This window comes from Enhydra lutris, unplaced genomic scaffold (genome assembly GCF_002288905.1).
Source record: "Enhydra lutris kenyoni isolate GAN:26980312 unplaced genomic scaffold, ASM228890v2 scaffoldscaffold1, whole genome shotgun sequence".
In the NCBI taxonomy this organism is placed as follows: Eukaryota; Metazoa; Chordata; class Mammalia; order Carnivora; family Mustelidae; genus Enhydra; species Enhydra lutris.
In genome coordinates, this window is record NW_019154085.1 from 81,650,807 (window position 1) to 81,722,895 (window position 72,089).

General features: G+C 35.8%; 1 protein-coding gene across 2 annotated transcripts; it reads left to right on the top strand.

The window, feature by feature from the left end:
• The first annotated feature begins 35,039 nt into the window (after positions 1–35,039).
• LOC111142332 (zinc finger CCCH-type containing 15) lies at positions 35,040–57,512 on the top strand. Of its 2 annotated transcripts, none has more exons than XM_022495370.1 (10): positions 35,040–35,617; positions 44,475–44,576; positions 49,259–49,370; positions 50,394–50,546; positions 50,967–51,058; positions 52,198–52,380; positions 53,728–53,874; positions 54,040–54,141; positions 54,880–55,003; positions 56,702–57,512. In XM_022495370.1, exons 1-10 carry the CDS (start codon positions 35,543–35,545, stop codon positions 56,890–56,892), a joined length of 1,281 nt encoding a protein of 426 aa, XP_022351078.1. In that variant the 5' UTR covers positions 35,040–35,542; the 3' UTR covers positions 56,893–57,512. The 2 variants fall into 2 exon arrangements, with proteins under 2 accessions (XP_022351078.1, XP_022351082.1); XM_022495374.1 differs by having other exon boundaries at positions 35,388–35,617; positions 54,040–54,078.
• The last annotated feature ends 14,577 nt before the right edge of the window (positions 57,513–72,089 follow it).

Here is a 72,089-nt window from a genome sequence, read left to right on the forward strand (position 1 = left end):
AGGTGCATTTATATTTTTTAATGGGGTATAATTCCTTATGTATTTGGTTTTGGTGTTTTGTTTTGTTTTGTTTTTACATATTTTCCTACTACATATTGGATTTGTAAGTATCTGACTCTTGATTTCAACTCAGGTCAAGATCTCAGAGTCTTGAGATCCAGCCCTGCCTCAAGCTCCATGCCCAATGGGGAGTCTGCCTGAGGTTCTCTCCTTCTCTCTCTACCCCTCCCCCTGCTCTCTTTCTCTCTTTCTCTCTCTCTCTCTCTTAAATAAATAAATAAATATATCTTTTTTAAAAAATCTATAATGATTGTCAATAACCTGTAAGATATAATTCTAAAATCTTCGCTTATAAGACTCATTGCCTCTTACTCACAGCTAAGCTTTTCAGGCCCATTCCCCAATACCCCCCTAACATGTCTGAAAACCACTCATGCCAAGCTATTTCCTCTTTTCCAAACACACCTTGCATCCCACACCCTTTACCTTTGTTTACTTTTTTCTCAGCCCCAAACCTTCCATGCCACATATCTCTCCCTGGAAAGATCTTTTTAAAAAAATATTAAAGGTAAACACTGTCTCTTCTCTGGAGTCTTGACATGTTTTCTCTAGTAATTATTCATTCACTCATCTGACTTTCCTCAGTACACTAAATATACAGTAGTGGAGTATTAAAATAAAACATATTACATTGTGTGTGTTTTTTTTTTACATTGGATGTGTTTTTACTTCCTAGGGAAAGGAGTCTGGTCCTAGCCACTTTTATTCCCAGCATGTTAAATCAAGAATTGAATCTAGATTTATTAAACAAATGAACTAACAAATTAATGAAAGTTTGAATGTACGATCTCTCCTCTCTCTCATTTTTTTACCCTTAACATTGAATTGGTCATAAGCTTCTATTTATTTTACTTTCAGATTGTCTCCTCAACCCATTCTTTCTTCTTTCCTCCATTTTCATTGCTTTGGTAGAACACCTAGATGCAAAGGGACATAACATTGTTTAATCAAATGATGTTAAAAGAGGCTTTTGATTTTTTTTAATATTGTATGGGAATTAAGGAAAGGAAGAAAAGTGTTAATGTCTTAACACTGTCACTTGAGTTAGAGTCCACATTTGACTATCAAAACTAAATGAACAATAAAATGATCATTGGAATCTTAAGATAATATTTTTTGTGGCCCATAGGAAGTTCGGGATTATCTAATTATTGGACATGCAATTATACTTCATGTTGAGTTATTCTAATATATTTAAGTTTCATCATTTCCCTTAGTTGACTTCACTACCGTCTCATTAGGAACCATCAAATACCTTTTTGACCATATTTCAAGCAAAGTCAGTGCTACTTTAACCAACTTCCTAATGTTTGTTAGCTCATCATAACTCTTCGTGTTGTGTCTTTGTAAATGTTTATATGTGCTAAACATTATTAAGCACATTCATGTGATGATAAAAATAATATCATAAAGACTTAGGTAGAGACAAATCTCAGAGAACTCTATGCACTTATTTTCAAAATTACAGAATTTTATTTTATTTTATTTTTTAAGATTTTATTTATTTGACAGAAAGAGCAAGTGCAAGTAGGCGGAGTGGCAGGCACAGGGAGAGAGAGAGTCAGGCTCCCTGCTGAGCAAGGAGCCCCATGTGGGACTCAATCCCAGGACCCTGGGATCATGATCTGAGCTGAAGGCAGTCGCTTAACCAACATCACTTAAACGGTATCCCGAAATTACAGAATTTTAAACGATGTATAGGAAGCATCTGATTTCATGGCTTTAAATTTCTGTCCGAAGTAGATTTTCCGCCACATTTACCAAATACAAACTATAATCCAGCTGGCCTATCTGCTACATACTCAAATTAGTGGATTCATTAAATATATGCCTGTTGTCATTGGTATTAAACACAACACAAGAAAAAAAAAAAAAACAGCAGTTATGTAAATCAGACTCAAAATAGACTTTTAGCCAAAATACCCGCACTCATTTCCAAAGTTCGGAAAAGGAGAAAATTGTTTACCTTCATTAATTACCAAATTAATGAGAAATTATAACTTATTCAAATGGTCAGCAAACAAAAAATATAAAATATTAATCATGCAGAACCATATAGTTTGTTCAACCAAAAAGTTAATTTGATTTTTTTAAACATCTGCATATAAGTGTTTATCTGTTTATACAATATTGTATTGTACATTCTAATCTACAGTTCTGCACTGCAGTAATTAGAAAGAATAGTCACACTTCCTGTATAATATACTACTATTTTTGTGTGGAATTCTAGTTAAAATTCTATCTTAGATTTCTTTTTCCAACCATGACTGAGTAACCAGTACTAGATTAACTATTCTGGTTTAAAAAACTATAAAGCTGAACAAAATAGATGAAGCATCAGATGACACATTTTTGGTGACAGGTAACACAGAACAGTAATCTATGAGACTGAGATGAGTCCCTCATTCCCCAGATTTTGGTGTGGAGACACTTTCCAAACTATAGCACAAAGACGTGGAGCCCAGGCATAGCACAACAATCTCCTTTATGTAGAAATTAATGAAACTATAAGAATTGTGTAAAAATGAAAAGGTTACATAATACCTAAAATGATCTTGAAAAATAAGAACAAAATTGGAAAATTCACATTATCTGATTTCAAAATTTACAACAAATTTACAATAATCAAGACACCATGACATTGGCTCAAGGGTAGACAAATAGACCAATGGAATAAAATAAGAGAATCTATAAATAGACACACATTTATATGGTCAATTGATTTTTATACACATCAAAGTAATTCAATGGAGAAAGAGAAGTTCTTTCAACAAAAGGTATTGGAACAACCGGATATTCATATGGAAAAAACCTAACTTCAAATGTGTCTCTCACAGTTCTTGAAAATTATTTCAGGAAGGATGATAGATCTCAACACAAAAGCTATTATAGGGTCCTAGAAATTCTTCATAGATTCTAATAAAAACCCTTTTTTAAAATATAAGTACTGCACATATTTTCTAAAATCCATGAATGTCTATTCACTTCACTTTTACATCACTTTCTTAATGGTATCTTTGATAACCAGAAGTTTTCAATTTTTATGAAGTTTAATTTATTATCTTATCCTTTTATGATTTGTGCTTTCTATGTCTTACCTAAGAAATATTTGACTCCAAGTTTGCAAATATATTCTCTATGTTTTCTTTATGATGTAGAGGTTCAAATTTTTAGAGAGGTTTTAGATATGACATCTTAAAGTGTGATGTAAAATAAACTACATGTTCTCTTGCTCAATTTTCTTGTATATCGTAACAACAAACATTATAGAGCGTTAAAATAAAACTAAAATGGCTCAGTTGGTAGAGCATGTGACTCTTGATTTGGGGGTCATGAATTCAAGCCCCATCCTGGGTGGAGAGAAATCTGACATAATAAATGCCCAGACTTGTGCTAGGTTTGGGAACACAAAGATGAATGAGACACAACTTAAGCCCTCAAATACCTTAGCTATTGAAATAGCTCTCAAATATTCTGAATGAAGCCAATTTTACTGGGACATGACCCACAGCCAATCTTCCTGACTCTCCAATCTTCCTGACTCTTGATTTACAAACAAATTTGGAGAACATTATGCACTAATTTTCTTTAGTAAGAGAGCTATAAATGAATTATTTTAAATTAAAATCCATCTGTACTTTATAGTCTCTAAATGTATTGCTGCGTACTGTTTGATTATATAAGCAGCTCAAAATCGATTATCATTGATAAAATGACATCAAAAATGGTGATTTCTTTTAACCTAAAATCGAGAATAGCAGCAAGTTAGGAATCACAGTACCACAAGGAGTAAGAACCTAAAAACGACATTTCCCAGACATCTTGGCAAGCAATTTTCTGTTTTAAATTCTGTCTAAGAGAGGTACTCAAGATGTGGAAGATTGAAGAGAAGGAGAAGCATTATTCTCCTCCAGAAGCAATGCATGTAACATATGTTTCTCAGACCATGAGTGCAAATAGCTTGTGTTGGAGTTGATCAAGAAGCAGGAGTGGGAAAATCAACCAGGGAAGGGAATAAAGCCAATAAAAGGACACTGACATGTGGATTACACTGTACTCAACTAGGGCTCAGTCCTGTTGAAGACCCTCTAAGAGACTATGTAGAGCAGATTTCAGGGAGAAAATTGAGGAGTAACAAAAAGTAGAAAAAAAAAACTGGAAAATAATGGTGTCAAAGAAGCCAAGGAAAAAGGAAATTTCAAAACTAACCACAGTATCAAAACTGAACAAAATTGGCAAGAAAGATAAGGTCCTAAAGTGTCTTTGAAATGGGCATTGATGGGGTCATTGATAATTGAAGCAAAGGCATTTTCAGTGGTATGACTGGGACAAAATTTGACTGAAGCAGGTTGAAATTTAGAAATTTAGCTGTGAAAGTGAGCAGAGAGTAAGAGAGGCTGTTAGGAAAAAATATATAAATGTTAATGTATTATAAATTCTATAACAGATACTTATATCATTTACTTATGTATACTTATGTATAGTTCACAAAACACTATATAAAACACATACATGGATGTGTTTATATATTATATAAAAACACAAAAATGTTATATAAATATAAATACAAATACTAAGATTTTTATATGCAACATTTCATCAGGTTTTTAAGACTTTATTATGCATAGTGAAATGGGATAATGTTCTCTTGATATATTAGTCTATCTGAGTACTCATTTTAAATGTACAAATTTTCCTCATACTTAATAACATTAAATAAAAAATTGAGCTCCTTTATATACTCTAAACATTTGGCTTCTATGTTTTTTCCATGCTAAAAGTGACAAAGCTTTTAATATATGAGAGCTGCCTACTAAAAGCTCAGAAATGCTTGTACTAATTGAAAATTTGTCAGTATGTTACCCTTGGATGCATGTGGATAAGTCACACTGGTATTAGGAGAATTACAAAAATGCAAAGCAATAAGGCTTTACAGTCTTTTATTTTTTAACACAATTCATGGTTCATGGATATGCTACCTCTTAAAATGTGAATTTAGAAAATCCTATTCTGAGCATAGTGGAAGCAGCTTCTTTTTTCCTATATTAGAATTTACATCTGCAGTACTATCTAAAATAATTCCATAGGTCTGCATTCAACCAACAGCACAAGAGCCTATGCTAAACATCAGAGATATGAGCATCAGGAAGACAGGCCTTGGAGTAAGTTTTTCAAACCACAGCTTGAGATCAATTAGAGTTTCATTAAATCAATATATTGGGTTGCACCAATGTTTCTAAAGAAAGGGAATGGAATGGAAGATATCAGAGTATATTTCCCTCAGCAAATATAAATATTGTTTCAAGAAATTTAATTTCAGTTTTATAGGTAACTCACATAAAAGGTATTTCTTATGATACCTGAAGGCAAAAAGATTTGAAAGTTATTGTTATAGACTATTTCATAATCTAGGGTGGTGGCTGAGGGAAGAGGGAGCTGTTTGATGATAAAATGTTAAGAGAGCGTTTCAATGTAATAATGTAAGTGCTATGGTAAAATGATATTCAGGGTTGTATGGAAGCTGGAGAAAAGGCATTTATTTAATCTAGCCTATAAGGTAATAGGTATTTTTAAGAAAAAAATAAATGCATATGTCTACCAATTATACTATTCAACAACACAAGGCTTTTTGTTAAATAAAGTGCTAAACGCGTTACATAAAAACAATTTGAAGTACTACTCTTAGAAATACTGTCATGCCTTATAAAATGCTGTACGATACTGCTTAGGTATTAAGCTACAATAACATGTCTTTAAATGGACTTAGGAAAAAAAGTTATATAGCTTTTATCCACGAATTTTTGGAGCTTACTTTTGAAATATATAGTTATAAAATATGTATTCAAACAAACATGATATTATTCACATTTGGATACATTTCAAATTGATTTTTAGCTTCATATTAAAGAAAAAAAAGTATGGGTCAAGAAGGCAACATACATATTTAAAACAGCCTCTGAGGAGTAGAGTGTTTCGGGTTTCAGGAACCGCTTATACAGTAACGATTCACAAGTCCACCCTCGGTTCCAGACCTGCATCTTCCAGTGTTGAGCATCGCCTTCCAAATTCCCACAAATACCTCAAATTCAACATTATCACATAAATTTTTATTCAAAAATAAGATTCTCTTCGTGGTGCCTGGCAGACTTGGTTGGTGGAGCATGGCACTCTTGATATTGGAGCCATGAGTTTGAGCCCCACATCACGTGTAGAGCTTACATTAAAATAAGAAGAAGAAGATTCTCTATGTGCCTGACCCGGTTAATGACATTGTCATCTAACTAGTTACTTGAGCTAGGAACCTAGTAGTTACCTTAAATTCCTTCCTCTCCATCAAATATCATTTCCAATTAGTTAATGAAATTGGTGGGTTTTCCAAACTTAATTTACCCCTCCCTTTTCTTTCGCCATCCACTGCTTTAATTCATCTCTTACGGAAGTTCAGTAGCCTTCATACCTCCCATCTTGCCTCCTCAAATCCAACCCCTTTTCTGCTGTCAGAGAGACGTTTCTGTAAAAGAAATCAAATGATGTTTTCCTCTCCTTAAAATTCTATGATAGCTCCTTATTTCTTATAAAATAAGATCTTTAGAATCCAAGAGTTTTCTACTAGCTTGACCTGAAAGACAGTAATCTTATTGGGCCATTATTACTTCTCACCCCTCACCAACCCATCAGCATGTTTAATGTCAGATGTCTGTTACTGGCTGTTACCTCCTTTACCTCTGCAACTTCCATCATCCTTCCACCTCATGTGCACATTATTTTCTTAGGAATACTAAGCTGCCTGTTGACCCTGAGGACACAGTTCTGTCCGAAGCTATGATTTTTCACAGCCAACCCCTTTTTCCTGCAGTTGTAACTTTCCTTTTATCATCGCTTCAAGACTCAACACAAATGTTCCCACATGGTTTCATGCTTATCTTTTTTTCTGAACTTTTTGAGATTTTCTTTTCTAAAGTCCTGGAATTATTATTAGAGGCAAAGTTAACTATTACCTCTTCTGTATTCCAATTGACTCTTGTTTTATTCTATCATATAATAATTTTATTAATATATGAATTATTATATTATGATACAATATTTCATAATTTTTTATGTTTTTATCTCCACCTAGATCGTGAAACTTCAAGGTTTGGGACTTTATTTACCATTGTATCCTGAACTTGTAGCACGGTCTAAAACCTAGGAAGTGGATTTAGTAATAAAGATTGTCGAATAAATAAATCAACATAAGACAAAAGCGCAAATATCATTTTGACTGTTATTTTAAATACTGCCTTTCCTCCAAAGAGTCCATGATAATAATATGTGATCATTAGGCTACATCCAAATTAAACTTGAAGATGATTATCATTGTCACGTGCTTATATATATACAAAACCTTACAGTATTATGTTATTTCTGTTTTTTTCAGTATTAGAGGGACTGATTTCAACTTTGTCAGGATCCTTTTCTTTCACTATGCATTTTGTGTCATGGGATATCCTTTTTCAATATGGAAAAGCAAGTGGGGGGAACAGAAAAAAAGACTAATTTGGCATGCATTGATCTTGGCACAAATATGATTTCTCTTCCTGACTTGGTTAACAGTTCCTTCAGTATTTTGCTCAAAATCCATATACTAGACTATAATTTATAAGATTCACATTTTCCAGCCCTGAAAACCAAAATTGTTTGTCTTTAGTTGCTTATTTTTAAAAAAATCAAAGTTCTGGGTGCCCAGGTGGCTCAGTAGATTAGGCATCTGCCTTTGACTCAGGTCATGATCCCAGGGTCCTGAGATCAAGCTCCACATCAGGCTCCCTGCTCCACAGAGAGCATGCCTCTCCCTCTCCCTCTGCTGGTCTGTCTCTCAAATTGATAAACAAAATCTTTTTTTAAAAAATCAAAGTCGGGGTGCCTGGGTGGCTCAGTGGCTTAAAGCCTCTGCCTTCCTCTCAGGTCATGATCCCAGGGTCCTGGGATGGAGCCCCACATCAGGCTCTCTGCTCAGCAGGGAGCCTGCTTCCCCCCTCCCTCTCTGTCTGCTGCTCTCCCTGCTTGTGATATCTATCAAATAAATAAATAAAATTTTTAAAAAAAAAAAATCAAATTTGCTTATCTAGGCTTTCATAACTTCTCATGTTCTTCAGCATTCCTCAAAAGTTTCGGACAGTTCTTTGATCACAAGTAAGAAAAGAAAAATTCATGCATTTTTAAAAATATAAGTCAATCAGCCCCAAAATATGAATTCATTGAAGTGACTATACTTTAATTTATTACCAATTTTCAATTTCCTCTTAGTTATGTTTGCTTCTTAATTTGGAGGCCTTTCCCTTTTAATAGGTAAAACAGGAGCAAAATACAGATTGAGTACTTGCACTTTTTCCTAACCTCTGTAAACACTACACCAATGACTCCAAATGGCAAGCCTGCCTTTACTTCATGTTCCCTCTCCTTCTTGCTTCAAAATATGCTTTAATTCCATATTTTAATTATTTGTAGGATATTTCAAAAAGCAAATTTATTATGAACTTAGTCTTCCTAATTATCACTTTATAAACCCCTACCACGCTTGGTATTCATTTTCTTCCCATCTTCTATACAAAGCCTTTAAGTCTCCTTGTGGCATGTTATTCACATTGGTTTCTTCCGTTGCCGTTCCCTATTCATTATCCGTGGAACACATTGTAGATACATTCTGCATTTCCTTTCAAACTTCCCAGCCATCTCAAGCCACATTTTCAGTTAAGTCTCCAACCATGGTTTCATGCGAAATTTTTTTCTGCAATTTTTGAAATTTTCTTTTCTAAAATCCACTCTCTATACTGGACTATGCTTAGCATTTCTCTCAAGGTGCACATCTATTCCCCCATCATCAATCAAATCTTTCTTATTTAGAATTAATCACAAGCAATTCCCCTTAGTCTCTTTCGACCTTTCCAGAGATGAGATTATGAGAAAAATGTGGCAAGAATTTTTCAGAAGATCAGCTGTTACAGAATTTGATTTCTTCAAGAAACAGAGATGGGGGTGACAGTGATACATTCATAATAACTCTGAATTAGTTTCAGAAGCTTTTAGATAATGCTCTACTACTTGTTATTTGTGTGACTTTAAGAAAGTTGTTTATCTCTGATCCTGTTTTCTCATCTGTAAAATTTAGTTATAAATACTTTCTACAGTTGTTATGAAGATCAAATGAAATAATATGAATTTAATTAGCATATGGCAGACAACATAATATGGATAATATATACTATAAAATGTTATGTTGTTGCAAATGGCAGGATTTCTTTCTTTTTAAGACTGAATATTATTTCGTTATTCTTTATCCATTTATCTATCAATGACCACTTAGGTGGTATTCTAAGCCCAATAAAAACAATCTGTTCTTGTAGGCAGAATTCTAAAATGGCCATCGAATTGTATGTTAACTGATTGGAATTTAAATAAAAACTTTTTTAAAAAGTTCGGTAGAACTCACCTGTGGAAAATTTTAAAAGTAAAAAATAAAAATAAATTAAAAATAAAAAATAAAATGGCATCGAGATTCACAGACCCTCATGTACACACATACCTTCTCTCAATTATTTAATGAAACACTAATCTAGATGTGATGGCATTTTATAGATATAATTAGACCCCCAGTCAGTTGACCTAAAAATTAGGAAATTACCCCCACTGAGTTTGGCCAACACAGATAAGCTTTTTTTTTTTTTTTTTAAGATTTTATTTATTTGAGATAGAGCGACAGTGAGAGTGAGAGTGAGAGCACAGCAGAAGGAGAAGCAGGCTCTCCACTGAACAGGCGGCCCAATACAGGGCTCAATCCCAGGACTCCGGAATGATGATCTGAGCTGAAGGCAGAGACTCAATGGACTGAGACACCCCTGCACCACAAATCAGGTAGCTTTTAAAAGGCACCAGTTTCCTCCTGGCAAGAGATGCAGAGCATCAGAAGGATTTGTATGAGAGAGATTCTCTTTCACTGGCTTTGAGTATAGAGAGCCACATAGCAAGGAATTTGGGTGACCTATGAGAGTTGAGAGAAGCCCCTGAGTGACCATCAGCAAAAAAATGGGGATCTCAGTCTTACAAGCACAAGAAACTGAATCTTGCCACGTCCACATGAGCTCCAGATGAGAACACAGCTGAGCAAACATCTTAAACTGGAAAATGAGTTGAGTTATGCCCAGCCTTCTGACTTACAGAACTGTGAGCTAATCAATGGGTGTTTTTTAAGCTATTTAGTTTAAGGAAATTTGTTGCACAGCATTAAAAAAACTAATACGCTGATGTAAGGAGTTCCTTATTTGAATTTTGCAATTCAGAAAAGCAAAGTTTCCTAGGTCCATCGTTGTAATTGATCAAAGACCCAAAACAAGACAACGCCTTTCTTGACTCTGTAAAATCCCATAACAAAACAGCTTCATATTATAAAAAATAATGTATTTATAGGGTAAAATTGCCTCTTAAAACAAATACATAAACAAAATCTTCACTGTATTGATCCTTTTCTTGCTTTATAAAGAATCTTTCTTACCTACCATAAAAATGGGTTAATTTTATTTATGAATTTAACAAAAAAGGTATATATTATTAAAGAACTCAACTATCAGTTCTGACATACTTTTTAAATGACATATTAATATTTCATGTGTTTAATTTTAATACTGCTGAAATAATCACTAATATTACAGTTTATTCTTTTTTTACGATTTTATTTATTTGAGAGAGAGAGCAGAAGAGTGTGGAGAGTCAGAGGGAGAAGCAGACTCCTCGCTGAGTGGGGATCCCGATGTGAGGCTTGATCTCCGGACCCTGGGATCATGACCTGAGCTGAAGGCAGACACCTAACTGACTGAGCCATCCAGGAGCCCCTACAATTTATTCTTTAATCCTACTTCTTTACAGGTAATTTTAGATTAATATTCTGACAGAAACCACTGCTCTGTAGGCAGAACTTAAAAAAGGGAAAGAGAAATCTATTCAGTTTGCCTTGTAAAATATTCTGAGGAATCTCTTTTAAACCCACTTAAACAATGAGATATTCACATTTAGAATTTCAGCAGTTTTTATTCTTTTAATGATTGTTTCAGTGTTGATGTTATTAAAATAAAGAAAAAACATTAAAATTACCATGACAAAGTAGCAACATAATTTACTTTACAAAGATGTTGGCTGCCATCTTTTGGACTATCTGAGCATTGTGCTTTCAAAAAGAACAAACAAATTAAGCCTTCAGCCTTCATATTGCTAAAATTTCTTCAAGAAAGAAATAAGATAAATTATAATATGATTTTTATGTACATAATTATTTTACTAAAAAGCTGGCTTATGAAACATTTATGTATGGTTAAATTTTCCTGGATGTGTTTAAAGAGGTTTATCCAAACAGAAAGGAAAAAAGTATATATATAAAACCTTAAACTTTATGCTTTTATTTAAATTATTACTTGAGGGACACCTGGGGGGGCAGTTGGTTAAGTGCTGGACTCTTGGTTTCGGTGCAGGTCCTGATCTCAGTGCATTGAGATAAAGCCTTGCACTGGGCTCCGTGCTCATGTGGAGTCCACTTGAGGTTCTCTCTCCTTCTCCCTCTACTCCTCCTGCTCATGTTTTCTCTCTCTCTCAAATAAATAAATAACTCGAACAACTCCACGTAGTGACTCTTCTGTCTTGTTATATAGTTATGGCAACACCATTGGCCACTTTTATCCTTAATAGTTTCGTTAGTAAGATGCCAAGTTTGATTCAGTTCTTTTGAAACTAGTTGATAATGTAAATCAAGAGATGAATAATTATTGCTTCTCTCTATATATATAATTAGAATCAGGTTTATTTTTATATTATGGACATCATACTTCTAAGACTAATAGGACAAAGAGAAAGCTTAATTATTAAAATAAAACTACAGTGCAGGTAAATAAATTCATTTTAAAGAAGTCTATGATAAAACTCACAGGTTTATCTTTTTGATACTCATGATTGCTTCTGATCATCTTCATGATCATACATTCATGATTGCATCTGTTTATATTTTTTAATTTTTTAATATTAATGGTATTAGTATTATTTATTATTTTCTGAAAGTTAAGGAGAAAGTATTTGAGATGTCTCAATCTCTAAATACATAGTTTCACCTAGAAAATGTTGAAAGAACAAAACTCTAAAAATTAGAATAACGGAACATAAAAACAAAGCCATTTATCTCTCATTTAAAAAAGAATCTTGGGGCGCCTGGGTGGCTCAGTGGGTTAGGCCGCTGCCTTTGGCTCAGGTCATGATCTCAGGGTCCTGGGATTGAGCCCCACTTTGGGCTCTCTGCTCGGCAGGGAGCCTGCTTCCTCCTCTCTCTCTGCCTGCCTCTCTGCCTGCTTGTGATCTCTCTCTGTCAAATAAATAAATAAAATCTTTAAAAAAAATAAAAAAATAAAAAATAAAAAGGAATCTTATAACAACCTACAAATAACTAAATTTAAATTCTTAAGTGATTCTGCTTTTCAAAGTAATAAGTGTTAATAAACTCAGACATCAAAATCCTTTTGGGCTCACTATATGTGTGAAAAGTAGAAATCTTTGTTGGCAATTAGTAAATAGCAGTAATGGCATAAAAATAAAAGAACATTTTGTGACTCTTTAAAACCTTGGTTTTCTATTTTTAATGTGTTCTATTAGACAATTTGAGAAAGTAAAAAGAACACCATTTAATTGCTTCTGAGGTTGTGAAAATTGCTTGGGCATTTGAAATGATCTATCTTTGAAGTAATTGTTATTATCTTGTTAAGGATTGCATGTACATGTAATTCATAATTATTAACTCTTTCACGAGTCAGATTATCTAGGATGAGATTATAGAAAAAGTAAGGAATTGTGGGTCTCATACACAAATAATTTGAATTTGGACTCATTGCTCAAGTAGTAAAATTTATATTGTTTGATTTCTTAATTCTCTAGACAAAAACCTCAAGGGAAATTACAAATATGCAGGAAGCATAAAATATGTTAATACAAATAGAATTCCAACAATTGTCACCAAGAGAGAAGAAATTTGTTGGTGCCTCTGGCTAAATTGTAAACTCCTTATGACACCTGGTGGTGGTTGTTGAAAAGGCAAGTAATATCCTTGTGCTTCCAAGAGAGCAGCCACCTGTGGCTGTTAAGCACTTGAAATGTGGGTAGCCCAAATTGAGATGTGATGTTCAAAGACTTAATATGAAAAAAATGTATAATATCTCATTAATAACGTTCTAAATTGATTACATGTGGATAATATTCTGATTATATTGGTTAAATAATATTATTATTAAAATTAATTTCTCTTATTTCTATTTACTTCTTCTTTATGTGGCTATGAAAAGTTTTAAAGTTATATATGTGGTCCACATTTATGGTTTGGATTATAATTGTTAGACAGTACTATGATAGCATCTAAGCCTTAGATATTACTATAAAGGTATTATAAAATTTCTTAGCTCATTTGTGAAAATAGAAAAAATATTTGTAATTTAGGATTGATAATATGGTAGGCAGAATTTTTTATTTTTATTATTTTTTATTTAAATTCAATTTGCCTACATATAGCAAGTACATCATTAGTTTTTGATACAGTGTTCAATGATTCATTAGTTGCATATAACACCCAGCGTTCACTGCCAATGATCCATATCCTTGTATAATCCCCTCCCTCTTTAGTGTAGGGACTGTAAAAGTGATGAGATAACATTCTTTTGATTAAGGACAGAAGATGGCAAAAATGAAGGGATTTTACAGATGTAATTAAGATCCTTAATTAGTTGACCTTGAGTTAATCGAAAGGGAGATTATTCTGGGTGAGCCTGCCCTAATCAGAAGAACCCTCAAAAGAGGCTCAAGGTAGCAGTAGACCCTATTTTATTGGCCTAGAAACAAACTGGCATGTTGTGGAGAGAGCCACATGTCAGGGAATGGCAGGAGTCTCTAGGGACTGGAGGACTCAGATCCTCAGTTGTAAAAAAGAGTTCTGCCAACAACCAGTGAGCTTGGAAGAGGACCAAACCTCAGATGAGCTGCAGCTCCATCTGACGGCATCCTCACGTCTTCTGAGACTCTGAGACAGAGGACCCCAGCTAAGCTGTTCCTGGACTCCCAACACACAGAAACTGCAAGATCATAAATATTGTTGTTTTAACTACAAAGTTTGTGATAATTTATTATACAACATTAGACAACTAATATATTATACCTCAAGCCATGTTTTTACTTTACTTTCTGTGTTATGATCATATGAATAATAGCAATATTAGTAATAACAGCTTTTTTTTCCCCTAAAGACATGCTCATCATAAGAAGTCAAGACCTTCAATGAAAACTGTAACTTTACCATAGCACACACTAAATTGTAACTTTATTGTTGCATGCGTTTTATCAGAGCATATAAGTGGAAATAGAAAAAAATACAAGAAAATTATATAAAGTCTAATATAAACCTCTCAACAGAGCTGTGCTATGATGCAAATTATAGTAGCCCCAACCCAGAGCTATTTTAAATTTAAAGCAGTGACACATTCTTTTTTCTTCATCATTTAGTGCTGTTTTGGCACTCAAGGTCACTAGACTTTTAAAGTTAAGGATACAAATGTGAGCTGGTAAAGAGAAATCCAGGGTACGTGTAGAGGTAAAACTAGTCCTAAGAAGCTCATACCTAAGCTAGGACCTCTAAACAGAAGTTTTAACGATTTGGAAGTTTATCTAGTATCAGAGACCTTTCACTCTGCTTCCTTGAATTCCCCAAATTTATAGCATAGTCTTGACCCACATTTCCTCAAGTTGTAGATTAGCTCAAAGAGTAGTGGCACAACGAAGACCTCTGCCCGTAGCCTTGTCAATGATTCTGTGACTCCAGCTTCTCCAATCAGCTTACTATTCATCAAACTCACCACAAGTTTCCTATGTTCTCAAGACTTTGTGCACACAATTTGCTTTTCCTGGAATGAATTTAGCATTGCTTCCATGCCTGGAAAAGGTCATCTCTCCTGTGAAGATTTCCCATCACCTTGAGTTGACTTCCTGAATATCTTCTGGTTTTTTCCAGTTAATTTCTTTTATTCCAGGAGGCCAAGTAGCAGAATACAAGTATGGCAACATTGGGTAGCAATTTTGTGATTTATTAGCTACACTGATTTCATCAGAGTCAGTGAGTAAAGACACAAGTTTGCAAAAAAGTTCTCAAGTACATAGGTTTAGATACACATACTTATACAAAAAATAAAAACTCCTTCTCTGTTTCCTTCTTTCATCACTTCCCTTGAGATTGCACTGGACCCACTCCTTGGTTTCTCCCATTTGCATCTTATTAAAATACAGGACGTTATCTGTCCCTTTCTTGTTTTATCTCCATCATGTCTGCTGGTATCTGGCCAATGGGTCTGTTTTCTCACTATCCTTGTATTTTGGCTTCTAATTTTTATAAGAGGTTTTCTTTCTTAAATTACTTTTTACTATGTCAACACATTTCCAAATACAGTAATATCTACTTTTATATCATATTACATTTCTTGTCACCCTAAGATAGAGTTAATTGTTCTTGGCACTATAGTTTCAGAACACTTTGTAGACTTCTATTACAGAATTACCATATGGTATAGTATCTTCCTCATGTCTATATTTTGGGGGCCAATGGCAGGCTGACTCAAGATGGGCCACTTTGGCACGAAGACTATTTTGAGTTAAAAGAGTAATCAAAACCCAGCATATTCAGGGAAAGCTCTTTATCTCCCCTTCAACAGCCTTAATCTCTAAAAAGCAACAGAACAAAATAAAATACACTGTGTAACTTAGCTTAATTAAAGCATTTAAGACAAATGTGTTATTACTAATAGTAAACTTCTTTTTTTTTTTTTTAAGAATTTTATTTATTTATTTGACAGACAGAGACCACAAGTAGACAGAGAGGCAGGCAGAGAGAGAGGAGGAAGCAGGCTCCCCACTGAGTAGAGAGCCCGACCTGGGGCTCCATCTCAGGACCCTGAGATCATGACCTGAGCTGAAGGCAGAGGCTTTAACCCACTGAGCCACCCAGGCGCCCCTAATAGTAAACTTCTTATCCCTCTGCAGTAAGCTGATGTTTTAGATAGCTGACCCAATGGGGATGGTGGAAGGAGAGGACTGGGCATGAGGAGGTTAAAACGGTTTGTGTTACTCCCCCTCCAGCACCCATAGTGACTTAACCATTGTCATTAACTAAGATTTCAGAGTCAGAACTTCTTCAATGATTTTTTTAAAAACTGCAAAAAAATGTGACTTTCCTTTAGGTGAAGTTGACCTTGTAGATTTACAGAAAAAGAAGAAAGTAAGAGGAGGTAAAAAGAATATAGTGCATGAGGGGGGAAAAAAAAAAGACTAAAAATACACCCCCTTCCACACTGAAGGTCATGAGTACCCTTGAGGTGTTTTGGTTAGCTTCACTTCTCATTACTGGTGATATTTACTTTGATAATTATAGTGTAGAAAGGTTTTTAAAAGTGAACATTTTTCGACTCCTATATTTATCTGAGTTATTATCTCTGTATGAGCTTAGCTATTGTTTGAGCCTGTCTCAACCAAGTTTATTGGCAATTGAAGTCTATTTGCCAACAACTTAAGGAGCACTCATTTTAAACTAAAGTACACCCCAATCCTTAGATGCAATCCTGCCTCACGGTTCATAAAGCCGAATCAATAGAATCATTCAAATCCAAGGTTAACTCTTATCTTGGAATCAAGCTCATTCCTATTGATTAAACTTTTTTGCCTTATTATAAAGAACAAAAGGACCTTGGGAGGACTTCAGGAAGAAAAGCACCATAAACAATCTATTTATGACCCTTTGAAATACGTTAATTCATATAATTTTTACTTCTATCTTAATTCCAATATACCAAGGTGTCTTCTTATATATTAAGAATTATTTTTTCCTGGTTTATGAAGGACTTTTCAAATGCCAACTAGTATTAGTATTTTCTAAAAATATTGTGGAAATGAGAGGAATGGGACTAAATCAGATGTATTGTACATGGAACAGTTACAGAAGTCTCTTTAAAATTGGGGAAGAAAAAATGTGTTTGTTGGTGCTTGTTTCTAAGAATTAATCTGTTTTTAAGGACTTCTAATTTACACTAAGCTTATAATTGGCTCTAGAAAAGTACCTGATATTTTTATTTTCTCTGCTTTTTCCTTAAGGACATTTCAAGAAACTTTTTATTTTGTCTATGATGACAAAAGCAAATACATAGGTAATTTTAAGGATAAAAAAAGTTTTAGGGAGCAAAACCAAAGTTTCCCAGAAGAGAAGGAATTTTGGCTCAAGATGGTGAGTTTACAGCCTGCCCACCTGCCCTACAAATTTCAGGCAGGCTAGCTCCCAAAATCACATGAGCCAATTCCTTATAATAAATAAATATACAAACATTCTTTGTAGAACACTCACTGACATATACTGTATTTCCAACTATAAACACATTTGCAAGACATGCCAAATCCATTTTTCCTTATAAATCAAATTAATTCCGTCTCCAACTTCCCATTCCATTAACAAGGAGGAAATTCTTCTGAGGTCCTTAAGAGATCGCAAGCATCCTCTCATCTTTCCTTAGTATATTCCCCCGTGATGTCTTCCAAAGCCGCTTGGTTCCTGAAGGCAAACAACTCTACTCATTTGTGTCAAACCTGAGAGCCCTAGAATCTTTGTCAAAGCTGGGAGTCCCCCTTGCTGTGGACCAGGTCTCTCTAGGAACAACACATGGTGTATCTATTCAGATCTTTTGCCAGTTCCTGAGGGTATTACTAGAATTCTAGAATACTAGAATACCTAGTATGACTAATGACTAGAATACCATAGTCACTACTATGACTGTGGATTATCACTATTCTTGAGGGGCATGAGCCTCCATTCCTAGTCTTGAGGAATTTCTCTTCCTTTATTCACTTTCCTCAAAGGGATTCGACTTTCTTCTCTGCACTGACTAGTCTTTGGAAGCTCAGCTCTCTCCATAAAACAAAGGAAGAAAACAGCTCCTTGCAAGTAATATCTCCATTCATTCAGATAATACAAATTCTTCTCGAGATGAAGAAGAATAAAGACCAAACTATTTGCTCCTAATAGAGCGGAGATACAAATATAAGAGGAGAAAACTCAAATTAATATAATAAAATATCATCATATTCATTGATATGTTGGTAAATGTTTACCAACCAGTTCTCTGTGGGGGGAGAGTGATGGGGGAGAAGGGGGAGGAGAACGCTGATTTGTAGGAATTGCCTAATTCCATATTGTAAATATTCCATTGTGGTTGATTTCAAGCTAATCACGTGACATGACTGAATATAGTGAGAAAGAGACACACACTAGCATGTAATCATGTAATGTTGCCATTACAGATATAACAGATATCATCTCAAGAGTGTGGAGAATGCTGAACATTTATTACTTACTTATGGCCTAAAATATCTATTATTTATTTGTAATACAACTGATCTACTTATAAGTTTATATAATTTAATTTCTTAAAAATGGCTTTTTAACAACTGTCATGCATAATTCCTAAAAACTTACCAATCTACTTTTATGATATACTAATACCAGCTGTGAGAAATGTCAAAGGTCCAAGAGCTGGCTGCAGCCCACCACTGATCCTACTGCACAGTAAAGACCCCAAGCCTGACACTGGAAACTCTGTGTGATGAAAATTGACTTAGTCTCTGCAAGAAAGGACAACAGAGAAAAGTTCCTTTACTCTCTGCAGTATAGAGAGAAACCTTATCTGTTCAACTTAGAAATCCAAGTGTTCCATCATCTGTCTTACTGCACATACAACAATTCTCAAATTTGTTGATCTCATGACCGCTTTGTGTTCTTAAAAATGATTGAGAAGCCAAAGAGCTTTTGTTTATGAGGATTAATCACTGAATATTTACCATACTAGAAATTAATACTGAGAAGTTTGCTTAACACATAGTCATTCATTTTAAAGATTTTTATTTGTTTATTTGAGAGAGAGAGAGTAAGAGGAGGGAGAGAGACAATTTCAAGTCAACTCTCCGCTGAGTACAGAGCCTGACACAGGGCTTAGTCTCACAACCTTGAGATCAAGACCTGAGCTGAAATCAAGAGCAGGTCAATCAACCTACTGAGCCACCCGCACATCCCATATTCATTCATTTTAAAGTAACAGTAGGGACGCCTAGGTGGCTCAGTGGTTTAAGTGGCTGACTCTTGGTTTCAGCACAGGTCATAATCTCAGGGTCCTGGGATGGAGCTCCTGGCCACACCCTGTCAGGCACCACACTCAGCGAGAAATCTGCTGGGGATTCTCTCTCCCTCTGCCCCTCCCCCACTCATGTGCCTTCTCTCTCTGTCAAATAAATAAATAATCTTTTTAAATAAATAAACAAAATAAAGTAACAATAAACCTCTTACATGTTAACTATTCTTATGAAAAATAACAATATTGTCCAGAATAAAAAACTTAATGGAAAGAGCAGTATTTTTGTAAACTCCTTTAATATCTATCAATAGAAGGTGATTGGATATTCATACTTGCTTCCTGATTAAAACAGAAGATGAAAATCCAGTCTCACACAGATAGACTGTTAGAAAAGAGAAGGAACTTTATTATTTTTTAAAATAATTGTGAATAAAAAAATAATAATAATTGTGAATAACATTATTTAATAATATACCATGACTCAAAAAAATGGTAGTTTTTTAAAAAGGTTGGTTGTAATGTGGAGTCTGAAATTGTATCAATCAATTTTCCTACTCTGTTACATTAAAGGGACATATCTTCTACTTTTAATGTGTATTTTACCCACATATAATTTTGTTAATTCATGCAGTGGTCTTTTGAAATATATCAGTTAAACTAGTTATGTAGATTTTCTGAATGTTAATTTTTTTTCCTGTTGTATTTAAATTCCAGTTAGTTAACATACAGTGTAATATTAGTTTCAGGTGTAGAACTTAGTAATTTATCACTTACATACAACACCCAGTGCTTATCACAAGTGCCCTCCTTAATGCCCATCACATTATTTAGTCCATCCCCCTACTCATCTCCCTTACAGCAACCTTCCATTTGTTCTCTATAGTAAGAGTAACTTTTGGTTTGCTTCCCTTCTGTTTTTATCTTATATTATTTTCCTTTCCCTTCCTCTATGCTCATCTGTTTTGTTTCTTAAATTCTGCATAGGGTGAAATCATATGGTACTTGTCTTTCTCTGACTGACTTATCTTGCTTAGCATGATATTCTAGTTCCATCCATGTCATGCACATGGCAAGATTTCATTCTTTTTATGGCTGAGTATTATTCCATTGTATACAGATACCACCTCTTCTTTATCCATTCGTCAGTCTATGGATATTTGGGCTCTTTCCATAATTTGGCTACTGATAATGCTGCAATAAACATTGGGGTACATGTATCTCTTTTAATCAGTATTTTTGTATCCTTTGGATAAATACCTACTAGTGCAATTGCTGTGTTAGAAGGTAGCTCTGTTTTTAACTTTTTGAGGAACCTCCATACTGTTTTCCAGAGTGGCTGCACCAGTTTGCATTCCCACCAACAGTGTAAGAGGATTCCCCTTTCTCTGCACCTTCGCCAATACCTGTTGTTTCCTGACTGGTTAATTTCAGCTATTCTGACAGGTGTAAGGTGGTACCTCATTGTAGTTTTGATTGGTATTTCCCTGATGTTGAGTGATGTTGAGCATCTTTTCATGTGTCTGTTATCCATCTCGCTGTCTTTAGAAAAAAAACGGCTATTCATGTATTTTGCCCATTTTTTGACTGGATTATTTGGTTTGGGGGTGTTGAGTTTGACACGTTCTTTACAGATTTTGGATACTGACCCTTCATAAGATATGTCATTTGCAAATATCTTCTCCCATTCCAAAGTTTGCCTTCAAGTTTTATTGTTTCCTTCACCATATCTTGGTGAAGTCCCAATAATTTATTTTTGTTTTTGTTTCCCTTGCTTCAGGAATCATATCTAGAATGAATTTGCTACAGCCATATCAAAGAGGTTACTGCCTACGTTCTCCTGTAGGATTTTGATGGTTTCCTATCTCACATTGAGTTTTTCACCAATTTTGAATTTATTTTTTGTGTGTGGTATAAGAAAGTGATCCAATTTCATTCTTTTGCATGTTGTTGTCCAGGTTTCCCAACACCATTTATTGACGAGACTGTCTTTTTTCCATGGGATAGTCTTTCCTGTTTTGTCAAAGATAAGTTAACCATATAGTTGTGGATCATTTCTGGGTTTTCTATTCTCTTCTATTGATCTATGTGTCGGTTTTTATACCAGTACCATGCTGTCTTGATGACTACAGCTTTTTAATATAACTTGACATCTGAAATTGATGATCACTCCAACTTTGCTTTACTTTTTCAAGATTGTTTTGGCTATTCAGGGTCTTTTGAGGTTCCATACAAGTTTAGGATCACTTGTTTTAGCTCTGTGAATCATGCTGGTGTTATTTTGATAGTGATTGCATTAAATGTGTAGATTTCATTGGGTAGAATAGACATTTTAATAATATTCGTTCTTCCAATCCAAGAGCATGGTATGTTTTTCCAATTCTTTGTGTCATCTTCAGTTTTTTTTTCACCAGTGTTTTATAGTTTTCAGAGTGCAGATCTTTTACCTCTTTGTTAGGTTTGTTCCTAGGTATCACATGGGTTTTAGTGCAATTGTAAATGGGATCCATTCTTTGATTTCTCTTTCTGCTGATTCATTATTGGTGTATAGAAATCTGATTTCTGTATGTTGATTTTTGTATCTTCTGACTTTACTAAATTCGTGTATCACTTGTAGAAATTTTTGGCGCAGTCTTCCAGGCTTTCTACATAGACTATCATGTCTTCTGCAAATAGTGAAAGTTTGACTTCTTCTTTGCTAATTTGGATGCCTTTTTTCTCTTTTTGTTGTCTGATTGTTGAGGCCTGGATTTCAGGTACCATGTTAAATAACAGTGGTGAGAATGGACATGCCTGTCTTGTTCCTGACCTTATAGGAAAAGCTCTCAGGTTTTTCCCATTGAGGGTGGTATTAGCTGTGGGTCTTTTCTACACGGACTATGAAGTTGAGGTATATACCCTCTAACCCTACTTTGTTGAGGGTTTTTATCAAGAATGTATTCTGTATTTTGTCAAATGCTTTTTCTGCATCTTTTGAGAGGATCATATGGTTCTTATCCTTTCTTTTATTATTGCAGTGTAGCATGTTGATTGATTTGCAAATATTGAACCACCCTTGCAACCCAGGAATAAATCCCATGTGATCATGTGAATGATTCTTTTAATGTACTGTTGGATTTGATTTGCTGGTATTTTGTTGAGAATTTTTGCATCCATGTTCATCAGGGATATTGGCCTGTGGTTCTCCTTTTTAGTAGGGTCTTGTCCAATTTTGGAATCAAGGAAATGTTTGTATTATAGAATGACTTTGGAACTTTTCCTTCCTTTCTTATTTTTTGGAGCAGTTTGAAAAGAATCGGTACAAACCCTCCTTAAAAGTTTGGGGGAGAGATTATGCTGAGTGAAATAAGTCAAGCAGAGAGAGTCAATTATCATATGGTTTCACTTATTTGTGGAGCATAACAAATAACATGGAGGACATGGGGAGATGGAGAGGAGAGGGGAGTTGAGGGAAATTGGAGGGGGAGGTGAACCATGAGAGATTATGGACTCTGAAAAAAAAACTGAGGGTTTTGAAGGGGCTGGGGGTGGGAGGTTGGGGTAACCAGGTGTTGGGTATTAGGGAGGGCACATATTGCATGGAGCACTGGGTGTGGTGCAAAAACAATGAATACTGTTACACTGAAAAGAAATTTTTAAAAAATTTTTTTAATTATTTTTTAAATTAAAAAAAAAAAGTTTGGAAGAATTCCCCTAGGAAGTCCTCTAGCCCTGGACATTTCTTTTTTGGGAGATTTTTGATTACTGATTCTCTTTGCTGATTTTGGGTCTGTTCAAGTTTTCTGTTTCTTCCTATTTCAGTTTTGGTAATTTATGTTTCTAGGTATTTATCCATTTCTTCCAGCTTGCCCAATTTGTTGGCATATAATTTTTCATAACATTCTAATTGTTTGTATTTCTGTAGTGTTGATTGTGACTTCTCCTCTCTCATTTGTGATTTTATTTATCTAGGTCCATTCTCTTTTCTTTTTAATGAGTCTGGCGAAGCGTTTATCAGTTTTTTATTTTTTTCGAAGAACCAGCTCCTGGTTTAATCGATCGGTTTTTGTTTGTTTGTTTCCATATCATTTATTTCTGCTCTAATCTTTATTACTTCCCTTCTTCTTCTGGGTTTAGGTTTTATTTGTTGTTCTCTCAGTAGCTCGTTTAGGTGGAATGTTGGGTTGTGTATTTGAGATTTTTCTTGTTGATTATTTCTTTCAATATTAGGGGATTTACTATCTGAAATCAGAAAAATTGACTACAAAGCTAATGCAGTACACAGAACAAGTATTTTGTAAGAAATTAAACTTTATGAAGAGAGATATATAGTTTTCTAAGTTAATGTGAAATCAGAAAATGAAAATTGACCTATAATTTAATTATTTTTAAAAACCAATTTCACCAAGCACAGAGAAATAAAGCACAGTACCAAAAGTATGTGGTTCTCAATAAATACTGGTTGAACTGAAAACTGAACACCGGTAAAATCCGTGTTGCCTAATTACTTAAAAGCCTTGACTTTGAAGAAGAGGGTTCCTGTCTCTTCAACTTAAATAAGTGGCTCTAGAAAACTAACGGGTTTTACATAAGCCTAAATTTTCTTACTTGAAAACTGGAAGTTATTATAACTCTATCTTTAGAAATAGATTTTTTTTTATTAGCTCATATTAGGTGATGTAAGTGAAAGCATTCTGCAAATGTTTAGGTCACTATACAATTCTTACAGCTATTCAATCAGTGCTATCAGACCATAAGTACTAAAACTTAAACTACAGCAACTTAAAAACCTATTTTCTATTTAACTGGCAAAAAAGTGTATTTTGATTTTTAGTCTTGACATATGGCAATGAAACATGAATTACACATTGGATTCACACGTAAATGTCAGAAAATTTCCGTATTTTTTTATATGAAAGTTATTCCATTTGGAGAATCCATTGCATTTTCATAAGAAATTAATAACTTGATCAAAGCCATGAAATAAAGTTTGCTGCATATATTGTGCCTTCTTTCACATAATGGCTTTTTCAGATCTGTGTGTGCTACCAACCTTTGCCTCACAATACGGAAAGGAGAGCATTTACTAAAGAAGACTCTTTGCTCTGTGTATCTTTGAGTTTTGTTTGCACTTGACATTTGAATTAATATGTCCCAATTCTCCCTCCAATTTACTCCAGAGTTTATTGTCGTTGGTTAAAAAAAAAAAAAAAAAAAAAAAAAAAAAAACTACAGGTAAGTCAGACGATAAACTGTGATAAGCCATTAATCCTCAGTGACAAGTAGGAGTCAGAAAGCTGCATAGACAACTGGGCTATAGCCTTCAATAAGACAACTGATAGTGAATCAGCATGTCACTTCCTATATCCTATTCTGTAGGCCTCAACACAGTAGCTGCCATTTTCTTCCTCTATTGGAAGTTGTATAACATACTCCATTTAAAGAAAAACCCTTACCTCACAAGAACATACAGGAGAGAATATATTTTAAACACATTAGAAATACCAATTAGCATGATTTCCTCCAGCAGTATTCAATAGTAGATGAACTGGAGGGAAAAGGTCCATTGTGGAGAGAGATCAAGGAAGGAGAGACTGATCTGGAACAGGTGCAGAATGCTTCCCAGTGAGGTCCAAAGTTACCTGCCTACCCACCTTGTTCTCCTTACCTTTAGTCAGTGGTTTTTCTTTTAAGTGGACTACTGGGAAAAAAAACTTCATTTGTTTTTACCTTTACCTCCAAATACCTTTATTTATGCCTCATATTCCATTTCCTCTTATTTCATAGAGACTGGTATTTTCCTAACCTATCCAGAGAAAACATTTCTTCCTATGTTTTCCATGCAATCATATTCAGCCTCCTTGATTTTGACTAATTCACTCATAATGGCTACAGCTAGTGGTGCCTGGGTGGCTCAGTGGGTTAAGCATCTTCGGCTCAGGTCATGATCTCAGGGCGGTAGGATCAAGTCCCTTGTCAGGCTCCCTGTTTAGTGGAGAGTCTGTTAGTGCCTCCCCCTCAGTCCTTCCCCCTGCTTGTACTCTCTCTCAAATAAAGTCTTTAAAAAATAAAATGAAATAATTGCTAAATCTATGCTGTCTTTGACCTCACAACCTATAAACACATTCAAGCTTCCCCACTACCTTGGACAGAGATTTCCTTATTTTTGTCATTCCCTCAATCAAATTTTTTCCTCTTATTTCCAGTATCCTTAAGATGTCATTTATATTTATTGTTCCCACTTTCTAATTGATTTTTCTATATGGCTTTTATTACCATAAACCCTAATAAAATGGATCTCACTTAGATCACCACGGCCCTCCTAACCAGAACCAAAGGTCTTTTCCAAGTGTAGTACTTTCACCTATTGCATTTGACATAACTCCTCCTCCTAAAAACTCTCCTCTTCTGGTTTATTCAACACTGTTCTTTGTTTTCCTCCCACATCTCTGACAACCCCCTTTTTTTTTCCTTCAGTGTCCTTGTATTAGTTATTTATTCCTGTGTAAAAAATCACCCTAAAACTTAGAGGCTCAAAGCAACAAATGTTAATTCACTCCAGTGTCTGTTGGTCAGGAATTCACTCTGGCTCAGGTCTCTGATGAGGTGCAGTTATGACATTACCTGGGGCAATAGTCACCTAAAGGTTGGAATGGGACTGGAGGGTCCTCTTTCATGAGCTTCCTCCATGTGGCTGTTGGCAGAAGTCCTCAGTTCCTCTCCAGCTTATTACAGGTGTTCCAGTTCCCCACAGTTCCCCACTTCTACCTCAATTGCTAGAAACCTCAGTTCCTCACTCCATGGGTCCTTCTACATATAGGCTGTCTGACTGTCTTCATGACGTGGCATATGACGTCCCCCAAATCAAGCAAAGAGGTAGATAGAAAGACAGACAGACAGAGAAAAAGCTGCAATGCCTTTCATGCTCTAGTATTTAAAGTTGTACACTGCCACTTTACTTGAATTCTGTTTGTTGGAAGTAAGCCACCAAACCCAGTCCAACACTCAAGAAGAGAGGAATTAGATTCTATCTCTTGAGAAGTATGAGTTAACATGTGGACATATTTTTATATTACCACCAACTTCTACGTTGCATTCTTTGAACTTTACTGTTCCTGAGGAGTCTTATCACAGTCCTCTTACCTTCTCACTTTATTCTCTTCCTCAGTGATCTCAACTACTCCAAAGGTTCCAAATGTCAGCTATATTGTTTAATACATTCTCCTATGTTTAGTCTCAAATCATTATTTGAGAGATTCATTATTCTAGTTCTGACCTGACTTCCAAATTCATATTTGTATTGTCAACTGCCTGTCATATGTCACCAGAAAGCCAACTCAGCTTAACCAGAACCAAATTCTTGTTTTCCTTTCTCTTCGCTCCCAGTTCAGCTAGTTCTTCTAGATCTTCAACCCAGTTTCCAAGATAGAAAACATGAAATTATCCTCAATTCCTATTTCTCCTCACCTCTCAGGACTTTGATATAGATTCACCCTCATTGTTTATACCTCCTAAATAACAGTTTATTTCCTCTCTCCATCATCACTATCTCTGTAAAACTGTCATCATTTCTCTCTAAGACTACTACAGTAGCCTTATAATAATTGATTTCTATGTCTAGTCTCTCCTCATTCTAATTTATCTTTTGTCAGATTTATCTTGGCTAAAATATATATCTGAGATCATATATCTCTATAAAAACCCTGAATGGTTCACTAATAACTTCAGTTTAAAGTCCAAGTCCTTTAAAATGATATATAAGGCCCTTTAAAATCTAATCCCAAAATGTTTTTAACTTCATCTCTTGTCACTGTCCTAACACATCTTCACCAAATCACTGGCATTCCCCAAAAATGTCATGTACTTTCACACAGTCATATATTTGCACATGCTATCTTCTGTCTGAAATACCCACCACTCTCCACTCTGCTTGGTAAACTCCTATATTCAGAGTTCAAACAGCACCTCCTCTAAGCTCCTCTCTCTGACTTCCCTAGGTGAGAAGTCATTTTTATCACACCATCACATATCCTGTTGGCATATCTTTGTCACCCATATGTCATGAATGTTTTTTAGGACTGCTTCAATTTCAGATGTTCTGTCTTTATTTCCTCAGGAGAACATGAATAAATTTGTCAGACTATGTTTCCCACTTCTTAATTCGGAAAATGTGATTGCTAGTGACACTACTTGTCCACTCCAGGAACTGCAGAGTAACTATTGCAGGAAGACACCTTCTCTTGCAGAAACTTTGGAACATAGTTAAATTTTAAGTTGCAAACACTCATCATTAAAGAAGACAAAGAGTCATTTCAAGACCACAGCACAAGTAAATATTTTAATAACGTTTACACCCTTCTCCACATTGCCCATTCCCCATCCCCCCCACCCCAGCACACCATTAAAAATCCACATTTCATAATAAGCAGCTGTGTCATCAAGAGAACTGGAAGAAAGGAAGCTTACAAATGCATCTCTACACCTAATTAAAGATGTTTATCCTCAGAAACCTCACCTATTAATGTCTTTTTCTTGTGGAATCTTGGCATTTGGTGACATATAGCACATCCCCATAATTACTGGAAAATTCCCCAGATGGAAGTTGATGCTCAAAACATCTTGGCCCAGAGGCTTTTTATCAAATTCATTTTCCATAGATAAGATAAATACCAAAACTAAATATACTTTTGCAGAGCAAATGGGAAGGAACTCTCAGCTATCACCTCAGTTCTTAACCACCATTTACTTAAAACACACACACACACACACACACAAATATTCATTGAGTTCATTCTAAGAGACAGGTTGTGTTAGATGCTGTTAATGTAGTGGTAAATAAGACACTTAGGATCCCTGCTCCCATGAAGTCTACATTCTGGGGCAAGTGACATCTGATTAAGAAATAAAGAAACAGGGGCGCCTGGGTGGATCAGCAGGTTAAAGCCTCTGCGTTCAGTTCAGGTCCTGGGATTGAGCCCCGCATGGGGCTCTTTGCTCAGCGGGGAGCCTGCTCCCCTTCCTCTCTCTCTGCCTGCCTCTCTGCCTACTTTTGATCTCTGTCTGTCAAATAAATAAATAAAATCCTTAAAAAAAAAGAAATAAAGAAGCAAAAGCACAAAGTAATTACAAACTGTGGTAAATGCTATTAAAGAAATGATGAGTGATGAGATGGAGATCACCTGGGAGTTGGGGGATGGAAATCCTTTAGATATAATGTTCATAGGTAGGCATTTGGAGGAACTGGCATTTGAGCTGAGACCGCTGAGGTGAAAATGAGCCAGTTATGTGGAGATCTGGCAGAAGAATATACCCCAAAGAGGGACTCAGAGCAACCATACCCTAAATACAGTACCCTAATCACAAAATGCAGGTTACCAGCAAATAACAGTATCCACATACACATGGAAAGAAATAGAGGCCAAGACAGTTTGAAATATCTACAAACATCAGAACTTTGTCTTACATTGGATGCTCAGTAAAATTCATCCTAATTCTAAACGAGTGCCCACATTTTTAAACCAACTCCAGAGTCAAAATTACCCTGTTGACAATCTCCTACCTGAAAGGTTCATCTCAGTAAGCATCCCTGTCACAGTTGCCTCTTCTCACTTTCCTCCCTGAGCTGCTTTTCCTATGTTTGCCTTTTAAATGCTGTTCCCCTATATTCCTATTGTTTTTGCTCTGTATAATCTCCCTCAACATCATCCATTCCCATTGACGTTCATATGTTCCAAAGTCTCTCCTGAGTTTTCAATATGCCATATGTCAAATATCCATATGCCATTTCTCCACGTGATGTCCTGCTAGCACCACCCTATATGCAACTGAGCCAAAACTGGATGCCTTACTCCCTACCCCCTATACTCTGTACATTACTGATCTAACCCACCTAACATCATCACTGATCATTTGGCCATGCTTGACACATGGAAATCCTCTCCTTACTTTCTGGCTTATTCTGCCTCAGCTCCCACACCTAGTCACCCAATCTCCCATTTATACATTCCTAATATTTCTTGGAATAAGTTCCTTTAGAAATTAATGAGTCAGCACTAAACTATTTACTTTTTTATACTATGACCTGGATTATATGGTAATATAAACTAATTTTGTGCTTACCATGTGTCATGCACTCTGATCCTTTATGTCATTTCATCCTTCCAATAGCTTTGTAAGCTATGAAGAGTATAATTATTTCTCTTTTATATATGAGGAAACCAAAGCTTAGAGGTGTTCAGGAATTTGCCTAAAATCACTTACAGAAGTGGAAAGGATGAGATTTAACCCATACAGTTCTGACTTTAAAATTTGATCTTCTAAACACTGTATCATAGAAAAGAAGTAGAAGTTAGTTTTCTTAACAGAAAAATGAAGCATTTAACTTGATAGTTCCTTCCAGGAACAAACTTAAAAACCACTTCAAAGATTTTAGCATTCTGGAATAACTGCTAAATCCAGATACATAGGTGACATGGTGTTTGATTAATTAAATCAGTTATTCTAAAAAGTATTCAGATAGCAGACATCTGGAAGTTGTGGTGTTACTTGAGCAATAACAAAATATATATACACTTAATTTCACAAAAACCTAGATATGTTTCAAACAGAAAATAAGACTCATTTTATGTAATATCCTCAGATTACTTGAAATGTATATAAAACATGAAGCCACATGAAGTATTTTATCCATGACTGCTAGTTTCTTCTTTGTTCATTTGTTTGATGATATGCTAACTAAAAATGCTAGCAATCTACTTTTTAAGAACATATATGAAGGAGAAATATTGAAAATGAGAATATGAGTTTTTTGCAATAGTTCAAGCAAGAGATGTGTCCTGGGAATAAAATAGTGAGGTAGGAAGGGCATAATCTGAAAAATATTTAAAAGGTAGAGTCATTAGGGGGCACCTGGGTATCACAGTAGGTAGAGCATCCCACTCTTGGTTTTGGCTCAGGTCATGATCTGAGGGTCATGGGATCAAGCCCCACATCAGGCTCCTCTGCTCATTGTGGAGTCTGCTTGAGCCTTCCTCTCCCTCTTCCTCTGCCCTTCCTGTCCCCTTCCCCACTCACTATCTTGCTCTCTTTCTCTCTCTCTAAAATAAATAATTCTCTTTAAAAAATAAAAGAAAGAATAATTAGGACTTGACTGGATTTGGAAGCTGAAGTAGGAATCAAAGATGACTCATCAGTTTCTATTTATGGTACCAAGATAAAAGGTAGGCAGTTTCTGTTACATACACAGGGCTATTTATGAAAAACTCAAGAGTGTGGAGTCTAGTATGTGGGGTACAGAGGGGATAGGAAAGTTGTCCTAAAATGAAGAGTATAAACTGAAATAACCAGATAAAAAGTAATCATTATTGGGCTGAGAAAAGTATAGAATCCTTAGTATTGAATTCAAAGGGGCATGGGAAGCCAACAGAAAACTATTACTAGGGCAATGACATGATTGATGGGAACTGGTTTTAACTTCAATGAAACAAAAAATATTTGGAAATTGTACATCTTGATATCTTGACAAATGCCATAATAACTATTATCAGAATGGCACCAAGAAATATTTCAAATAGCAATAGATAAGTCACCCACATAAGTCACCCATTTAAGAAAATTTTATGTCAGTGTAGTTTGAAGTGAAGGTTTACAGAATTTAAACTCATACTGACAAGTGAAAAGAGATTTTACATGCTCTATTGAAACATTGGCAAATCTTTTGTAATAGTTTATTATTTTGGAGAGAAAAAAAATGTCTTAAAGGAGACTGCCTACATGTCAGAAGCATTTTGAAGAACTCATTATATATAAATCAAAATACTTTCTACTATGTACTGCCTCAACTCATAAAATGCATCGGTGACTTATGTGACCAGATTGGTCTTATTTCTATGACAAGAATTTGTTTAGATAAGCTAGCAGTCTTGCCTCTGCTCACCGTAATAGCAACATCTACAGAAGAGACTGGTCCTTTACCCAGTCAGGGCTGTAGTGCTTTGCTAGAGCTGCCATGACAAAATACCACAGATGGGTGGCTTACCCAACAGAAATTTATATCCGTATGATACTGGAGGCTAGCAATCCAAGATCAAGGTGGTGGTTTCTTCTGAGGCCTCTCTCCTTGGCTTACAGATGGTGGCTTTCCTGCTCTGTCCTCATGTGGTATTTTCCCTGAGTGCAGCCATTTCTAATGTCTCTTTGTATGTCCAAATTTCCTCATCTTATTAGAAGACCAGTTAGATTCCTTTAGAGCCAACCCTAATCACCTCATTTCAACTTAATCAACTCCAGAAAAGCCCTATCTCCAAACACAGTCACAATTTCACATTTGGAGGTACTAAGATTGGTGCTTTAACATATGAATAAAGGGGGAACACAATTCACTCCACTACAGAGTCCTTGGTTGCAAACAACTAAAATCAAGACTAACTTAAGTAAAAAGCAAATTTATTGGAAATATTTTGCACAGAATTTAAGGAATCCTGGAAATCTTAGTAAATCAGAATCTTAGGGAGCCTAGAAAATCAGGCTAGGAAAACAAAGCAGCAAGAGAGAATACCAAAGAATATAATTAGAAGTCTAGTGCAGATGTTGCCACTGGCCTACCACCACTGGATCTGTAATCCCTAAAATGCCCTTAAGAACTCCAGAACTCTTCCTGAGTCTTGTCTCATTCCTTTGAGGACAAAGCCTTAGGTGTAGGTGGGAGAGAAAGAAGAATCTTCCTGCCCTTCCCTAGATTATGAATTGAGGATCTGGTTATGTGGGGTAAGGGAAAAGGAGAAACTTGCCCCCATTTAGCTTGTAAAGCGGGAATTATAACATAATGGGTAATTCTTTCTCACACACACAGGGAGAACCTTTGTTTGCTTTGTCTTACATCTTGGATCTCTACCCCGTTCTCTTTCTTCCCTCCATTTTTATTGATATATAAGTAACATATAACACTGTGTTAAGTTTAAGGTATACAACATGATTTGATATACGTATATATTACAAAATGATACTGCGATAAAGTTAGTTAACACATCCATCATGTCACATAGTTACTTTTGTTATGTGTGAAAGAACTTTTAGAATCTATTCTCTTAGCAATTTTCAAGTATACGATACAGTATTATTAACCATGGCCAGGAAGGACCTTTGGATGTTGGGTAACAACAATAATAAAAAATCTACTTCCATTCCAAATCTACACCCTAGTGACTCAGGTTCAAAAAATATATTCTGATGTCTTCTAAAAATGTAAAGTTTTGGAAATGGTATCCAAGGCAGTAAATTCACAGCCTATCCATCAAATCAGCCAGGCAGGTATTGCTTTTTTTTGTTTGTTTTTCTCTCGCTCTCTCTCTCTTTAATGGTGTGCATTTACCTCAGGCTTGGCCGTGGTCCCACCATTCCCTAATGTATTTCACTCATCTTGACACCCAAATGTATATCCCTGCCTTTTGGGCATTTGAATTTGGTAACCCCTGACTACAACTTTAAACTTTGTTTTGTGGGAATTTAGCTTGAATTATGAAGAAGTGGAGAAGCAGGTATAGAATTCCTCCTCTTGTTGCAGTTTTCTATCAGAGATTGCAAACCAGCAATTACCTTATTTCATAAAACAGTGAGTTCAATTAGTCAGATTTCTGACTGATGAAGAAATGACTGTGAGAGAGAGCTATCAGAGAAGACACCATATTTAGAAATGTTTATTTTTCAGTTGAGGCCAGGAAGGATCTTTTTCCTCTACATAAATCACAACTTCAGGGCAGAAACAAAAGCAAATGTGAAAGACAGAAGGTAGTTAAAAATTATGGACCTGGCACTACTATTATAATTAATGAGATTCTAGAGTCTTTGTATTTTCCCCCATATTTGTTACTTATTATTGATCAGATTCATAAGAACAATTGCCAGTAAAATTCTTCCAAAAACAAAGGGCCCAAAGTGTATTTTTGAAAGCACTAAAAAGTAACAATTAAGACAACTACATTTTACCCCTCTTAAAGGAGAGAATCCCCAAAGAATCAAATCAATTATAAAACTGAGTAAAGAGGAAAGAAGGCTGGGTCCCTCTGTGCTCTAACAAGAACAACCACAAAAATAACAAAAGATAAACAAGGAAATAAATAAGGGAGTAAATAAAGAAGTAAAAGATAGGGTGGTCCATCAACCTGGGACAGGAGCCCAGAGGAAGTAAATTTCATGATTGTATATATAGCCAGCACCCGACTTATGAAGGTTTGACTTAAAATTTTTTTACTTTTAATAATACAAATGTGATATGCATTCAGTAGAAACCATATTTCAAATTTTGAATTTTTATCTTTTCCCAGGCTACTCATATGTCATAAGATACTCTCCCAATGCTGGGCAGAAGCAGCAGCGACAGCTCCTAGTCAGCCACATGATCACAAGGGTAAACAACCAACAGACCCATAACCATTCTTTACCTATAGTGCCATTCTGGTTTTTTGTTTTGTTTTCTTTCATTTTGTTTTAAGATTTTATTTATGTATTTATTTACTTTGACAGAGAGTGAGAGAGGGAATAAACCAGGGAGAGTGAGAGAGGAAGAAGCAGGCCTCCTTGCTGAGCAGGGAGCCTGATGCAGGGCTTATTGTGGGCTTGATCCCAGGATCATGACCTGAGCTGAAGGCAGACACTTAATGACTGAGCCACCCAGGCACCCCTGCCATTCTTTTTTTTGCTTTCAGTACAACGTTCAATAAATTTCATGAGCTATTAAATACTTCATTATAAAATGGGCTTTGCATTAGATGATTTTGCCCAACTGTAAGCTAATGTGAGTGTTCTGAGCATGTTTAAGGTAGGCTAGGCTAAGCTATGATGGTCAGTGGATTAAATATATTAATTGCACTTTGACTTAGTATTTTCAACTCACCATGGTTTTATCAGGACATAACCCCATCGTAAGTTTAGAAAGATCTGTATATACACAAACACATATACACAAGCACACACACCCATACTTGGGATTCTTTGGCATTATCTAGCTTATGTAGAAAGCTACTACTCAAATAATCAATTCCACTAATTAAAGGAATCTTAGTTCTCTCCTTATGGAAATTAGTGAAAAAGATTTAAAACCTTAATCTATAAAGATGACTCTAGGCCCTATAGTACTTTTCTAACAGAAACAGATTAAATGATAATCATGGAACAAAAATAACAGCCAAGCATTACATTAAAAAACACACACAACAGTATTTTGGTTTGTAGAAATATTAACAGGAACCAACCATTCATTCACGTACTTTTTCAAACAGGACCATTTTTGTAATATTAGTGATAGAAATCTAGACTTTTATAATATTAGTGATAGGAATTTAGATAGATATGAAACTGTCAAAATTGAAATCCGTGGCTCAGCTTTTAACATAACCTTGGCCATGTTTCTTCCTTTCTGTGAAAACGCAAATAGTAACAATTCCTACCTCAAAGTCCTTGTGATAACTAAATGAAATAATGTGTGTAATGTGCCAAGTAGTTTCCATCCTTTCAAGAACTTAATGAAAGTTGTTGAGATGTGTTCTCCACCCCCAAACTAGGTTTGGTTTTCACATTACAAATGGGTTTTTAGGAATCATCTAGACACTTTCCTGAAATCTGAAAATGATTTGATAAGTACAGTACATCAAAAGAGTTCAAGTTCCCCCTTCTCTGGGCTGCCACCCCTGGCTCCCTTCAAATGAAACTTTTTCCATGTCTTAATAAGGCTTTGCAGGAACCCGAAGCATGCTGTGCTCGCCGGCCCTGTGCCTAAGAAAGTACTTGAGTACCGTGGCCTCCGAGCAGCCCTGAGTTGCGGCGGCTGCTAGGTGATCATTCAGGATGGGAACCGGTAAGGGCAATCACTAACCGAGCAGGCAGGACAAAAAGAATCGCCCATCCTCAACAACAACGAACCTGAAGGGAGGACCAAAGCGCAGCAGGCGACAACCAACTCGCCTCATTGATCCTAAGGCCTGACACAACCTAGAAAGGACCAGGTGGATGAACGACATCACAAGGGATGCCAAGTCATTTCCCCACGTCCCTTCCCTGCCCCCTCCTGGCCCGCCGCGGCAGAAGCGCACGCGCAGCTCCGTTTCGGGCGCCCTCCTCGATACCCACAATGCTCTGCGGCACCGACCTGTCGCAAAGGCCGCATTTCGGCGGCGAGTGAGCGCCTTGCTTTCCGTGCGGTGCGGCGGCGAAGGAGGCCCGTGTCCTCTTCCTTCTGCCGCGGGCCAGATACCCTGACGGTGTCCAGCTGCGCTTAAGTCTGGCCGGTGCCACCTGTCTCCGCAATGCCCCCCAAGAAACAGGCTCAGGCCGGGGGCAGCAAAAAGGCGGAGCAGAAAAAGAAGGAGAAGATTATTGAAGTGAGTACCCACCCCCTCCCCCACTCATGCTGTGAGCCCTCAGGGAAGCAGCCTTCTGGTTCCCCGCTCCACGGCTTCTGCTCTTGTCTTCCGGGACGACGTGTCCCCCTCTGGCTCTGTGGCCCACTGCCCCTTCCCCAGCCCCGTGATGACGCTCCCTACCTCTCATCGCTATAGTGACGCTGCTGGCGCCCCCGCACCCAGCCTTTGCTTCTCCGCCCACGCGCCCGCCTTCACCGACCCAGGTCCGAAAGTGCACCCCTCTCCCCTTCCCGTTTCAGGGTTTTGACCTTCGCTAGTCCTTAAAATTGAAGACGTTTCTAGCATGGTGTTTTTGGAAAGTACGCTGAATGGGCTTGGGTCAGACGTTTTCTGGGGGGGTCGGCTCGTGAGGAGCCTTTGTGTTCCAATTTTACCCATCACTTAGGAGTGGTAGTTGTTTCGAGCTAACAAATTACCACTTCGTGGCCTTTTCGATCCATTACAAGTTCCATAGAGTGGTGGTTTCTTTAAGGTCGCAGCTCACCGTTTGTACATGGCTCTGTATATATACATTGTGAATTATATCCGCTCTGCTTTAAAAGAGATTGTTTCAGTGTCGCTAGCTGTATTAAGTGCCGTATTTGAATTTGTTATGTATTCACAGATATGTAGATGCACATGTATATATGTGTGTATACACACACATTTATTCAATTAGTGCCCTGAGTCTACAGCTCTTTATGGCCGAGGAACATTATTGACGTTCTTGAATGTTTTATATTTGCCTTCTAATGACTACCAGTGAGTTTCCTGAGAGTGAACCATCAGTGACTTTTAAACAGTTCTTCGTGTTCTTTGGATATAATTGGAAAAACCTATGACCATTTTCCTGCTTATGGTATACCTGAATAATGGACACCCTTTGTGGAATTGTTATTTTTTATCAGAACTCGACCAAAATGCATGTTGGTTGTTTTGAAATGAGTTTATTTATAAATGATTACTGGTTTTGTTTATTTGTTTTTCAAAGGTTTTATTTATTTGTCAGAGAGAGAACACTCAAGCAAGAGGAGCGGCAGACAGAGGGAGAAGCAGGTTCCCCACTGAGCAAGTAGCCCATGCGGGACTCAATCCCAGGACTCTGGGATTATGACCTGAGTGGAAGGCAGACCCTTAACCAACTGAGCCACCCAGGCATACCTAAATGATTACTTTTTTTTTTTTAAAGATTTTATTTATTTATTTGACAGAGAGAGATCACAAGTAGACAGAGGCAGAGAGAGAGAGGGAAGCAGGCTCCCCGCTGAGCAGAGCGCCCGATGCGGGACTCGATCCCAGGACCCTGAGATCATGACCTGAGCTGAAGGCAGCGGCTTAACCCACTGAGCCACCCAGGCGCCCCTGATTACTGTTTTTAATATTTGGTATTTATAGCCTTGAAAAACAGCAGTGAAAACCCTCAAGGCTTCATAGTATAAACCTTATTGGAACTTGTCTTTGTCAATTTTTACATAATTTTTAAATTCTGCTGGTTTAACATGCTTATAAAGAATTCTAGTAATCTTTGCTGAGTTCCAGCTCTGAAGCAGAACCTGTATTCTTTTTTCTTTTTTTTCTTTCTATCTTCTTCTTTTTTTTTTTTTTAAGTGGGCTCTACTTGGAGCCACCTTAGGGCTTGAATTCATAACCCTGAAATCATGGCCTGAGCTGAGGTCAAGAGTCGCATGCTGAATTGACTGAGCCACTCAGGTGCACCCTCCCAACCTGTATTCTTATTGCTAATTTGTTCTATTTAGAACTGTGATGAAGCAGATAGCCAGAACTTTAAAAGCAAATGACTATCTTCTTCACACATGTGTCTCCTGTCACCTTTTTGAACAATCTGGACACTGGCACTTGAGTAAATCTCTGGGAATGGTGATCTCATAGCACTCAGTGCTATGTAAACGAGGGACATTTTAGGGATCACATTATACTTGTCAGTTTCCTGTACTAAGATTGAATTAACGTGATACAAAGTGAAATTTCCTTATTGACGTGAAATTAAATGTTACCTGACAAAGTATACCTCCTACATTATTGAACTTTAACTGTATGCAGTGATTTTATCTTAAATTGGCAGGAGTAGTATTTTTGTTTTAAGGAGTTTTACATGAAAGTTATGTACTGTTTATCAACTAAAAGTGTAGGTATATAATGGGTTCATTCATCTTGTACACAGTTATTCTTAAGGTAGAGAGAAAGCAACCTTAGTTTCATTAATGAAAACTTAGCCAAAGAAAAATAGAAAATAAGACAGCTGCATTTTTTAACCAAAAATACCCTAACAGTGATGATATTAGCCTGCCCCTCCCCCCCATTTATCATATATGGTGGGCATCTTTTTCTTTTTTTTTTTTTTTTTTCCCTTAATGGTAGTAAGGTTTTGTAGACTCAACTGTACTGCATGGATATTTGCTACCAGTGGAGAGGTACAACAATATTGTGAATTTAGTGTTAAGTTTGTCATTTGTTGTGAAATGAGATTTATGTAGAAAATTCTATTACTTAGCCTGGTTAGGAAACAATATATTCCTCTTTGTTAAATATTATAGATGACTTTTTTTTTTTTTTTTTTTTTTAACTTTCCCCAAACCCTAGCATATCCTGATGGCTAGTGTATGGGGTTAAGGATGAAAATTGATTGAGGAGCTGGGAGCAAAGCCTTATGTAGTTCTTATCAGCAAAATGGAACTAATTCCTATATTATAGAGCTGTAGGTTAAATGAAATGACATTTGTAAAGTAATTGACGTATAGATAATAAATGGCAGCTGCTATTATTTACTATTTAAAAAAGAACTAGTAAGTGAAAATATTCAGACTGGCCTGTGCTGTCTATAAAGGGTTTACTTTCTGTCACCTGAAATAATTTCCTTCTGTTGCCTACATTTTTTTCTTTCTCTCTTTAACCCTTCCAAAATGTATTAATTGATTTGCATTATTAGGTATTTTCTTTCTGAAATGAGTGTATCAAAATATGTTATGGTTCTGTTAGACATTTATGCAGTTATCTCAAATGGCATATACTATTTGCTTTCTTATAGCTAACATTTAATAAACTGAAGTCAACTTTGAGAAGTAGATTTGAAAATGGAAAGAGAAAGGATCCTTGGGTTGTAGGGCATGCAAATAAATTGTCCAGCTATGGACTTGTAGCAGCAAGAAGGTGGTAGTAAGGGGCGCCTGCGTGGCTCAGTGGGTTAAGCCGCTGCCTTCAGCTCAGGTCATGATCTCAGGGTCCTGGGATCGAGTCCCGCATCGGGCGCTCTGCTCAGCGGGGAACCTGCTTCCCTCTCTCTCTCTCTCTCTGCCTGCCTCTGTGCTTACTTGTGATCTGTCCCTGTCAAATGAATGAATAAAATCTTTAAAAAAAAAGAAAGTGGTAGGGGCGCCTGGGTGGCTCAGTGGGTTAAGCCGCTGCCTTCGGCTCAGGTCGTGATCTCAGAGTCCTGGGATCGAGCCCCGCATCGGGCTCTCTGCTCTCTAGGGGAGCCTGCTTCCTCCTCTCTCTCTGCCTGCTTCCTCCTCTCTCTCTGCCTGCTTGTGATCTCTCTGTCAAATAAATAAATAAAATCTTAAAAAAAAAAAAAAAGTGGTAGTAAGACACCTAAAGAGATGGTATCCAGATGTGTAAAGGATGGAGAAAGAGAAATGATTGGTTGCCAATGGAAAAACTTTAGTCAAGGTCAGTTGTTGATTATTTGAAGTTAGATTAGCCAGCTGTAGAATATCCATTTCATGAATGGAGAACAAAAATACATTAGACAGTGCGTGTGGCGGTTGGGGGAGGCAGACAATGACTAACGAAATAAAACGGTGCTTGCTTCTGCTTACCCTAGTGTCCCAAAAGGTAGTCTCTAGGTGTCTTGGAGTACTATTCAGTATTGTCCTGCTCTCCCAACCCTTCCCCCTTGTTTTCACATATCTTATTTAAGGACTGGAGGCTGGCTGTAAAAGAAGCATGATTACTTAATGGGATGGCAGGGGGAAGAAGAAAGGGTCAGTTTTAAGTGAAGTCTGGAGTTCATTGAATATTAAGGCTCTTGGAGCTTCAGGGAGCCATCCTTAAAAAAAGAAAATGTGTTTTCTAAACTGCTTTGTATTCAGTTTTGCACATCTGAAACATACACATACACTGTTCATTCCTTATAACCTAAACTTTGGGACCATATTGATCCAATGAGGACTACTATTTCCAAGTTTATTTTTTATTTTTTATTTTTTTTAAATAAGAGATTTTTTTTTTTTAAGATTTTATTTGAGAGAGAGAGAGAAAGCACGGGAAGTGGAGGGTCAAAGGGAAAAGCAGGCCCCCTACTCAGTGGGGAGCCCAATGCCGGACTCCAGGATCCTGACCGGAGCACAAGGCAGTTGCTTAACCAACTGAGGCACCCAGGCACCCCTTCCAGTTTTATTTTAAGCACGATTTGGGTTCAATTGTAACCTCCAGTCTTCCTGTCTCATACTCCCCACCTGCAAAAAATCCAGGTTAATCTTCACATAAGTGTCCTAAATTCAAGAAAAAGGGAGAAAGTCCTTTTGAAGTATTCCAAATTATAAACCATCCTATTTTCAATAGGCGGTGTTAGTATCCCACATCAACAATGTGGTATTCAGAAAGCTTTTTGTGTACCAACCTGCACAGTAACCTAACTAGGTTTCTCTGGAAAATAGTTTTTCATGGTGGAAAGAACAAAGACTTTGCTTGGAGTCAAATATACCTTGGTTCAGATACCATCTGTGTCACTTAATAGTTAACACTTAGTGAGCCAGACACAGTTATCAGTGTGTTGGAGAAAGGAGAGAAGACAAGCCACGTACAAGTGATAAATTTATGCAGCTTTTTATTTATTTTTTTTTAAAGATTTTATTTATTTGTTTGACAGAGAGAGATCACAAGTAGGCAGAGAGGCAGGCAGAGAGAGAGGAAGGGAAGCAGGCTCCCTGCCGAGCAGAGAGCCCGATGTGGGACTCGATCCCAGGACCCTGAGATCATGACCTGAGCAGAAGGCAGCGGCTTAACCCACTGAGCCACCCAGGCGCCCTTATGCAGCTTTTTAAATTCTCTCAGTGAGATAAGTTTTATCACCCTTTTTATAATTGAGGAAACAGGTACAGGGATTCAATAACTTGCCCAAGGTTACTAAATTGGCCGTTTGAACCACGATTCAAACCCAGGAAGTGTGGCTGTAGACCCCCTACTGTTAACCAGTGTGCTCCACTACTTTGTAGTAAATCTTTTAACTTCCACAACAGTCATAAAAGGTTAGAGTGAGACCCACTTTACAAATAAGAAAACTGTGGCAAAGAAGGTAATTTGCTCAGTTTTGTTTGAGCTTAGAACTTTTGCAACCTGGCTCGAGCTTATACTCTTAAATCATTACACTATACAGTCTGACTTAAGAAGAATTGTTGAACAGTTCTCAGCTTCAATATAACATAAGACTGTTAAGAGGATTCAATAAAATATATGTTGACTTTAGGTTTCATGAATGCTGAATAGATGTGTCCCCTGTCTCTGTGAAAAAAATAATGATTTCTGAGCTCTAACCTAATTAAAGACTTTAAAAACACAACTCATTCATTATCTCTTTTAGGCTGGTTAATTATGTGCTAAAGCAGTGTAATTAAACCTGAAAAACTGTTTTTCTTCTGGGATCTGGAGCTTATATACTTCTATCAGAAACTGTTGTCATGAGTATTTTTTTCTAACTAGGCAAGTCCCCTTAGAGCACTTTTTTCTTTCCTAAATCTTTATTTGTTAGTATCTATCTTGCTGTTTGGCCTTGATTATTCAATAGTTTTGTGGTTAACTTATGGGGCATGGTTTGAACCCTAGTTACGCTCTTCTCTGGCAGGCCTTATGTAGATGTACTTGCACTTTGATCTTGATATTTTTATCTAGGATTTTTCCATCTCCCCTACCTCCCATGAGAACTCACTTTTTGTAAAAGGAAAGTGTCATTTCATACCCAGTTGCTCATTTCTTTTCATATATCACATTATACTTTACCATCTTTTCTTCTTACTGAATTGAATACTGAACTCTCTTACCTATAAAAACAAGGGACACCAAGGGCACCTGGGTGGCTCAGTGGGTTAAGCCTCTGCCTTCAGCTCGGGTCACGATCTCAGGGTCCTGGGATCAAGCCCCACATCGGGCTCCCTGCCCAGCGGGGAGCCTGCTTTCCCCCTCTTTCTGCCGGCCCCTCTGCCTAATTGTGATCCCTCTCTCTGTCAAATAAATATATTTTTTTTAAAGGGGGGGGACACTGGCCCTAAAAAAACTCAAGTTCAGCATGTTTGTGTGTCCTACTTTTTTTACATGCATAAATTACAGAAAATTCATGTAGAATTTTGAAATATGAGAGAAATTTAAGAAGGGGAAAGTGAAATTTTGGTATATGGATGGATGTAGATGTGAATGAATAAAAAGATACTTCTTAATGAGACCCTTCTAGAGCTGAACTGTCTTCAACTTTGCAAATGTTAAGAAAACTGAAAGATCTGTTTTACTGATTTTGAGATTCTGTAAAGTTACGTCATGCTGAATGTTTTCAAATACTAATCATATCAGTACTGTTTTTCATTTCCAACGTGTCCACATAGGTATTCTGCAGCTGTTAATACTTCCTATTACTTTGTCCCTTCCCTCAGAATAATACCAAAGTGAGGGCTTTAAAATCGTCAGTTTATTCCAGACTGATTATTTTTAGAGGGTCTCACGTTTCTTTCAGTAGTATAGACCTTTTTACTGCTTCATCCTTTCTGAGACCTATCCACAAACAAGAGAATGAAAAAGATGCAAACTCCCATTTTAAAATTAAACATCTAGGGTCAGCTAGTCGATTCAGTTGGTAGAGCATGCAACTTTTTTTTTTTTTTCCAGATTTTATTTGTCAGAGAGAACAAGCAGACAAGCAGGGGAAGCAGTAGGCAGAGGGAGAAGCAGGCTCCCCACTGAGCAAGGACCCCCCCCCCCCCCCGCCAATATGCGACTTGATCCCAGAACCCTAGTATCATGACCAGAGCCAAAGGCTGATGCTTAACCAGCTGAGCCTCCCAGGTTCCCTGAGCATGGAACTCTTCATCACGAGGTCATGAGTTCAACCCACATACTGGGCATGAAGCTTACTTTAAAAAATAAATAAATTTTTAAAAAGGATAAAGTTAAACATCTGTTTGAACCTCAGTCTACAAAGATTGATAGTGTATGGATAAGTTGGTTACTGGCTCAGTAGAAGAACAGAGCTCAACCAACTAAGCCACTCAAGCACCCATATAAATAAATCTTTAAAAAATTTTTTTAAATTGTTTTGAGAAGATAATTCTCTTGCAAAAAAACAAACAAAACCAGTGGAGTACATAATATTTATGCAGTATTCCTAAAATGTGTTTGGTAGTACATAATCCCTTAGGGTACTCTGAGAAGAATGCATTCTGAAGTAAAAAAAAGATTCAGAATTGCTACATACTGCATCCCTTCTGGTAAAGGCTCTAAGATATCTTACGTTTAAGAATTGAAAACACTGTTAGGCAAGCATTTTCCTAAACTTTCTTGACTGTAGGTCACCTTGTCCTGTATTCCAACCCTGCACATCCTGTAGAATTTATATTCTTTTTTTTTTAACATATTCACAAAATATATTTACAAGTATGCTCGTTATAGCATTGTCATTACATTAAAAATAAAAACTAACCATCAATAAGGGAATTATTACATAAACCTTCATATATGTATAATAACAATTATATGCGCAGCATGGAAACATTTAACATTTAACAATATGATGTAAATTCATACATCATCATAACAGAATATTAGAAACTTCTTAAATGTCAATAATAAAATTATTATGTTAATTTTTATATACGTGTTATTTATGCTGTGACATGGTGAAATTTAAGATACGTTATTTTGTGAAATAAGAAAGTTCCATGATAGTAAACATGAGGTTACTCCATTTTGTTTCATGTGCAATCAGACATAAGCATCCACAGCCACACGTGTGCATGTATACATGTACTCCTCTAGTTGTGCCTGCCACCATCAAATAGGAAATGGGAGGTGGCAGGAAACAGAAAGGGGTTTTATGTCTTTATTTTATATTCTTTAGTATTGCTTCAGTTTTTTTTTTATAAACATATATTTTTATCCCCAGGGGTACAGGTCTGTGAATCGCCAGGTTTACACACTTCACAGCACTCACCATAGCACATACCCTCCCCAATGTCCATAACCCCACCCCCCTTCTCCCAACCCCCCTCCCCCCAGCAACCCTCAGTTTGTTTTGTGAGATTAAGAGTCACTTATGGTTTGTCTCCCTCCCAATCCCATCTTGTTTCATTTAYTCTTCTCCTACCCCCTTAACCCCCCATGTTGCATCTCCACTTCCTCATATCAGGGAGATCATATGATAGTTGTCTTTCTCCGATTGACTTATTTCGCGAACTATGATACCCTCTAGTTCCATCCACGTCATCACAAATGGCAAGATTTCATTTCTTTTGATGGCTGCATAGTATTACATTGTGTATATATACCACATCTTCTTTATCCATTCGTCTGTTGATGGTAGAATTTATATTCTGAAACACACTTTGGAAAAAGCATCCTAGAGTAACAGGTTTAATAATGATAGTTGTAAGTATATATTGAATTGTAAAGAATTCTGGGTCGACTTGATGTTTTAGTGTTTCACATGTTTATGTAGCATACTAAAGAAAAGTTTTCTTTTGCATAAATGAAAGAGTGATTTTTAGATCTGACTGAAAAAAATAGATGAGAAATTAATATAAATTGCTAAGATATTTCTGTCCTCTTTTTCATTCAGGACAAAACTTTTGGTCTAAAGAATAAGAAAGGAGCAAAGCAACAGAAGTTTATTAAGGCTGTCACTCATCAGGTTAAGTTTGGTCAACAAAATCCACGTCAGGTAAATAACTTAAAATTTCTGCATTTTCTTCATATGGATGTAATAAGGTATCTGTTACAGATAGACGTATTTGGAATGGTAATTGTATTTTAAAACGGAATCCTACTCTAAAACTTTTCTGCATCTTGCCTTTGTTACTCAGCAGTATGTCTTAGATATTTCTCTAAGCCATTTTGATATAGCTCTAATTTCTTCTAATGGCTTCATACTATTCTACAATATGGGTGTACTGTATACATCCATTTCACTATAAGTGATCACTTTGTTTCTAGCTTTTTGACGTTAGAATAATTCTATGAGAAATGTCTGTGTACGTGTGTTCTTACAGGCATTTTTGCTTTTTTGTGACACATTTCTAGATCAAGGGAAACGGACTTCTTTTTTTATTTGTTTGTTTTTTAAAGAGAGAGAGTGTGAGAGTGCCAGCTGGGTGGGGAGGGGAGAATCCCAGTTAGCTCGGAGCTAAAGCAGGCCTCGATCTCATGACTCTGAGATCATTATATGAGTGGAAATCAAGAATCTGATGGTTAACCAACTGAGCCATCCAGGTGCCCCAGATATCTAATTTTAATAGATTAGATTAGTTTCTGTGGCGATTGTAATCCTTCACATTTTCATTTGCAGTGCATGAGTTATAGGTACTAACGTTCTTTTTAATGTTTTCCAATCTGGTAAGTATAAATTGAGACCTCATTCTTTGCTTTGTTTCCCTCACTACTAGTGAGTTTGAGTAGCATTTGTTTTGTTGTTGTTGTTGTTCTGTTTTGAGTACCTTTTCAAATGGTTGTTGGCTGTCTGGGTTTATACTTCTCTGACTTGTGTATTCATATCCTTTGCTTTTCTGGTTGTCTTTTTCTTGTCAATTTATGAGAGACACCTTTGCCTGCATTACAGATAATTTGTGATGTTTCTGTTTCATTTGCTGTACAATAATTTTTATTTTTTGTATTGTCAGGTATGTCTAGCTTTTTAAAAATACAGTTAAAAAGTCTCTTGCACCACTGGATTATGTGTGTTTTTCCTAGATTTCTATTTTATTTTTACAGTCTATAATTTGTCATAAATTTATTTTATATGTCAGTAAGTTCATTTTCTTTCAAATAAATAGCCATTTACACCAGCATCATTTATCCCACCAAATTGAAATACCATTGTTGACATATAGTAAAGTCTCAAATATATTAGGATCTGTTCCTGGATTCTCTTTTCTGTTCTGTTTATTGTCTGTCCCTAAACCAGTATCCCATTGATTTTTATTATAGTGCCTTAGTAACATGTTCTGTTAGCTCTTTTTTTTTCTTTTTAAGATTTTATTTATTTATTTGACAGACAGAGATCACAAGTAGGCAGAGAGAGAGGGGGAAGCAGGCTCCCCGCCAAGCAGAGAGCCCGATGCGGGGCTCGATCCCAGGACCCTGAGATCATGACCTGAGCCGAAGGCGGAGGCTTAACCCACTGAGCCTCCCAGGTGCCCCTGTTCTGTTAGCTCTTAAAGGAAGTCCTTTCCCCCAAATGTTACTACTTTTATATTTTTCTTGGCTATTCTTAGGCATTTATTCTTCCATATGAATTTTGAAATCATTTTATCTTTTGGCAACACGTTGAAAAAAGTTAGCTCCTTTTCTTCATGTTCTTTAGATCTTTCACTTTCTTGAGTTTAAGATTTTACAGACATGCATCTTTATTTTAAAAAGTACTCTTTTTGCCACTCTACCCTTAATTTTGGAAATACTTTTTTTCATCTGAGAACATCAGAATATATGTTTGTGACTGCAATCTGAAACAAATTTCTCTCACATATATTGTCAGCAGATTAGTGCCTCGAGCATTTTTCTTTTCTTACACCCAGCTTGATTGTATAGCCAAAAACTATTGATCTTCCATGCTGCTCATTTAGTAGCCTGGTTTAATAAAAATGTATGCTTAGATCTTGGAGTCATCTCATTTGTTACATGAACTTAAATTTTAGTGACACTTATCTGTACGGTGTAAGATAATTGTGGTACCTGTGGTGGTTAAATGAGAAGATAATGTGAATCTTCTGGTGAATATAGGTGTGTGAAAAGAATTTACTTTTCTTCCCTTATTCCTTTTTTCAATCCTGTCATCCACTCCCTATTTTTTCTTCTAGTGGGAAGTATATTGACAGGTAATTTTATATTTTATAGACCTGAGAAAGCCTGAAATTTTCAGTGGTGGTGGTGGTTAGGATTGATGGTACCTTCAGTATTATAATTTTTTATAATTTCTTGGGTACTTGGGCTTTTATCTGCAAAATGAGCAGCAGTCCTGCTGTTAGAGCCAGGCAGTAGGTACCCCACTGTAGGCCCTGTACTGTAGAGGATGACCCTACTCTATTTCTCCTCTAGACATAGCTCTCCCACAGGCAAGGAGTCAGTGGGGTTAAGGGAGTTTATACCATCCCTCTCCACAATACTTCAGGGCCTACAAAGGTCATGTTGCCTATACTTAGGGTATACTGTACTGCCAATATGCCTGAAGTACTCAAAAGGAAGGTTGTGTGTTCACTTCAGCGGCACATACACAAAAAAAGAAGGGTATGTGCTGGGAGTATGGACAGATCTGAATCCATACCATGTCCTTCCCCACACCATCCACCTTCATGCACACACATGGTGGGATGAAACTCAGTGTGGGAAGAGGAAGAGCCAGAAGTTGATTCTTGTTTTACTGCCGTGCTCCAGCGTAGAACTCCATGGAACCTGGGCGTTTTAAATTTGAACCTGTCCTTCCAGGTTGTAAGGTATATTTGTCAAGTAGGGGTACAAACCATATTTTATTTAGCATTAGTTTGATTTCCAACTTATAAATATTCACAGAAATGGTTTATGGGCTTCCAATGTATCCTTGCTCTGGGTCCATAAATGTTTGAAATGAACCTCATGAGCAAACAATAGTTTTATTATAGATAAAATGACTTAAATTTTTCTTTTTAAAAAATGTTTTCCGATTTTTCCATTCGAACACATCTACCATATGATCAAAGTTAGGATTTGGGATATCTTTAACCTTATAGCATTTGACCATTGCCTTCCTAAAATTTCTCCTTCCTTAAGTACTTTTTTTGTGCTGGATTTCCACCTGTATCTTTGATGTTTCTTGGACCCTTTTATGGGCTTTTTAAAGTTGTGTTGTTGGCTCATTTAATATTGGTATTCTTCAGGGAACTGTCCTCTGCTCTTGTCACTTTTTTTTTAATCACTTCTTTATGCTATTCTTGAGTAATCTCTTACACACTCAAAGTTTTAATCAATTATTATCGGTAAGCTGTTTCTAAAATCTTTATTTCAAATCAGACTCTCTCCCCAGGTATCAAGATCCTTGTCCACTTACCTTCTAAGTAGCTCTATTCAGTTGCTCTGTAAGCATCTCATAATCAGTATGTCTAAAACTGAGTTCCTCTCCACCTTCTGCCCTGAAACCTGTTACTCCTGTATACCCTGTCTTGTTTAACAGCACTAACCATACATGGGATAGTCCTAGACCCCACCCTCTCTTTTCTACTTCATGTCTAGTCAGTCACTTCGTACTGTCAGTTCTACCTCCTTAAGAGTTCTCACCTCTTTTCTCCAACCTTGCTACTAATGCCTACTTTAAGCTCTTGTGTTTTCTTGCCTACAGCAGTTGCATTAGCCTCTTCATTTTCCTTGCTGTTCTTGGGCTCCTTCTAGTCCACTTTTCACACAGTTGCCATTGTGGTCTTTATAAAATACAGTCTGATTGTGTCATTGACTTGCTTTAAGCCATGGAGTTTTACCTGTCACCTGCTGATGCAGTCCAAACTTTTCATTGATGTTTCTCATACTGTGTTCCTTCTCGTGCCTGTATCTTTGCATTGGCTGGCTCTCTGCATTCCTTTTCTTACCCATCAGAAAAATTCATCCATAAGGTATTAGCTCAGTCTAATTTTCATAGGCATATAGGCGTTCCTTGTTCCCAGAGAACCATGTATTATATTACAGTTGTTGACATGTCTGTCTTCCCACTAGAGTCTGAGCTTCTTTAAATAAGCATCTTTATCTTTTCATCTTTGTATTCCCTGTCATCTAACATAGGACCTGACATATAAATGTCTGGATGAATCCTCTAATCATATTAGGTATGTAAATTGTGTGCCTGGAACTATGTCATATGTCATATTTGTTTTGTTTTATCTCCCACATTGACCTAGCTCAGTGTTTTTCCACAAGGGGAGTAGGTATTTTGGGTGGTACAGTTCTTTATTGTCTGGGACTGCGCATTTCCAGATGTTTGCATTTCTGATCTTCAAAAGGCACCCTCATGTTTCTGGGAAGTGGGTGGTTGTCATAAGAAGAAAATCCCAGGTGAGAACCATTTACTAAAAGTGCTGGGCATGTAGCAAATGCTTAATAAATGCTTATTGCTGTAAGCTTTTGAATATGCTTTTTACTTGGCATGGTACCATTTTTATAAATTTTTTTAAGTCAACTGATACAAGATTTCGCAGTTTCATTTAATAGTTTAACCATACGATTTAATACTTACTTAAAGGCCATTGTAACACTGATACTAAGAGGTATGGACTATATATACATAAATGTGCAAATGTTTTGTTAGTGATGCTCTATGTACTATTGTATAATGAGAACAGTTTTATTATATGAAACCAAATTTTCATATTATTCCTGGGAATATTTTAGGTAGCACAAAGTGAGGCTGAAAAGAAATTGAAGAAAGATGACAAGAAGAAAGAATTGCAGGAACTAAATGAGCTGTTCAAACCCGTAGTTGCTGCTCAAAAAATAAGTAAAGGTAAATTTTAAATGTCGGAAGTATTATTTTTATCAAATATAATTCATATTTAAAAGCCTCTTGATTTGTTTTATTGAATACACACACACAAAAAGCACAAACCCATAAATACAGAGAATAAACTGATGCTTTGCCAGAGGGGAGGAGGTTGGAGGCCTGGGATGGGCAAAAGGATGAAGGGGAGTGGGATGTATAAGCTTCCAGTTACAGAGTGAAGAAGTCATGAGTATAAAAGGTACAGCAGAGGGAGTATAGTCAGTGGTATTGTAATAGCATTGCATAGTGACAGATGGCAGCTACATTTGTGGTGAGGGTGGCATATAGGCTTGTCAAATCTCTATGTTGTACTCCTGAAACTAATGCAACATTGTGGGTCAACTGCAATTTAAAAAACCTTTAATTTGTTTTGATGTATATCTTCTTCATATAAGCCAGTGTGTATGCTATGGAAATGATATTCCCTTTGTCAAAATTAAACTATATCAATGACTTTCTTATAGTTCCTCTATATATGTGCGCAGCTATGTGATTGTACAACTATAAATCCAGCCACTAGCTCCCCACTTAAGGTAAAATTAAGGATTTAGACAGTCTGCTAGTTGATTTATAATATCTGTTCTTTGGTAGACAACCTGCGGTTCTATAAATTAAAAGTTCCAAACTCTTGGTAGTGTATCTCCATGTATGTTTATATTTCTCTTTTATCTCTGCCTCATTGACTCAAACTAGACAAGTGATTATGGAATAACCTCTGAGTTTGTTTGGTTTCTCACCTCTGGAAATAAGAGTAAGAATGGAAGGAATAATGGTAAGAATAAAAGAAACACAAAATAGGTAAAAAAAAAAAATGGTGTAGAATGAGCTTTAAAGAAATGTCTTAATAATCACTTATAAGTGGTATTTTGCTCTCACATCAGTGAATGGAAAATAACAAGTTCACCATTAGTAATTATATCTCAGATAGAAGCTATACTTTGTGATCTGGCAGATTGTAATACAAATACCATGTGCCATTTGACATAGGTGCAGATCCCAAATCCGTGGTGTGTGCATTCTTTAAGCAAGGACAGTGTACTAAAGGAGATAAGTGTAAGTTCTCTCATGACTTGACTCTGGAGAGAAAGTGTGAAAAGCGAAGTGTTTACATTGATGCAAGAGATGAAGAACTTGAAAAAGGTATTTTTTTAAGACATTTTCTTAAAAATATCTTTTGGTTGTTACTAAGATATTTAGAACTTGAAGAATATTTTGCTCTTAGGAAGGCTGTGTTTGTTAAAAAAAAAAATTCTTTTTCACAAAATCTGAGTTGACAGCATTATGTCCTTTAGTTAAATAAATGAGGATGTATAAAAAGCAGTTACTTCTTTTGGATTAGTCTCACCCTTTCTTCCAGTACTACCTTCTCATTTGCCTAAACTGCTTGGGATTTTGGTGAATAATTTCATAGCACTGTTTATTCCTATCTTTGGTGTCATTTAAAGAAAATGTGTCAGGTTATAAGTCTTATATCCAGCTTTCCTAAGGAGATAATGCAATATGTTTTGGGAACAGTAGATAAAATTACAGTATTTAGTTTTCGTATCTCTTTTTATTTAGATACTATGGATAATTGGGATGAGAAAAAGCTGGAAGAAGTAGTGAACAAGAAGCACGGTGAGGCGGAAAAGAAAAAACCAAAAACTCAAATAGTATGTCCTTTTCTTGAATTGAGTTGCTGTGATATTTATCATTAGGGAGAATTATGTGGCAAGGTATTTGCTGCTATTTTTTACTGGATTATTTTTTAAATTATTGGAGCTTTTTATAAAGTTCATCAAGCTTTGTTGGAATTTGCAAGTGTTAAGTCATACAAAATAAGATTCTTTTCAAAAGTAGCCTTTGAAAAGCATGTGACTAAAGTCCTCAAGTGTCATTTTGTGAGGTGATTTTACTTTCTCTCAGATATGGATGAACACGATCACATATTCAGACAAGAATTCTTTCCTTGTGCAAAGTGAATTGAGGGACAGTTGATAAACACCTACTCTAATAATGAGATTTTTAAAACAAGAAGGTGAAAATGAGTTTTGGATAGGTAATGGCTCTAGTATTCCAGGAAATGCACTTTTAAAAATTTGTACTTTTTTTCTCGGACCCAGCATTCATGTCCACATATTTATCTATAGTGCAGTTATAGTGAAAAACCTTGATATGCTAGAAAATTTCTAAACACTAGTTTTATTTATATCTGCTCTATTTTTTTTTTCAGGAAAAGAATATTGTTTATTAGTTAATTTTCACTTCTTTCTTTTAAAGTTTATTACCTGAGGCTTCAATACAATTGTATTCTGCACCAAAGGTCACTGTCCTTTGTGTTCCTTTTGTACCTTGCTTGCTTTCTCCTTTCTTAGAATGTGAGAAATTGCCTATAATTTCAGGTAATTCAAATAGTATTTGTATCACTATTGCATGTGATGAGTTTTTAGGAAAGATCAAAACAAAATCATTGGTTTTAGTTTTTTATAACCACATTTTTTTTTTCATTTATTTAAAAATCAGGGTTGGATTACATTTACAAAGGCTAAAACTGAGGCATGTCCTTTTGTGTAATTCAGAATTTAGAGCAGTGTTGAAAATAGAAATTTTATATAGATCTTCTCTAAAGGGAATTTACCATCATATTAAGTATTTTAAGATTGATTTACGTGTACATTTCTATGCCAAGGGTATTCTGAAAAGAGAATAGCCTAAGGATGTGAATAAGAATGTACTTGTTCCATATATTTAAGCATTTACCTTGGAAATGGACTTCACTGAGCCACTACTGTGAATAATATTGTCTCTACAGGTGTGCAAGCATTTCCTTGAAGCTATTGAAAACAACAAGTATGGCTGGTTTTGGGTATGCCCTGGAGGTGGTGATATTTGCATGTATCGTCATGCACTTCCTCCTGGATTTGTATTGAAAAAAGATAAAAAAAAAGAAGAGAAAGAAGATGAAATTTCATTAGAAGATCTTATTGAAAGAGAGGTAACTAGAATTTTTTCCTACTATAAAACTAAAGTAGTATTTATCGTGAAATTATAATATTTACCACTTGGGGGCAATAGCATGTTTTTATGAAAGGGGAAAAAAAATGCACCTTTTCCCAAAGTTGCCTTATTTTTTTCTTTAGTTATTTTATGTCTAGAATATAAACCTAACCATAATCACTAGTCCATCATGACGTTAATTTTAGGATTATGAAACAATTTTTTATGCCACTGGTTTATCAAATAAATTCTATAAGATTGTTGTACTAGTATATTCATTAAAATGATACTTAGACTTATTGAACTTGAAGTTTTAGATGTTTCCCCTGATGTCTTATTTTTTAGCCATTTTACTAATCAGTAATATATATTGAAGGAAACAGCTCCTACAGTTTTCCAGTTGTATATTTTATCATCCCTGGGGTCAAAACTCCCACTGTGTCAGTAGAGGGGAATATGTCTCATTGAAGAAAATCTTCTGCTCCTCATTTCTGGTTCAGCACAAAAGAGGTTTACTCCATGAGATAGCAGATGGGGCCACTGAGTTAGTAGATATGGCTCCTGGGAGTGACAAAAAAATGTTGAGATTATTGAAAATACTAGGTTTAGGATTATATATTTCAAGTTATATCCATTTTGTCTTTGGATTGTCTAAATACGTTGTGTAAGTGTCTAAGGTTGGGTTTATATACATTTGTTCTTAAATGGGCATATTGTTTAGTGTCTCATATGAGGCACTATGCTATAATAGAAAATGCAGACTTTGGAGTCTGGTATATTTGGGATTGTTTGTATCCTACTTCTGCTAAGTACTAGCTATTAACCTCGGTAAATTTCCCATATCTTTCTGTTGGCTTATTTGTGGAGATCAGCGTGTTAGCGTATGTGTAGAAAACATTTAATACTATTAGCTGGCAGATGTTCAGGAAGTATTATTTTTCCATACATTTATTACTTGATTATTGGCTCTCAGGAGCAGATGGTGTTTTTGCCTAGTTTTTTCCCTCTTTTCCTGAGGAACACAAATGATACTTGGATATTTTCATGGTACTTTAGATATTTTTTGTTTTCAGCAGTTGACTTATTTTAAAACCATTTCTCGTATGACAGGTTTTACTCACTTTCAGTATTGAAAAGAAATGCAGCTCAGAAAATATATTTTACTGTGTTTACAAATGTTTGTATCTCTGGACACTCATTGCCATATAAAATGAAAATAAATCTGTTTATTCTAAATTTGATGTCTTAACAGTCACAGGCAAGGACTTAATTGCATTAAGAGAAAATTATTAAATATTGTTATAGGTGATTTGGGAGAAAATAAACAACTCTTTTGTCTTTGCAGCGTTCTGCCCTAGGTCCAAATGTTACCAAAATCACTCTAGAATCTTTTCTTGCATGGAAGAAAAGAAAAAGACAAGAAAAGATTGATAAACTTGAGCAAGATATGGAAAGAAGGAAAGCAGACTTCAAGGCAGGGAAGGCGTTAGTGGTACGTCCCAAACACACCTGAAGAGATTCTTTATTTTTTCTTTCATTTTATAATTTCTGTGTCATGCAAGAATTTATTATAATTTAATCATGTTTATGTCTGAAATCCATGACCACGAAATGTTTGAATTTTACCATGAGTTGATATATTTGTGTATCTGAATAGATTAGTGGTCGTGAGGTGTTTGAATTTCGTCCTGAACTGGTTGATGATGATGATGAGGAAGCAGATGATACCCGTTACACCCAAGGAACAGGTGGTGATGAGGTAAGAAGAAGCTTTGGCACCTCATCTCCTCATGTTGATGGAGAGAAACAGTGGAGAATAACAATAGAATAGCATGGTTAAGAGAATCAACTTTAGGGCCTCAGTTCAAATCCTGACTCTCATCTGGGAAATCATTTACACTGTAGGTCTCTATCTTGATCTGTAATAAAGTCATAATGATAATTCCTACATGCAGACTACTTGCGAGAGTTAAATGAGTTAATAAAATTATATTATAGTTCTTTATACAGAAAGTAGAACAGTGACTGGGGTAGAGTTAAATGCTTGTATGTATTAGCTAAAAAGTATGTGTTTTATTTTCCTAAAAGGAAAATGATTTTTATACTGGAAAAAAACAAACGGGACAGAGACTAAAAGGTAAGAGTAAGGGGAAAATTGAGTAGGGAGCAGGAGACAACAGCAAAATCACTCAGTTATAGGCAAACATAGCTGATTATTCATTTTTTGTATAGTATAAAATTTTAACCTCTGTCCTTGAGTTGAAAATAAAAGTTTCATATTCTGTATGTGAGAGGAAGAAAGTTGAAACATGACATTGCTACTTTTTTTCCCAAGAAGTTTAGGAAAAGGAGTGAATTTTGGCAGTTGTCAAGTTATTGTTTTCACTTGGCATTAGTAATAATTTTGTTTCACTAAGATAAATGTCAGAGGTAAAAGGTAAGTAATTTATGAAAGCTGTTCTCATAAGTAACAACTTTATTTTTTATATTTTTAAAGGTTGATGATTCTGTGAGTGTAAATGACATAGATTTAAGCCTGTATATCCCAAGAGATGTAGATGAGACAGGTATTACTGTAGCCAGTCTTGAAAGATTCAGCACATACACTTCAGAAAAGGATGGTAAGTATGCTAACTTTTGTATTCCAATATTCCAAGAACTAGGACACTGTCTAAAGATAGCAGGGGTGGACAGTTAGACCAGACTGGCAAACTTTGATGTCTGCAGGTACCAGACTGGTAACATAAATATGTATGGTTTGGCTATATATAGAAATAGTGAGTCGTGGAAGCTGTAGAATTGGTGGCGAGGTGGATACCGAAGCCATTAACTGGAAGTAGAAGGGGACAAAAATGACTTTGGAGATGTAGCTAATCAGTTTGGAACCTCATGATTTTGAGATATTTTAATTATCAAAAGTGACACTGTCAACAGGAGGAAAACTTTCGAAAATCATTTTCGTTGGTAGCTCAGAGTGAATGAACTCACCCAGGCACAATACTTAACATGAGAACATTGTAGAATATACTGCAGACATCAGTTAGAGTACTCAAAAGAGGGAAAGCTTGAGAAGTACAAAGGAAAAGAAAGAAAAGTTTCAGAAAAATTAAGTAGGATTTAAACTGGAAATCTTTAGTTGCAGTAAGAAAGGAGTTGTAGGAATTAGGGTGCCAGTTTTCATCAGGACTGCAATGATAAGAGGAATGAGGAGAAAAATAAGTGCAGATCACTCTTACAAATTTTGCTTGAGGGGGAGACATGGTCATGGGAAGGGCTTATATACCAGGGGAAAAGATCTGGGAGAAGAAAAATGAAAGATGAAAGGGTATTAGTTAAAGAAACAAGATCTGGAAATAGAAGTAATAAGTTCAGTAAAGAGTGAGAATGGGGGAAAGGCTGGGTAGTAAGGCTTGTTGATAAAATTTATGTCTAATGGTGCCTTGATTGAGGAGTTGAAAGAAAAGTGAACGTTTGGCATGGTTAGTATGAGAGGAAAACGTAGAATACTAATCAAGGCAAAGGTTGAGAGAGCAAAAACTAACCTTATTTTTACAATAAAAGAATGCAAGTTATAACTTGAAAAACTGGCTTGCCCTCCTGAGGTGTGAGTGCTGTCAGGCTATTGTCTTAATGCCAATCTGAAGACTGGATTTATCCTTTTAAAAGTAGGGCTGGTAACAGTAGGCAAAATTGCAAGGACTTCAGAGTCTATAATCCCCCAAGACTTGACATCATAGATGTTTAAAATAGCTAAAATCTAAGTAAGGCTATTAAAAATTGTCTTTGTGTAAATATTGGTGTATTTGAACATTAAAAGACAGCATTTTTGTCGTCTCAGTCTTTCCTAGCCTATAAAGTAGCTGCATAACCCTAGGTTCTTTTTTTCACAATTTGATAGGTTGAAATGTTTTTGGATTCACATCTCTTTGCAGCATTACAACTAGTGTGATTTAACTGCTGTCCCCCAAATCAAAAGCTAAGTAGCTGCTAATAAACATTTTTTGATTCCGTGGTCATTTATTCAAAATACTGTGTGGAAGTTGACTTTCTGAAAACCTAATTGCTAGGTCATATAGGAAACACTAAATTATGGAAGATAAATCTTACTTTCAAATGTATACCACTAAGCAATCAAATGTCTATAGTGCACAACATACTTGCACTAGGTATATAGCTTAAGCTTTCTTAGGCTTAGAAAAAGATCATTTCTTGTTGGAGTAATCTTAGGAAAGGCTTTCATTGAAAAAGGAAAAAAAATGTATGTCTGTGACTCTCAGTGTTTGTTTCTTGGCTTTACTGATTTCAATGTTTACTTTTAGAAAACAAATTAAGTGAAGCTTCTGGAGGTAGGGCTGAAAATGGTGAAAGAAGTGATTTGGAAGAGGACAACGAAGGGGAGGGACAGGAAAATGGAGCCATCGATGCTGTTCCTGTTGATGAAAATCTTTTTACTGGGGAAGATTTGGATGAACTAGAAGAAGAATTAAACACACTTGATTTGGAAGAATGACACCAGACAAGTCTGAAAAAATTAAGCCAGCTCAGCATGAGTTGAAATTGACTACACTAATTTTTTTCCACCTAGAATTCTTCAACAGGATGTTTATTTCCCATGCTGATTCTGGAGGGCTTACTCTCCTCCAAAAAAGGAATATTCTCCCTACGTCTTGTCTTCTGACTTTGGCTACATCTCATAGTAAGTTCAGAGTAGTTCATGATAAATTGAAAATATAATGGTCATTGCAGAAAATGATTGTTGTAACTGTCCATTCAAGTAGGAAGTGTGACTGCTTTTCCAGCTTTTGGTTTTCATTGGGCATGTATTATAAGAACAACATAAATTTAAATTTAAAATACCCTTCATTTAACACAGTTTTTAATGAGTGTTTTTCTTTGTATTTATGTGTTTCAAAGACTGCCTAAAATATGAGCACTGTATTTCATAAAGGAAACTGCATATGCAGATTCAGTATTGTATATCTTTGGACGATTAGATGGACATTTAAAAAGAAACTTCTTTAACCTGACAGAATCAGCTGCAATGCCCTGTGTTAAACTGTTTTAAATGTTTCCCTCTTCTTTTTTGCCAATAAAGTTGTAAATAAAGACCGTCATACATTAAAATCCAAATATAGTCCTTTTTTTCTTTAAGTTTTTATATGAATATTTTCTTAGAATTTATAGTTTGAGGATCCCTTATAGTTAGCACAGAAGGTATAGACAGCTAATGGATTCTCTTAACTGGTTATGGGATTACATAGAATACTGACAGTACTACTATGAATTCAGTAAACTATGAATTTGGCTTTAAAAAGAGACTATAGATAAAACTATAGGAAAGGGTAATTCCCTAATTGATAGATATCAGCCTAATTAAATATCACCTACAGAACTAATTACTACTTAACCATTTTTGTGGAGACCAATGGTATTAACAATATTACATGCTGAAATTTGATTACTATGAAAGAGTGTAAACAAATTCATCAGAAAGCTGAGCTGAGGGTCTTTGTCATTGAGTTCCCTGAAAAATTAGGATGATACAGTTAAATGGACATAATTTACAAAGGGCAAATTTGTGCCAGCAGCTTTTTGTCATTTTATTTTCAAATATTTGTGCTGTGTTTCTTTTGTTATCTGCAAATAAAAATGGATTCTAAAGCATTAGACTAAGATGATGTATGAGCATGTCTGGTGATGGCCCCGATTTCATTTCTGCCTCAGATAAATTGTTTGATTTTTAGGGACGCCTGGGTGGCTCAGTTGGTTAAGCAGCTGCCTTCGGCTCAGGTCATGATCCTGGCGTCCTGGGATCGAGTCCCACATCGGGCTCCTTGCTCGTTGGGGAGCCTGCTTCTCCCTCTGCCTCTGCCTGCCATTCTGTCTGCCTGTGCTCGCTCTCTCTCTCTCTGACAAATAAATAAAAAAATCTTAAAAAAAAAAAAAAATTGTTTGATTTTTAAATCTGAAACTTAGTTTCTTCATCTGCGTATAGCAGTTAAAGTGCTTCTCAGTTATAAAACCTAAGAAAGCATGATTGTAAATTTTGTCAAATGATAATATCAAAGTTTATAATGACTTGTACTGTAATTGACACTTTTAAAATGTAGAACATGAACCAAGTTTATTTCCCATATGCAATGAAAGTATACTTTGTATTTTAAAAGACTGCTTGAGTTTTAAAATTTTGATCTATGAAAGATTGTTTATTTCTTTATGAAAAGTTTTAAATGTTACCAATTATAATATTTAATAATGAAATATTTTCAAAATAATGTAGAGTTTAAATCTTTCTAAAGCTATAACCCAGGCAATTCTTTTCTTTTTTCACTTTTGAAACCATCTGAAACTTTTCCAAATAATTGTATTACTTTAGAGCTTACCTTTAGTCCTTTTACTTTAGGCCCTAAATTGTGTGTGTGTGTGTGTGTGTGTTTTTAAATGTATGTGGAAGGCCTTTTTAAACAAAAGTATGCTGAAGACTTTTAGTTCTTGAATTTAAAGTATTACTACCTTACAGCAAATATGTGATTTTGAAAACCCAGATTTTCTTTAGTAAGTCAGTCAAAGGGAAATGCTATCATGGAGGTAAGTTTTGATACCAACAATTTTTTTTTTTTAAGATTTTATTTATTTGTCAGAGAGAGAGAGTTCGAGAGCACAAGCAGGCAGAGTGGCAGGCAGAGGCAGAGAGAGAAACAGGCTCCCTGCCAAGCAAGGAGCCCAATGCGGGACTTGATCCCAGGACCCTGGTATCATGACCTGAGCCTAAGGCAGCGGCTTAACTGACTGAGCCATCCACGCGTCCGGATACCTACAAATCTTTAAGATGGCCTTCATCTATCTTGCCCTTAGGTTTCTTCCATTATAAATACAATCAATATATGCTCAGAGAATACAAAATATTTTAATATGAGAAAATTAAAATGTAAAATTAAATCTTCTAAAATAACAGTATATTTCAGAGGCCAAGCGATACAGTTTTGTATTGTTCACAGTACGGTTACCATATATTAGTACAGTAAATCTGAAATTAACTCCTCTTTTCAAACCCATTTACACATAACTACATAGTTTTTTCCTACAAATTGTTCTTTTTTCTCATTCCAATTGTTAACATAGTATATCTCTGTAATCTAATTTCAGTTATGTGGCTTAGCTTCATTTTACAAGGCTTGTGATTTAGACATTCAGAAACTTACAGTGTAAGCCTTCCATAGTTTTGCACTTATTTCTTTATAGTCTGTAAAATGAGATTATTTTCCCAAATGTAAGCACTTTTAGTTTTCTCCTCAATATCCAGGAAATTTCATCAGCCCATGTTCTTTTTATCCTATTAACCACTTTTTGGGTAATCTCCAGGTTGTACCAGTGTTCTCGAAGGAACATACATCAGTTTTATTCTACATGTACAGCTCTTTCTACCTGTGAATCCTTGAAACTATTTTTATCTTAGTCTTAAGGTTCTGTGTTTATCAGTGACAAAGGTCATCAGTACCACTTTGACTACACCACATATTTTAAGAATTTTGTGATGGTGTTTCCATATTTAATATTTATTTTGAGTAATCCTGTTTATGGCATATAAAGTAAGAATGTATAATTGAAAGTACTTGAGTTAATAGAAACCCCTCAATTTAAAAGTACAGTGTATAATACACTAATTGTGTGGATCAGTTCATAATTGTGCATTATTGTATATATTGTATGTATTGCACTTAGAAAAGTTCAACGTAGGGTAGTAGAATCCACTGCAGTAATAGTAATGTTCATCCTTGAATTTAGTAACTAAATCCTTTTGATGATTTTGTGAATTAACATGTGATTGAGAAACCAGATAATTTGTGAAGATAATGCATAACTATACCAGCTGTTATCCATTCAGTTATAGTCAAGCTAATTAACTAACTACATTGGTAGTTCACTCCATGGATTATTTTCTTCTAATATGCTAAGAATTATTAGGTAGTCCAATACCTCTTGCACTGATTACCCACCACGGAGGAAAAGTAAATAATTAATATCTTTTATACTCCAGAACTATCTTCCACTCCTGTAGGGGGGGTGGGGATTAATTGCTAATAGTTTTAGCCTGTTTATCTTCAGGCAGGACTAAAAAGAATTACGATGCCATCTAATTTGAGCTAATCATTGCCGTTTTTTAATTATTTGATTGGTCTTTTTAATTTTTTCCCCCAGTGTGGTCTTTTAATGGGAGGTGTAAAGACTCAGCTAGCTAATATGCATGCAGCCTTCAAGGACACTTAGATGTGTGAAATGGCTTATATATAGGAGACCCCATTCATCCTTGACACCCATGCCACACCTCCCCTCTCCCAAGATTTTTGACAGCAAAGAACTTGATCATCCAATATTAGAGATAAAAAAAATTATATATACTCTTTATTTAAAACAGTAAGATTCACTATTAGAAGTGACAGAATTATCAACACAGGTGAGTTGTCTGTAAGAAAACAGTGTTCGGAAAGCTGGGAAGGCATTCACTGGGAGAGTAGTTTCAAGCTAATCATAGAACCCTGTGTCCATACACAACATGCTACTGTACAAACATGTAATACTCCTTAAAAATATAGGAATGTAAGAACAAGTGAAACGGTTTAGGATCAATTTTCCTGGTAATTCATTTGCATAAAATTAAAAAGTTTCATCTGGGCAGGAACATAAATCTCTTCATCCTTTACATGTGTCATGTATATATAAAAGGAAGAAAGGAAAAAAATTTCTTAATTTCTTAAATTCTTTATTTGGCAGGGGTGGGGGTCGGGGTTGCAGAGGGAGACAGAACCCCAAACAGACTCCTTACTCAGCACGGAACCTGACCACAGGACAGGATCTCAGGACCCTGAGATCATGACCTGAGCCTAAATCAAGAGCCAGAAGCTTAACCTACTGAGCCACCCAGGTGCCCTTATAATTTAATACAAGCTTTATATGCTGCTTAGAACTCTGCCAGTATATTTGAAGTCAAATGAAAATAAGTACAGATTCTTTTTTAAGTTTTAGTAAGATTCTTAAATGATAATGTATATCACTCACTGCATTCTTCCTGAACAGAGTTGAATGGTGCTAACAGTTTTCAAAAGCCTGTCCATCTTTTTCATTTTCTCTTCTCTTTGATAGTTGAAGATCAGAAGACCAAGTGCAAAACTGACTGTCAGAACTTGTCCAGAGGCAAACAATAAAAGCATAGGAAAAAATTAAAAGTGAGCCAATAATATTTCAGAGGCTTTGACAACAAACTTAAGCTGCTAACAGGTTTATTCTTGTACTTATGTTTTTGTATCTGATCTAATTTCATACATAAGTAAGAATCATCATACTTGTCTGTAGAACTGAGAATAAGCTTTTCTATGAGAAGTACATAACACATTGGAATTTGCTGTGCAATGGCCTTCACATGGAGATTTTTGCCACAGTTTTAAATGAAATTTATTTTTCAAAATGGGACCTTACATGGTGAGTTACTAACATTTGAAGGTGTAAAATAAGGCAAATTTCAGAGGTAAATTGATAGAAATGTCTTAAATTAATTCCTCTGATAAAACCAAATGGCTTTTCAGAGTACCTGGGAGGCTCAGTTGGTTAAAATCTGTCTTCGGCTCAGGTCATGATCCCAGGGTCCTGGGATCGGGTCACACATTAGGCTCCCTGTTCCTTGGGGAGTCTGCTTCTCCCTATGCCTCTCCCTCCACTCGTTCTCTCTTTCTCTCTCAATATCTTTTTTAAAAAACCAAATAGCTTTTCATTAAACAGATTTATTGAGGTAAATTGACACAAACTATGCATATTTGAAATAAACAATTTTGTTTGACAAATGTAAAATCATAATCACAGTTAAGATACATTGTACATAATCAACCGCACCAGAATATTCCTCATGCCTTTGATAGGCCTTCCGTCTTCAAGCAAGCACTTATCACCATAGTTTCATTTGCATTTTCTTTAACTTTATGTAAATAGAATCATATGTATTTTTTTTAACTGGGCATAATTATTGGAGATATATCCATGATGTTGGAGGTATCAACAGTGCATTCTTTTTTGTTGCTAAGTAGTATTTTCTTGTATGGATAAAATAACTTGTTTATCTGTTAGTCTGTTGTTACATTTTAGGGTTATTTCCAGTTTGGGGTTATTATAAAATTACCGTGAATATTCACATACAAGTCTTTGTATGAACATACAGTTTCACTTCATTTGGATAAATACATAAAAATGGAATGTCTAGTTCATATTTCTTTTTTTTAAAGATTTTATTTATTTGACAGAGACAGAGAGGGAACCACAAGCAGGGGGAGTGGAAGAGGGAGAAGCAGGCTTCCTGCTGAGCAGGGATTCTGACGTGTGACTCGATCCCAGCACTCTGGGATCAAGACCCGAGCTGAAGGCAGCCACTTAACCGACCAAGTCACCCAGGTGTCCCATCTAGTTCATACTGTTAGCTTTTAAGAAAATTCTACAATGTTTTCAAAGTGGTTGTACTATTCTGTGTTTCCACCAGCAGTTTATTAGAGTTCTGTTTGCTCTACATACTAACACTTGATGTAATCAGTTTTAATTTAGGTCTGTTATCCATTTAGGGTTAATTTTTAATCTGGTCCAAAGTATGGATATAAGTTAATATATTTGTGCATAGTGAACAACCTGATAATTCCAGCACCATTTATTGGAAGACTGTTCTACACTGAATTGCCTTTGTATCTTTGTTGAAAATCAACTGACCATCAATTGATAATTCAACTGTTGTTTTTTTAACTATTTTGATTCATTTATCTCTTTGGCTAGCATATTGATATCATGCTTTCTTCATGACTGTAGCTTTATACTAATAGAGTCTTAAAATCAGAATAATTCCTCCAACTTTGTTAATCTTTTACAAAGTTGCTTTGGCCTTTCTAGATTCTGTGCATTTCCATGTGCATTTTAGAATAATGAGCTTGCCAATTTTTACCAAAAATAAATAAAAAAAAAAAAATACTGCTAGAATTTTGATCAGACTTACATTAAATTTGTAGATCAGGTTTGCAAGGAATTGACATTTCAGTATTGAAACTTCTGATCCATGAATATGATACATGTCTCCATTTTATTTAGGTCTTTGAATTTCAGTGTTTTGTAGTTTTCAGTATGCTGTTCTTACACATCTTTTGTCATATTTATCCTTAAGTATTTCATATTTTTTGATGTTATTGTAAATGGTATTTTTTAAAATTTCAGTTTACAGTTATTGGTGGTTAATATACAGAAACATGATTTTGCATTTTGATTGTATTCTGCAACATTGCTAAACTCACTTAATTCTACTAGCTCCTTTTGTAGATTTCACAGTCTTCCACATAGTTGATCATCTGAGAGTCACAAGTGAATAAAGAGAGTTTTCTTTCTTTCCAATCTGGATATGTTTTGTTTCTTTTTCTTGCATAATTGCATTATCATGCATGAGTCAGCAAGCCTGTTTTTGTAAATGAAGTTTTATTCAAATACATTTGTTTATGTATATTATCTTCCCTTCTTTCATGCTACAATGATAGTTTAGTGGTGACTACAAAGATGAAATGGCCTCACAAAGCCTGACTTATTTACTACTTGAACCTTTATTAAAAAAATTTTTTTTAATATTTTTTAAGAAGGCTAGAACCTTTAGTAAGGTATTGAATAGAAGTGGTAAAACCAAACATTTTTACTTTGTTCATGATCTTAGGTGAAAAGCATTCAGTCTTTTCACCAGTAAGTAATGTTAGCTGTAGATTTTTTATAGATTCCTTATGTAAGACTGAGCAAGTTCCCTTCTTTTCCAAACTTACTGAGAGTTGGAGGGGTTTTGGTTTTGTTTTAGTCAAGAATAGGTGTTGGCTTTTGAATCCTCTGAAGTGATCATATAATTTTTTTTAACTTGTAACATGTTAATATGGTGAAGCCAACTTTTAATTTCTGAGATAAACTCGACTTGATCATAATGTGTTTTTTTTTTTTTTTAAAGATTTTATTTATTTATTTGACAGAGAGAGAGCATAAGCAGGCAGAGAGGCAGGCAGAGAGAGAGGAGGAAGCAGGCTCCCCGCTGAGCAGAGAGCCCGATGCGGGGCTCGATCCCAGGACCCTGAGATCACGACCTGAGCCGAAGGCAGCGGCTTAACCCACTGAGCCACCCAGGCGCCCCATAATGTGTTTTTTAATACATTGTTAAATTTGATTTGATAAAATTATATTTAGAGTATTTATGGTTATGTGTATAATTGATGAGTTAGTTTGTAGTTTTCTTGAAATGTCTTTCATTTTGGGATCAGGGTAGTACTGTTCTTATAGAATGAACTGGGAAATATTTCATCTCCTTGATTTTCTGGAAGGTGCTATGTATTAGATCTTCCCTAAATATATGGTAGAATTTACCAGTGAAACCACCTTTGTAGAAAGGTTTTCAAATATAAATTCAATATCTTTTAATAGATAGAGAGGTGTTTAGATTATGTCTTCTTGTTTAGGCTTTGTTAGTTTGTGTCTCTCAAGGAATTTGGCTATTTCATATGTTTTCAATGTATTAGCATACATTTACTTATATCCCTCTAATTACTGCTTTGGCTGTATCTCATAAGTTTTGATATGTTATAGCCCATAAATTTGCATTTTAATTCAGATCAAAATACTTCCTAATTTCACTTGACCAGTGAGATATTTAGAAATGTGCTTTTTCACAAATACTTGGAAATTTTCCAAGAATCATCTGTTACTGATTCCTAATTCTGTTTTGAATGGAGAACATATATATTTTTTAATTTAGATCCTTTTAAAATCATTGAGATTTATTTTATGATCCAGTGTATGGTTAATCTTGGTGAATGTCCCATGAGTATTTCTGCTGTTGTTGGTTGTTATGTTCTATAAATGTTTATTAAGTCAAGTTGGTCAGTAGTGTTTTTTAGTCCTTTTATATCATTACTGATAAGTGCTAGCATGGCTTATCTTTTCTGTCCTTTTACATTTATCCTATTTATGTCTTTATATTTAAAGTGGGTTTCTTTTAGATAACATGTAGTTAGGTCTTGGGTTTTTTTAATCTAATCTAATAATCTGTGCCTTTTAATTGGGGTTCTTAGACCATTTACATGTAATATGATTACACATCTAATTGGTTTAAAGTCTACCATCTTGCTCTTGTTTCTGTTTGTTCTTTTTCCTTTTACTACCTTGTTTTTAGATTGTATGATTTCATTTTATTTCTTTTCACTTATTAGCTGTAATCTGTGTTAATTTTGATTGGTTAGTTTTCTTCTCATTATGGGTTATATTTTTGTGCTTCTTTCACCTGATAATTTTCAATTGAGTGATTAAATATTTTGAACTATTCTTTGTTGAGTGCTGGATATTTTTGTATTTCTGTAAATATTACTTGAGTTTTGTATTTCTGTAAATATTACTTGAGTTTTGTATGTAGTTAAGTTGCTTAGGAACATATTTAGTCTAGGTGTAATTTTCCTCACAAGTGAGGCAAAACCTTTCTGAGTACTGTGCCAGATGCCCCGTGAATTAAGATACCTTTCTCTCTGATTGGTGAGAGCAGGAATTGTTCTGGCTTGGTCTGAGCTTTGAGTATTATTCTCTCTAAAACTTTTAGGTGGTTTTTTCCTCCAGCCTTGTATACTTTACTGAAATGCATGGACATGTCATTAGTACTCAGTTGAGAACATCTTCTAAATATCTCTAGAGTGGCCTTGTGTGTGGCTTTCTTCTCTCTGGTACTTTTGTCTTACAAATTGTAATTGCCTTGGCTTTCCTAGACTCCATATCTTCCTGGGTTTTGCCTTCCTGCTCTGTGGCCTGGAAACTCCACATAGTTAGCTGGGAGCAATCACGGGGCTCACCTTTGTTTTCCATCTGTTAGGGATCACTTCCTATTGTCTGATACTCAGTGCCTTGAAAACCATTTTTCAAGCAGGAGATAAATCTGATTCATTGTGACATCTTGGCCAAAAGTGCAAGTGAAGTCTAAATTTAGATTTGCACTACTTCTTTGTTGCAGCAAAGATTTGGCCTAACCTTCAAAATCTTGCAGAAGTGTGGGGGTTCACAAAGTTACCACCCCCCCCCATTAATTCTTCACCACAGATCCTTATGTTTACCCGGGTATCTTGTGTTTTTAGTTAGTACTATTTGTGAAATTACTTGACAGAAATAGATTTGTAAATATTAAGAATGTTCATACTCAAGAAAGAACAATTTGCTTTATTTTGTTAAGATTTTTTTTATGGTTAAACATTTAATAGAAATTCTCTGTGTGATTATAGTATGAAATATTAAAATCTCATGAGAACAACTCAGATATAAGTAAATGTAAAGAACTTCTGCTGAAATTGATAAAGAGGTCTACTGAGTGGCTGAAAGAATGATCTTATTATTGTACGTACTACTTTTGAATTCACTATTAAAAAGATGTGTCTGTATTTAAATGATTATGTGAAACAAAAAATTTTTCCCCAAATTACTGCTTTCAAATCTTTCCGAAGACTTTCTATGTAAAAGCCACAATAACTAACAAATTCTTTAAAACTATATAGATTTATAGAAGCTTAAATATTCAGTGGATTACCTTCTCAGAGAAGATATAGATGTATCTTTTTGTTTTGTTTTTATTTCCATATGTTTAGGTTAAAAGCTGTTGCTTTAAATTGGATCTCAAGAAATATTTTGACACATTTGACCACTTTTGGTTTCTTGGTTCATTTACTTGCCTATATGTTAATGATGAAGACTGAAGTTAACACCATCCTAAAAATGGGGAAAACATTTGAAGTGGTAATAACAAACTGTTCAAGCTCTCCACTTTAAAATTTGGAAATTCAGGGAACAGACAAGACCACAGTTTATTTTGCCTCAGCCTCTGAACCTGTCATGGAAATAGTTTAGCTCCTGGAAAGAAAAATTCTCAGCCTCTATAGGCTATTTACTAAACCTATCACCAAAAACGGTTTACAGATTTTTTTCTTGATATGAATATGGTAGTCCTTTTTCAAAAAAAAAACAACAACAACAACAACAAAGATGAAGCCATTAACGATGTCAAACGGCATAGTGTCTAGCTAGATTCTAGCCATTAATTGACTTTACAACTTAATAATGAATGTGTTTTACCATCAGGCACAAGTTTCCCATGATGACTGTATTAAAAATTTTCAGTTTTACATGTGAAAGTCCTAATACCGACCTGGAAAAATTGGTTGCATTGATGAGTAATGAACTCTGCATATTGCGGATTACCATACCACCTGAATTCATCTTACAATATTGGCAAAGTATCTGAATTCTTAACTGGACACATACATTTTTTTTTCCCCCAAGCAGGTATTAAAAACACATTGCTTTTCAGAGAGTCTTAGCAGAGTTGCTGCACAATTTGTCTTTTTGACAGTAGGTTAAGGTTTGGAATGTATTGAAATTGCTTGGAAAGATTCATTATAATCCTCTGTTTTCTTCCTCATAAATTAACTCCAGTTGACTGTGCCATTTGTTTTCAGATATATGGAAAAATATGTGGTTTACTTTAAAACTGTTTCTACTCCAAAGAGTGAATTTTGTTAAATGAAGGAAGAGAGCGTAACAGTTGCAAAGTCTCTGTTTTCAGTTAGACTTGTAGTTAATTATAAATGTTGTTGGTACTGAAACATCAAATTTGGTTTTGTTTTGTTTTATTTTGTTTTGTTTTAAGAGACAAGCTAAAAACCATGGGGGTACTCATGTTTAATTTCAACTTCCAGCACAGTACATGAAGTTTTGCATTTAAAGTGCTTTCATATGGCTTTAAGGGAAAAAAGAATATGAATTTGCTCTATAAAATATAAACATTTTTAAGGCACCCTTTTCTCAATTGTCAAAGTAGCCTTAAATTCAGATCTCTTTTTTTTTAATATGTTTATCAATTCCATGTAGTAATTTTAAGATGTATCTGGCCTTTCCTGGATGAAATTTACATCTCTAGATATAAATCAAACAGTAAATCATGGGCTTTTACATATGAATGCTTGATAATTTGCCAATGTACCCTGTAGTTCTGAAGGCACTGATAATACAGAGATGAATTCTGTTCTTTAGTCATGTACAGGGAAGTGAGTGACAGAGAATGTAGACACTTAAGTGGCCCACATCACCTACTGCAATATTTACCTTCTTATATCTGAAGGCTCACAAAATATGCCACTTAGGCATATTGATTATTTTGAATTAAAGTACTTAAGAAATAGCCAGTGTAAAAAGGACACTCTGAATGCAGGAAATAAACCTCCCATGTGAATTTATCCTTTCTATACCTGGTAGGGAGAAAGCATCACTATTGCCAGAGATAGGGAATTCAAGGCCAAGAAGGCTGGATAAGCAAACTTCGTCACTTCTTCATTAATTTGTTACCGTAAGCCCAAACCTCTTTGCTTTGTCAAATCTTCACAAATACTGTTTCTTTGTCTGAAAGCTGCAAAAGCTGCCTGCTTTGGTCACTTTTTTTGAAGTCTCTTATCTTTGGGGCTCCCATGAGTATGAAATTAAATTTGTTTTTCTCCTGTGTGGTTTATGCCAATTTAATTATGGGACCAGCCAAGGAACCTAGAAGGGAAGGAGGGAAACCTTTTCTTCACCTGCATATTAATCACTCTAGTCCTGGACTAAGAATATGTGTGATGGTTATAACATAATACTTGGGAGGAATTCACATTCGCAAGGAAAATGTTAATGCAAATTTCACGAAGTGTTAACAAGCAGGAAAGTTTGTGCAGTTGCCCTTTGGTTTCTTGACCAGCTACTTTCAAACTCATCATTCCCCACGGGCGGTTGTTGACTGGGCTCAACATGCTCAAGTAATTGCAGAACTATCTATTAACTCTATTAACTTCGTTTAGTATTTACAGTTTGAGAATTTTTCTAAATAGGCTTTCCTTGAAGTCCTCTAGCCCTCTTTGCCATCTTTAATTATTCCCTGTTCTTTGGCAATCTCATTCACTTCCATGATTTCAATAATCACTTCCATATGAACTCCAACCTCATATTTCCAATAAGCTACCTCATGGCTCAACAAGAATATCCTGCCACCGCATCAGATTCCAGGTTAAAGTCATCATTTTCTCTCCTAAATTGTTTCCTCTTTTTCTTCTTTCTCTCTTTTATCGTCTTGTTACTGAGATTTTATTATCCATCAACTTGAACTAAAAAATACAAATTGAGGGACGCCTGGGTGGCTCAGTTGGTTAAGCGGCTGCCTTAGGCTCAGGTCATGATCCCAGAGTCCTGGGATGGAGGCCCACATCGGCTCCTTGCTTGGCAGGGAGCCTGCTTCTCCCTCTGCCTGTGCTCACTCTCTCTCTCTCTCTCTCTCTCTGACAAATAAATAAATAAAATCTTTAAAAAAAAATACAAATTGATTATTCTAATAACACCCAAGATTCTCTCACATCCACCCTCCTTTCTATATAACTATCCTCCATTACTATTCTGTATTACTCAGGCTCTCAACTGCCTTCATAATTATTTATCTTCCAAACTGCGACATTTTTGAGTGTGAAAAAGACATTGTGGGGAGTGAAGAAACTCTTTCAATACTTATACTAGTACAACTGACACACATTGAAACTGCCCCTTTCAAACCTGCGCATTTGGTCACTGTGCTCCAGTTAATCTAACTTATTTCCTTTCCTTCCTATAACTAATCATCCAAAGCACTACCAGATTTAGCTTCTTAAAGCATTGCTTTAATCATGAGGTCTCTATCTTCCTAATTCTTCAATGGCTCTAAATTGTCTAAAACAAACAAACAAAAAAATCTGAACATCCGGGCATTATCTTCCAAGTCTACTTTGGTCTGGTGCCATCTTCCCTCTCTTATATTATCACTTCTTTCCCCCCCGCCCAGTTTTATTGAGGTATAACTCAATACATACAGCACTGTACAAGTTTAAGGTCTACGGCATAATGACTTCACTTAAATATATTGTGAAATTATTACCACAATAAGTTAACATCCATCAACTTATATAAATACCCAAATTTTTAAAAGTTTTTATTTATTTATTTATTTGACAGAGAGAGTGAGAGCAGGAACACCAGCAAGGAGAGTGAGAGAGGGAGAAGCACGCTTCTCGCTAAGCAGGGAGCCCAATGTGGTGCTCAATCCCAGGACCCTGGGATCATGATCCGAGCTGAAGGCAGATGCTTAACAACTGAGCTACCCAGGTGCCCCAATACCCAAAATATTTTAATGTTTTTTCCCTGTAATGAGAACTCTTAGGATCTACTCTCTTAACTCTCTTTAATGTTTTTATTCAAATTCCAGTAGTTAGCATACAGTATAATATTAGTTTAAGGTGTACATTATAGTGATTCAACACTTCCATACAACAGCTGGTGCTCATCACAAGAGCACTGCTTAATACCAATCACCCACTTAACCTACACCCCCAACCCACCTCCCCTTTGGTAACCCTCAGCTGGTTCTCTATAGTTAAGTGTCTGTTTCTTGGTTTGTCTCTGTCTGTCTCCCTCTCTTTTTCTCTTTTCCTTTGCTCATTTGTTTTGTGTCTTAAGTTCCATGTATGGAGGCACCTGGATGGCTCAGTAAAGCGTCTGCCTTCAGCTCAGGTCACGATCCCAGGGTCCTGGGGTTGAACCCCACATTGGGCTCCCTGCTCAGTGGAGAGCCTCCTTCTCTCTCTCCTTCTGCTCCTCCCCCATCTCATCCTCTGTCTCTCTCACTTTCACATAAAATCTTTGAGGAAAGAAAAAAGTTCCATGTATGAATGAAATCATATGATATCTTCCTCTGATTTATTTCATTTACTGTAATACTCTCTAGCTCCATCCATGTCATTGCAAATGGCAAGATTTCTTTTTTTTTTTTTTTAATGACTGGGTAATTTGTGTGTGTGTGTGTGTGTGTGTGTGTGTGTGTCTCATTTTTTAAAAAAAGATTTTATTTATTTGACACTAGGAGAGAGAGAGTATAAGCAGAGGGAGGGTCTGGCAGTGGGAGAGGGAGAAGCAGGCTCCCTGCTCAGTGGGGAGCCTGATGTGGGGCTCAATCCCAGGACCCTGTGATCATGAACTGAGCCAAAGGCAAACACTTAACCATCTGAGCCATCCAAGTGCCCCTGTATCTCACTTCTTTATCCATTCATCATTCAAGGGACATTTGGGCCCTTTCCGTGATTTGGCTATTGGTGATAATGCTGCTATAAACATTGGGGTGCATGTATTCCTTCAAATTAGTATTTTTGTATTCTTTGGGTAAATACCTAGTGGTACAATTGCTGGATCAAAGGGTAGATCTGTTTTTAACTTTTTGAGAAACCTCCATACTATTTTCCAGAGTGGCTACACCAGTTTGTGTTTCCACAAAGAGTGCAAGAGGGTTCCTTTTTCTCCACACCCTCAGCAACACCTGTTGTTTCCTGTGTTGTTGATTTTAACCATTCTGACAGGTGTAAGGTGTTATCTCATTATAGTTTTGATTAGCATTTCCCCGCATGATTAGTAATGTTGAGCATCTTTTCATGTGTCCATTGGCCATCTGTATGTCTTCTTTGGAGAAATGTCTAGTCACGTCTTCTGCCCATTTTTTAAGTGGATTATTCATTTTTGGGGTGTTCAGTTTTATAAGGTCTTTCTAGATTTTTGGATACTAACCCTTTATCAGATATGTCATTTGCAAATATT

Excerpts from the sequence above, each read along its gene's own strand:
- LOC111142332 (XM_022495370.1), top strand. The coding sequence starts at position 35,543 with ATGCCCCCCAAGAAACAGGCTCAGGCCGGGGGCAGCAAAAAGGCGGAG. Across the intron at positions 50,547-50,966 it reads AGATGAAGAACTTGAAAAAG|ATACTATGGATAATTGGGAT; the intron begins GTATTTTTTTAA and ends CTTTTTATTTAG. Across the intron at positions 52,381-53,727 it reads AAGATCTTATTGAAAGAGAG|CGTTCTGCCCTAGGTCCAAA; the intron begins GTAACTAGAATT and ends TTGTCTTTGCAG.